The 72,089-nt window shown below is 46.2% G+C and overlaps 1 protein-coding gene across 1 annotated transcript; it reads left to right on the top strand.

The window, feature by feature from the left end:
- Positions 1-30,487: 30,487 nt before the first annotated feature.
- Bnc1 (basonuclin zinc finger protein 1) lies at positions 30,488-57,942 on the top strand. Its single transcript, XM_021648492.2, has 5 exons — positions 30,488-30,562; positions 46,116-46,215; positions 47,122-47,357; positions 49,503-51,358; positions 55,783-57,942. Exons 1-5 carry the CDS (start codon positions 30,554-30,556, stop codon positions 56,465-56,467), a joined length of 2,886 nt encoding a protein of 961 aa, XP_021504167.1. The 5' UTR covers positions 30,488-30,553; the 3' UTR covers positions 56,468-57,942.
- Positions 57,943-72,089: the final 14,147 nt, after the last annotated feature.

Here is a 72,089-nt window from a genome sequence, read left to right as displayed (position 1 = left end):
CATGCAGGAGAGGTGCTTTCTGTCTGTTTCCTTCTAGAAGCGATTGGGATTAACTAATGGGAACGCTTATTTCTATTATTTTTACAACATTCAGCTTCTTCTTTGCCATGCCTGAAACATGAACTGGGGAAGGTAAGCTATACAGTCATTTGTAATCCTTAGGCATTGTTATCATAAAACTAATCTTTACATGTTCATAGTTAGACTATTTGTAATAGCCCCAAACTGGAAAATTTCCAAATGCCCATCACTAGTGATGGATAATAAATAAATTGTGGGATTTCACACAATAGGATAAAGTAGAGTAATTACAGTGAGCAATCTACAGCTACATGAGGTGATTTCGATGAATCTCACTCACACAATGTTGGGTATTAGAAGCCAGACACAAAAGGTACAATTCCATGTTTATGAAAAGAACAAAACCAAGTAGAACTAATCTTTGCTGTTCATAGTCAAGATAGTGGCTTCCCTTGGAGGAGTAATGCCTGGATTTGGGTCTGAGGAGTTCAAAAGGCTGACTGTTTTATCTGGGCGCTGGTTACACAAATAGTTGGTCTACAAAGAGGTATTCTACCACACTTTTGGAGCAGGGACCTCTCAGAATTCTGCCACAAGCACTGCTACTAAAAAGAGATTGCTCAGGATCTTTCTTGCCTGATTCATGTCTGGAATCAGAAGGCAAGTGTTGGAATGACCATGTATGCATGTATTAATTACCTAGTGCTGTATCACAGAGTATGCCAGAAGATGATAGCTAAAACACCAGGCATTAATTGCGCAATTGCCTCTGTTGGTCAGGAACCTGGAACAGTTAAACTGAGTAATTCTAGTTCAGACTCTCTCATGAAGCTACAGCCAATATGCTGATGGGGGCTGCCATCATCTTCTGAAGGCCTCAGACCTTAGTAGGCCCCCCAGACCTTAGCACAACTGACTCCATTATGGAAGGACCATTAGGGCTGTAAAACTCAACATGTAGACAATACCACCTGCCAAAACTAAAAAAGGTAGACCTAACACATCAAAGTCTATATGGTTCTAAGAAAGTCTCAAATGCACTAACTTTGCTTTTTAACTTCTGTAGTTCCACTTCTGGCTAACTGTTCTTGTTAACTGAAGCATGTCAACCCATGGTTTTTGTGCTTAAAAGCTCACCATGAGAAAGGGCTCAGGACTAAATTGGGATCCCAAACACCCAGTGTAGTCACCAGCTGGCTAATAAAAGACTTTCTGTTGGCTTAAGCCAATGTCCACGCAGACATCTCTAGTGAATACACCCATAACAAGAGGGTCCATCTAATACACTTCCACGGTTGTAGATAAGAGGCCAGTTGGTTCTATGTGTATTCCCCCATAGGGCTGCTTGACAACATGGTAGCTGACTCCATCCAGAGAGAGGGAAAAGGAATGTACGGAAGAAATTATAGTATCTTTCGTGACTAGTCTCTGCAGTCACATGTCATCCCTGACGGCCATATTCCATTCATTAGAAACGAGTCGCTCAGTCCAGGGACAGAATCACATTCACCTCTAGATGAACATAACACATAATTTGTAGATGTATTTTCAAAACCATGGAAACCTACCCTTTTCCCCTTACCAAGGATCTTTCAAGGCCATCAAATGTGGAGCATCAGCTTGAAGAACCCTCTCATCTAAATTAAGGCCAGATGCTGTGCGTGTGTGTTCTGAGCTCAAGTGAAGCTACTTGGGTACCGTTCCTCTCGTTCGGAACACCTAAGACACATAAATGCCAACTGCGACTGCTTCCATCCACACCGGACAGGAGCAGGAACTGTGTGGAAAAGCGCTTTGGATGTTTCTATTCTGAAAGGAGGCAAGAGGTTGGTGGTCAGGGCTTTGGGTCTTGTTCCTAATGAGTTGCTAGACTCCAGCAGTTGGGAAATCAAACCGGGAAAAAGTAAGAAGCCCTTGATTAGGATTTGGTTCTATTTCTGCTCAGAAAGGATTCTCATGCCTCTCGGCTCTGCCTTCCGGTTTTGCTCTTTTGTCCATTAAGGCAGGTTGTTATCTCACTTGCTTCTCACCAATAGCATTCTGGGAGTTCAAAGACATCTTCATTTTATACATTTTATATGGCTCTGTCTCTTTGAGTCCAAATATAATCTTTAAACCAAAGTATAATGGAAGCAATGCCATGCCTCCTGAACCCAAGACAAAGGATCCTTTGCTCACTCACAGACCACAGAAGGGACCAGGCTTCTCCAAAGGAGCAATCGCCACACCTCAGAACATCCCTCTCAGCCGGAAAACATGAGGAAAGCCTTTTTTAAAAAAGTTCATTTCATGCTGAAAATAAAAAAGTTTAAAACTTACAAAATATTGAAAGGTTGGATGCTAGACCTAAGGCAGTTAGAGAAAAAGACATTGCTTAACCTCAATTTTCAACCCAGGGAGCAAACTGAGACCAACAAAAAAGGGAAGGAAGATATTCGCACCCTCCCTGTCATCACCAGGAAAACAAGCACCTTGCCCTCCCTCCACCCACATACCCAGGAGAGCCATTTCTACACCTTACAGGAAAGACCACCCTGGCAGTAAGTGGCTGACATGATGGCACATGCTCCACATCCTAAGACATGATCTACACAGGAGAGGCAGTGGACACAAAAGAACCTGCAGCAGTGCAGCCTGGGACTTGTAGTTTTATGCTTTGCAGTAGTTAAGAGCCTGAGAGAAAAAGAAAAGTATACTGAGCTCTAAAATCGGCTAACATAGAGACAATTCTGAGCAAAATAAAATATAATGGAAAGGTGCACGTGCTTTTCCTGAAGAAAGTCTACGTCTTTGAAACCAACAATAACAAGAGCCAGGAGGAGGGCCAGTGAGGTGGCCCAGGTGGCAGAGGTGCCGGCTGTGCGGCTCAGGTTGTGGTTTAAATGTGAAATGTTCCCCACAGGCTCATGTCTTCAACACTTCATCCCTAGCTGGTGCCACTGTTTAGGAAGGTTCTTGAAACCTTTAGGAGAAAGAGCTTTGTTGTAGGGAGTTTGTCACAGCGGGGTTGGGGGGGTGAACTTCAGGGTTTTAGAGCTTGCCCCCACTTCCTGTTTTCTATCTGATTCAGGACCGCTGATGCAGTGCATGGGCTGTGGTCCTGCCATCATGCCTCCCCCATCATGATGGGCTATATATCCTCAGGAACTGAAAACCAAAATAAACCCGTTTTCCCTCAATTTGCGGAAATGCCCAACTCCAAAAAGTTGTCATCTGACCTCTAACATGCATGCTGTGGCACATATAACTACACATAGACACACACACATCATATACACACAAAATAATAAAAATAATTTTGCTTTTATTTAAAAGAGTGACAGATATAGTTCAGTGGTAGAAAGTGTGGAAAGACAGAGGATACTTTTTAAATACCTCAATTGTTGAGTCTAGTATGAGAAAGAGGTGTGGGCAAAAGCTGACCAGGGCTTTTGTTTTAGTTTTGTTCTTTAGGTTGTTTGCTGTGACAGTGTTTCATGGCCTATGCTGGCCTGGAACTCACCATATAGTCCAGGCTGGCCTCAAATCCTGAATCCCCCTGCCTCGGCCTCCTTGAGTGCTGCGACTACACCCATCTAATATTTTAACAATTTATAAAGTTAGTATGTTCCATCTACATTCCAAAATACTAGGCTTAAGCTACAGTAACTTGTGAATCTAGAGCAATCGAACAGTAGCTAAGTAAGTACTCCAGTAGTTCCACAACTCTGGACCAGGGTCAGCAGTAGTTTCCGTAAGCTGCACGTGGAAGTTCCTCCCCAGGAGCAGTAGAAATTCAGAAGGTGTGGAGTGAGCCCTGAGCACGTGCATCTCAGTGGTGCTGATAGTCACGGGACTACACTTCAAGAACCTCTGACATCTATTCTCCACTAGAAAATGTATTACAGAGTTATAATGACTGGTAAGCGGACAGACAGACTGTAGCCTATCCAAGGAAACAATTAAAAGAAACAAAATATTGATACATCCAGAGAGGGGCTCCCTTACATCAGTCCGGGTCTCTCACTGAGCCGGGAGATAGACTGGTGACAGCCAAGCTCCAGCAATCCTTCTGTCTTCCACCCAGCCCCAGCCCCGGGATTAAGGCACACAGTCACATCTGGCTTTTCCCATGTGTGCTGGAAGTTTGAACTCAGGTCCTCATGTATGTGGCACGCATTCTTGTCTGGTGAGCCATCTCCCCAGCACATTAAAAAAAATTTTTTTCACGTCTTTCCTAGGTGACATTTCCAATGATCCGCAGGTCCAGGGGGACTGTCAGGTAATATGCATAACAAACTATTGATGTGAACACAGTCTTTGACTAAGGAAATAGTTAGGGATAGACACTTCCAACACTCACCTTCCATATGGTCAGCTGACAACTCTTGTACAGATTTTGCAAATTGGAAAGGAACTCTGTGCTTAAAAAAAAATAAATCTAGTAATAAAGCCAGGCAGTGGTGGTGCACACCTAGCATTTGGGAGGCAGAGGCAGGCGGAACTCTGAGTTCAAGGCGAGCCTGGTCTACAGAGTGAGTTCTAGGACATTCAGGGCTACACAGAGAAACCCTGGTTCAAAAAATAAGAATAAAAACAAACAAAACTAAACTAAACTAAAACTGAAAAAAAAAAAGAAAAGGAAAAGAGAAGAAAAGAAAAAAGAAAAGAAAAGAAAAGAAAAGAAAAGAAAAAGAAAAAGGCTGGAGAGACGGCTCAGTGGTTAAGAGCACCGGCTGCTCTTCCAGAGGACCCCAGTTCAATTCCCAGGACCCACATGACAACCCCCATAGGTCTGTGGTTCCAACTTTAAGTGCTTTGATGCCCTCACACGGACATTCATGTGGGCAGAACACCAATGCACATAAAATAAAAATAAATAACTCACTAAAACAAACAAACACAAATCCATAAATAAAGAGAAAAAGAAACTTATCTGTTTATCAAGTGAAATACTATCTAGCTACTAAAAATGATGTTGCAGATTTCTTGTCATAAGATGCTCCTGATATACTCAAGTAAAAAAAAAAATATATATATATATATATATATATACCAGTTAGAACGTCTCAGTGGGTAAGAGGGCTTGATGCACAAGCCTGATGACCTGAGCTTGGGTCTCCAGAACCCACTTACGAGTCAGAAGCAACTGTTGGCTTTTGGTATAAAGGACCTTAGCGTTACTGTTTCCCTGGGGTGGAGTCAGGATATGCAGATCAAGGCCCTAGTGGCCACCATCAGTGGCCACACACAGGCTGTGCACACTGCAGACCAGAACTTATGACAAGTCCCTAGCCAGCCCTCAACATGCAGGTTTGCCTGAATTTACAGGAAGTTAATGCATCCAGTGACAGGCAGGGTGAGGAACAGGGGAGGGGTCCACGTAGGGCACAGGAAATAAGAGGGTGCATTGTCCATGGAGGATTCCAAAACAGTGAAAGAACTACAAGTGCACATGATTTTCTTTTTTAATATCACTAACACAAACAGCCATAAATGATGGCCGTGATAAGGCCAACTCCAGCTTGGTAGGACAGCCTGCTCCTGCCAGCCATCTCAGGCCTGGGCACAGCACCACCTGCAATCCTAACAGGTCTGTGCTCTACCATTTTATTATAAGAGTATTTCAAGAGATGGGGAAAGGGATGGTCGTGAACTGCCATGACTGCCCCCTTTGTCCTCACAAAAATGTCTGAGGGGAGGACAGACCTGGGAGAGACATTGTCCCCAAACTTGGAGTCAGGCTCATGCTGGGAAAGGGAGTGTCTCTGAAGCCCAGCCCTGATGTCCCAGCTTCTGTGAGATTTTCCCAGTGCCCCAAGGCAGAGTTAGTCATTTCCTTCTTAGGCTCCCACAGCAATCTGCACACACACACCTCTTTGTCAGGGCACTGGCGGGTGAGCTTCTTGGATCACCCCACTCTCCAGAGATCTCCCCGAGGGCAGCAACTTACTTGCTCATCTTTGCTCCTGGTTCTGACATCTGAGTGGCACTGAGAACACTCAGGAAAAAAAATAAAGGGGTCGGGGGTGGGGGCTCCTTTGGACTGAAAGAGGAACCACGCAGTGTCCTCCTCTTTCCCGTGAAGCCCCCCATCTGTGATCAGCCTGTGGCCCAGGGTGAGGCATCATTTATTCATTCATTCGTCCGGTCGGTCGGTCCTTCATTCATTCCAGGTGTACATACTTGTTCATTACGCAACCTGACAGGAGGACGAGTGGTTTGTTTTTCACTGTTATTAACCTAAGTAATTCTATCAGGCAAACTGAAAAGCCGAGAAAGAAGCAGCTGTCCAACACAAAGCTATTCAGATGTGGCAGATGGGGCGTGGGCATCACCTCACCTCTGTGGTGACTGTGGAAGTGGAAGAGAAAATGAAGCCTGGGTGATGGTCACCTGGGGACAGCCTCTGATGACAACTGTGGCCCTGTGATAAGGACTTTGCTGAGGCCTGGGTGCAGTAAGGGAACTACTTACTAATAACGGGTGGGGACAGGCTGGAAGGAAAATGTGACAGGGCTCGTCCAGCCTTGTCCAGGCCCCACCCAATTTAGTCAACCAGGAACACAGTGGAGCCTGCGCTTGGGGCAGGTGGCAGGTAGGCAGGAGGAGGGCTTAGGAAAAGATTTCAGCCTGTCCTGCAGTGAGGAGCCTCTCAACCAGGAGAGCGGCCCCATGGGGACAAGGGTGATCTGAAGAAGGAAAGCCCTCTCCCAAGAACAGCTGGGGCTTTGCTTCAAGGATGCACCACTGGCCTGCTCTGCTTCCTCCCTTTAAAAAGCAGGACTTGTTCAGTAGCTTCGGTGAGTGCCGAAGTCAGCAGAAATCACAGACCTCTGCCAAGTTGAAATTCAGCCTTTGAGGGCATGGGCTACAGTGGCATAAATAAAAGCTGGTCAACAACGGCGTCCTGGGAGAGGTCGCTCGGGGAAGATGAGAATGGAATGAAGGGGAGCTCCTTGGGAAGCTGCAGCTATTAGCTTCGGCAGCAGCACTTCCTGAGCCCAGGTTCTGACCTTCCCTGGCCTCCACGGCAACATTATCACAGGCAGGAGATGCAAATCAATGGCCCATGGGCTAAAAATGCAGCTGCCAGCTGTGTTTCATTTGGCTTGAGTGGTGAATTCATTTTCTAAAAGCTGGAAATCCTTAGGCAGGACAAGTGCTTTCCAGTTTACCGCAATCCCCAGTTAGTCCCTGTTGTCTGACACCAATCATCCTCGGGTGCTGTGGAGCCACAGGGAGCTACAGTGGGTTCTGCCCTCAAACTTGACTGCTCATTGGAATCATTTGAAGATGCTTCAGAAAATGCCCGTGCTTGAGTCCAATCTCAGGGGTTCCAGTTAAATCTGTCTCAGGGTGCCTGCCAAGGAGAATTTTTTAAACACCCAGCATGATTCTACTACCCAGCAAGGTGTGAGGTACAGCACCCTCCGAGAAAGCAAAGGAGCTAAGGATGGTAGTGCCAGGAGCGTGTTCCGCCAGTCACCGCTTGTCTCCAAATTAACTCCTCTTTACCTGCTGCCGGGCCACCTGGAGAAGAGAAGGACTGCCTACCTCATCAGGACCCACGCATTCAATATTCTACGATGGACTCCAGACCAACCTCCCAGAGCCACTCCTGATAGGTTAGTAAAAACAACAACAACAACAACAACAAAACCAAAAACATTTCTGCAGAAACGAGAGGCCGTTCTGAGTATCAGCATAGCCAAACAACCTTGACTAGTGCAGGCGCTTCATTTAATTCTTCACAGACTGATAGCAACATCACAGCAGAGGGTGCTCCCTCCTTCCCTGTTTTAAAGACAGAAAAATGGTGACACTAGTCCTGTGGTCAGAAGAGCCCCAGTGACACAGGCACCCAATGAACTGATGACAGTAGGAACTAACTCACACCTGTCCTGCAGCCTGTGGAGGGCTGAATTCCAGCACAGTCCCGAGGATGGCCGGCATCTGTTCTGATTGGTTGGTGCTTTGCCACATTGGGGGGCGAATACTTAAATTCGCCAGCAATGGATGTGCATTAGGTGTCAGAAACTTTCTCAACGCACCCTTCTTACAACCAGTTTGATCAAGATGGACTTACTCTTGTCTACAGCTTAAGCCCTGAGGGAGAAAGAAATAGACCCAGAAATACTTGTGATAAGACATGATTTAGGATGGTAGAAGATGGAAAACACACACACACACACACACACACACACCCTGCCAGCACTGCCACTCCCACCACAATGTTGTGTCAGAACAGAGGTAGTTAGAGCCATAAGCCAGAAGGTGAGCAGGAGTGCTCAGGCAGAGAAGGGTGCTTAGGGATGGGCATCACTTTGTGAGTGTGATGACCACTGCACTCAGTGTTGCAGACAAAAAACACCGCAGTTTCCCTTAAAGTTTAGTTCGTCCTGCTCTCTATAAACCTAACGGTTATGAATGGTCTTTTTTTTTTTTCATACTTGGACCCTCATATCAGTTGCAGATTAGTTTGGTAGCTACAAAGACAGTGCTAACTAAGGTGGCAAGACCCTTCTCTGTCACCCAGAGCCTCTCAACTCTCAAAGACCATTCTGGAAATCTGAGCATAGCTCTTATCTATAGAAGAAAGCAATCCCTCCAACACCCACTCTCTCTCTCACACACACACACACAGCAGTCACAGGGTGCACTGGCATTGTGAACACTAGCTGGTTCCAAAGGCATTATTATTATAGGAAAATAATCACAGGAAGTGTAGAAATCACAGAAAAAGAGGACGCAGCGTGTCACTAATGCTTTGGATGTTTGTTTTAAGTTGTTTGGAGATACAGATTACCTAAGTCTTTAATACAGATGTACCAGTATCTCCAGTTCCTCTTGACCACATCCATGTGGGGGGGGTTCATGTGTGTGACCATGTGTTTATGGTGCTTGCAGGGGACAGAGGTCAATGCTGGCTGTCTCTTCAATCCCCCCCCACACCTTATTCTTTGAGATAGGGGTCTTTCTGAGAATCTAGAGCCTAGCAAGCCAGCAAACCTTAGCCGTGTCTTTAAAGCCCTGTGCTTTGTCACTTATTCTGGACATCCTTTTTAATGCTGTTGACTCTGGGAAGCATGGATTTTTAATAGTTAGTCCTGGTGAGATATCTTAAGGCTTTCTTTTGATCTAATTACGGTTACGCCTTCCAAGCTGAGCATATCGTCAGAAGTAACATTGTCCAAAATCAGCCAAAATGTCTGTGCATGAGCCTGCCCTTCTTTTTTCACGTGCTTGAGCTTTAGCCTGGGGCAGTGTTCATGACTTTGATATTCTTCAATATTTTCAAGCGGGAAGGCCTGTACAAGATTAATTACAAACCTGGGGCCTGGTGTAGCTGCCACCCTCATTATCATTAATGAACCTTGTCTTCTGTACTAAGAAGGGAAGAGGCCTCTAATTGGGCTTATTTCTTAGAGCAGATATGTAAGTGGCCCTCAGAAGTGTACTTTTTGCCAGCCTCTTACGTGAAGCGAAGCTGCTAATCTATGCGGACTGGAGGATCCACGGAGAGAAATGAGTTTGTGACAGCAGCTGGTTGGGAGGGGTTGGGGGGAGACACATTGAAAACCCACTGCCTCACCACGTCCACATGGCTCATTCATCTGTAAGGAGAACTTGGCTTTAATTATTCATGATAATAGCCCTTAATATACTAGTTTGCCGCAGAGTATTTTGTTGCCGTAATGGAGGTCTCCGTCTTTTAAAACTTATGACAATTCTCCACACTCTTAAATCTTTCCCTGAGAGGCGGGGTAAGAGTCTGACCGAGGTTTTCCTGGGAATGTCGTGTTTGCAGCACAATAATCAGGCTTTACTATCCTCAAGAGACTTTCATCCTGAGGATCTCAAAGCGCTTTATGAGCCTTCATTAGTGCCAGGGATGCCCCGGAGGCACCCGTGTTTTACCATCTTTGTTTTATAGGTGAAGAAACAAGACAGGGGCTGGTGAAGTGACTCGCCCAAGGTCACATAACAAGTCAGCGGGACATCTTTTGGAGATCACAGACAGGTTTAGAAGATGAGTGATTTTCCTCCACCTTGTAAGCTGCCATTTTGTGGCTGGGGTTGGGCGTGGAGAAGAGCTATGGCCATGCTCAACGCTTGCTGACTTTTGTATGTTCCTGAGACATTCAGTGCACATCATGGGCCCTCAGTACTTGCTGAGGGAAAGAAAGAAATGGGAGTCTCACTAGGGCTCTCGATTCAAAAACCTTGGCTATCCAAACTCTTATTCGAAGTTTCTCTTCCGCCTGGGAAAAGACCCTTATGAAGTCTGTGGGTGGTGACACAGCGGTCACTTTCATGTGTGTCTTTTTGAAGAAGAATTTAGTATTTGGGGATTTTGATCTTTAAGGTTGTATGTTAGTGTGTGTGCGTGCATGTACCTACAGAGACCAGAAGGCAATTATAGTCTGTTGAGCTGCCTGATGGAGTGTTAGGAGCTGAACTCTGGCCCTCTCTGAAGAGCAGACAGGGCTCTTAAGGGCTGGGCCAGCTCTGCAGCCCCATGTTATTATGGGAGGGAGAAAAAAAAATATTTCAGCCTCCCATATTTTTAAGGCATTTCCCCCCATATTAGCATAAGATTTCAGTAAGAAAACTTTGTTTAAGTTAGAACCTGCTGTTGTGTTGGGGAAATTCTGCCTAATGAAGTAGTGGAGTTCTCCTTATAAAATGGGCTATTCCTTCTAAACACTTCTCGCTTTCAGAAAATGGGGGGGGGGGACTTTTTTAAAGTTGTTTTTATGCCTAAGTGACATCTATGGTCTAGGACCTACTCTGAGGTGGACTTGGATGGGATATTTTCTTGTTTGTTTTGCTTTAAATGTGTGCGTTTGATCCCAGCTCGGATTTACTTTACACTGAGAACAATTTTTTTTTTAAAGTGTATGCTCTCCCAACTGTGTGGAATGCCAGGAAACGGGTTCATTTCTGGGAGGAATGAGCTTTCGGCTCTGTCCTCTGTGACAGACTCCAGAGCAGCTCTACCTTAAGGCAAGCAGGTCACCGGGCCGCCTTGGTGACCCCCCCTAACCTGTACCAGGCTGCCGGCAAGCACTCCTGTCAGCTCTGTTTACTCTGACAAGACTGATGGCATCCAGGTGGGTTCCCCGCCCCCCCCATCACCGCCTCCTCCTCCTCCCGCCCCCACGGCTCTGCAGCCCAGCACACCAAGTTTGCCAGCCGGATGGCTCTGACCAACTCCAGGCTACGGGAGCAGCTGCTCTCCTGAGTCAAGCCACCCGCTTTGCTTGTAATCAGCGCGGGATGCTCACCTCGTTCCCTTGCCACCCCCGGGAGTATCCTTGACGGGCCCTCAGAGCTTTGAACTTTAGAAGGGGAAAAAAAAAGTGCCTTTTTGCCTTTTCCAACCTCTGAATCTCTCAGGATGGAGTCGCTGGCCTGGGAAGCCATGTGCTGCTTGGCAGATAAGCCTGTTAAGCATCTCAAGGGCCTGGCCCGGAGATGCTCAAGAATGTCAGAAGTAGATAGTAGGGTTGCCGGAGGTGGATGGGGACAGTGCTGAGGGTAAAAAGCCTACTCCTCTAGTGAACATCAGCCTCTGAGTCGGCCAGCTCCCACCGGCCGGGTATAAGCTGCTGACCACGGGGAGTAATTACCTCTGGACGCCTGGTATGTGTTAAGGGCCTTTGGCCCGTTGGATGTGCCACTAAGCACTAGGGACTCAGACTCGAGCACTGTGAAGTTCTCAAGCAGTGAGTGTAAATGCAGGGAGGGGGAGGGTGAAGGGGAGGGGTGAGACAGCCAGCATGAAATGAGAAGTTACAAAAGCCAGAAAGAAAATGCTCCTGGAGGAGTGGAAGGTGGGAGCTGAAGGAACCAGCGGGACAGGCCCAGAGCCTGAGGAGGAGAGGGTTCTCGAAAGGAGTCATCCCATAAGCAAAGGCGCCGAGGCAGGCACTAATAAGCAAGGTTTGAGGAACAGGGACAGAGGGATAGAACCGGAGGGAGAGTTCACAAGGGGAGTAACGGAAGAGCAGCTCTGGAGAGCCTGGGTGGGGCTAGGTGAAAAGGGCTCTAGAAGGATTAGCCAGGAAGGTGGGAGGTGACATGCTCCAGGTGGTGTTGGGGAAAAAAAATCAACCTGGCATCCGTGTGCAGACGGAAAGAGACGGAAACTGTTTGACTGTAGTAACCCACACAGGATCTGATAAGGGCTGGGCAACAGCCCCGTGAGTTAGTCACGGCGCCCGCCCCTCACTGTCTGGAGCTGCTTCAGGCCTAACAGCTTCAGGTTCATCCATCCACCCCTCCCTTACTTAGGTCTTGCCTTCGAGACCTGTCCTCAGGGGAGATGGTCCTGACTGAGCCTGAATCAAGTGGAGTTCTCCCATCCCACTGGCTTTGTCATATTATGCTATTGCATTGTCCCAAATTTTTTTTTTTTGCTCTGATAAAATGTTTTACGTGTTTAAAACCTTGACCACTGTTAAGCGTCCAGTTGAGTGCTTTGTCAGTTCAGTCACACTGCTGTGTACCCCTCCCCAGGAAACCATCTAGATCCATTAAACAACTCCCCCGTCACCCTCTGTGCGCTCCCTTATGACGTCAGCTACTTGTAGGGACTCAGAGTATTTGTCTTTTTCTAAGTAGCTTTTTTGCCCTATTATAGCATCCTCAGGGTTGATACGTGTTTAACACATGACAAGATTTTCTTCCTTTTAAAGGCTCCCTAATACTCCATTGTATGCATCTGCTGTATAGATCTGTCCTGTGGTTAATAATCAAAATCTTCTTTTTCCTTTTGCATGCTGGGTGTGGGTTGAATGCGGACACTGTACATATTAGTAAGTGTTCTGCCACTGGGAAATAGGCCTCATCCTCTGTGTTTGCTTTTATTTTGAGACAAGGTCACACTGAAGTGACCAGCTTGGGCTTGTCACTTGTCATTCTGCAGCCCTAGGAGGTCCTGAGCTTGGACTCCGCCTGCCTAAGTTTTCAAGTACATGCCTGTGCTACTAGGCCTGGCTGGTACTAACAGACGTTTTAAAAAGAAAAGAACTCTGATAGAAAGTGTAGGCTACAACTGCGTGAGAGAGCAGAGTATGTTATATATGTACAAATGTATACATATATGTATGCCTCCTTCCCCACCGTTACTAAGATGCAGTTGCAACTCCTCTTCTTACCAAATATATGTGTGTATATATAATATATACCATACATATATATATATATTTTTTTTTTCAACACAGGGTTTCTCTGTGTAGTCCTGGCTATCCTGGAACTCACTCTGTAGACCAGGATGGCCTCAAACTCATGGAAATCATCTGCCTCTGCCACCCAAGTGCTGGGATTAGAGGTGTGTGCCACTACTGCTGCCACCTAGCCCCTTGTAAGGTTCTTAAATAGGGACAAGGTGGTAGGGGAAGGTCAGGGGAAGGAAGTGGGGAAGACCAATAAAGGAATACACCCAATGTCACCCCTGACCTCTACATACTGATATACAATTGCATGTACATGCACACACACAGTCAATCCAAAAGAAAATTTAGGGATCTCAAGCCCATCTCTGTGCTCCATGTACTTTGAGCATTGTGGTAGGCATTGCTTAATTAATCTATACCTGACTCCTCTCCGCTCAACACACCGAAATAGGAAATGGAAGAGAATTGTAAAAGTACCATTCCTTCTGATAGTTTCCAGGGTATCTGCCATTCTCTTATGTGATCTGTCTCAGAATACACACAGGCTGATTGGGCAAAACTAATCAATCGTCTTGACCACAAGATACTAGAGCTAGGTGGATGGGCAGAAGGATAAGAGTGTTTAGGCCAAGCCTGCAGAGATGATACTCCAACCAAGCATGGGGAGGACCTAGACCCCTGTTCAGAGGAAGCCCATAGCCTTCTCAGGCCTCCAAATGGGTTTCCTAGTAATGGGAACAGGGGCTGTCTCTGACATAAACTCAGTGGCTGGCTCTTTGATCACCTCCCAGGCCACAGAGGAAGATGATACAGCCAGTCCTGATAGGCTAGGGTCAGATAGAAGGGGAGGAGGTCCTCCCCTATCAGGGGACTAGGGGAAGGGCATAGGAGGAAAAGAGAGAGGATGGGTAGGACTGGGAGGAGATGACAGAGGGGGCTACAGCTGGGAAACAAAGTGAAGACATTGTAATAAATAAAAATAAAATTAAAAAAGGGTGTTTAGGCTAGTCCTGGCCACACAGAACACTGTCTCAAACAAAAACAACAGAATGCCACACTCTGCTCCTCTGCTTCCTGGTCCACTGAAGCATACTGAGCTCCTACTGTGAGCCAGGAACATTTCTTTCTCAATGCCCTTCAGATCCAAGCTCCGAATACGAAGCCCGGGACAGGAGTCCTCTCCCTAGAGCAGCCCAGAGAGGTCTCGGACATTTCTCTGACAATGTTTTACCTTGTAGCTGCAGGTAGTTAGGAACAGAGGACACACGCCTTCACGTTGGATATACACTTCACAGGCACACAGAGCTTGGTGTGAAAGACACCAGGGAGATGCCACTACATCTTAGCGATGGCGGGGAAAGAGAGAAAAGCATCGAAGTGACCATCTCCTCATGTTGTCTCCCCGGTCATCAAGGACACCGGTGGCCCCGTTACATTCTGGCAATTACAGGGAAGAAATTCTGCCACCTCATCAGAATAAAAGTATTCACTAATAACACACTTGATTGGTCCCAGGCTCCAGTACTGTACTTGGCCAGGTGCAAACCCTTATACAATGTATCTGCCTGGCCAGGTGTGGTGCCACTCACCTGTAATCCCAGAGGCAGGCGGATCTCTGTGAGTTCAAGGCCAGCCTGGTCTTGAAAGCAAGTCTAGGACAGCCAAGGCTACACAGAGAAACCTTGTTTCAAAAAACAAACAAACAAACAAATAAACAAACAAAATGTCTCTACCCGAGAGACTTAACCAAATCTGTATGAACAGATTTAATAGTGATAATCTACCGGAAATTATTTAACATTGTGGTCATATCCCTGTACATATATCTGAAGTCAGACTGATAACCCATTTAAGCTTAGAAGGAGTAGATGAGAGAACAGTGTATAAAATGATTATGCAAATTTTGCATATAGCTAATAAAACAAGACTTTGAAATTAAAGAATACAGTCTAATGTGTATTAGAAATGAATTTTTTATTTTTATTGGGAATAAAAATACCTTATTGAAATGTAGATACCAAAGACAGAAAACTGATACAAAAATCTCTAGACCAGATTATAATTTGGAAGCAGGACTTAGAGTTAACAGAGTTAAGTTCATACCAAGGGTCCCTCCCTGAACATGGCAGGGATGGATACATGTGAAACAGAACACCCTTTATGTGTGCTCCCGTGCAGAAACAGTAAGCACCATGTTCTTAAGCACGGCATCCTAGCGGAAATGGGGACGGTGGCTGTTACCATTACTGAGCAGCATGGAGCCAAACACCGGGAATGACTAGGCTTTTCTCAGGTCCTGCATGCAAGGTGGTACTTCCTCCACCTGCCTACGGAAGTTAAAAAACAAACAAGCAAGCAAAACAAAACAGGTCCAGGTGTCTGTGGGGCTTTTTTGTTTGTTTTTCTTTTCTTCATTAGTGGGTAGGAGAATCCTGCTGGTGATCTTAGGTCTGGTCTCTGTCTTCTAAATCATCATCGGTAGACTAATTTATTCCAGATAAAATGACGATATAATTGTCTAAAAATGTTGTTAAAATGGCTATTTTAGGGTCTTCAAAGCAATAAGAGAACAGAAGGCTGTCAAATTAAAAATAGGCAAAAATGAAATCATAAAGAGATAAAAGAAAATTATAATAAGAAAATATTTATAATAATATTTAGAAATGAAAAATTCATTCCTTGAGGGAAAAAAAACTCACTATATTGGATGCAAAATGGAAAGTAGGAAACTAGAAAAAAATTACCAAGAATTTATCTACAACCAAATATGATTTTTAAAAAAGATTTTTAAAAAAACAGTAAGAGAGAGAGAAACGGAGCAATTCAGAAAGTCAAACTCTAACACACAGGTTCCTGAATTAGTCTAAGAGAGAAAAGATAAAGACAATCAGGGTGAACAAAGAACAAAAAATGCAAAATGAGAATTTCCCCTTACAGTGAAAAGATGTATCCAAATGTTGAACAAGAAAACAGAAAAGAAATCATTCCCAGATACAATCTTAGAAACTTCAGAAAATTAATACAGAAAAAAATAAAGCCACACAGACAGAGACAGGACAGATTATGGACCAGAGAAGAGTGGTGAGACCTTCTAAGCACTAGGAGCCAGGGAACGTCTCACAGATATGATCAACTCACTTGGGGGTGGGGTGGAGACGGGGGATGGGGGCAAGAGTGGGGAATGACACAGTTCAAAGGCTTCACACAGGCAAGCTTCATTTGTCCTGAGAATAAGAGCAACAACAGCTTTTCACATTTATGATATCTAAGAGTATTTGCAACTCCCAGATCCTCACTGTAGAGACTACCAAAGGACTTACTTCAGCCAAAAGAAAAATGAACCTGGGAGGATGGAACGGGATGTGGAGGAAGGCAGGAAGCCCCGGTAAGGGGAGGGCATCCATAGATTAAAGACTGGATGTAAATTTGGACCAGAATTTACCCGAGGAAATGCCCAGGCATGTGCCCAAACAAAGAAATAATTCACCGGCATTAATAAAAATGCACTAGTCTCCTATGGGTGCTCTTTGCCCAGCCACTCAGCACAGGAGGGATGAGTGACCTGCATGTATTGATTGATTTATAGTCCAGTATTATTCCAAGTAAGACTCAGATTAGCTAACCTGCAGCTATTCCTAGTCTACCCTTCATTTTCAGATCCAGGAACTACCTAAGGGAGCTGCTAGCAGCTTTTGATTGACCCTTTGGCACTGGTCCCAGGGAGAGCTCTTCATGTTCAAATGAATCATGGGATGTGTAGGTTTTTTTTTTCCCAATCCCTCAGGTCTTCTAGAGAAACACAATAAAAACTTTTAGTAAAAAAGCCAAACTCAGAAGACGGAAGGAGGTGGGGAGAGACAGTTGCAGTACTAAAGATTACGTAAGATTTCCCCAAAGAAAAACCTTCCTCTCAAAGTTAAGTTAATGTGAAGACAGACCTGTTTTGTATTTGCAAATGATAAGAGAACTCATTGCATCCATCAGTAAAAAAATTCAGCATAAAAGGGGACTATGACAAAATTATGTCCTCCACTAAAAAGCATATGAAAGTTATAAAAGTCTATCATCCATACAAATGATAGTGTCAAGAATGACATGCCAAATTAAAATAAGTCACTAAAATAGCTGAAAAGAAACAAAAGAAGACAGAAGATAGGAAAAAAGCAAATTAGCCAGACAGGTAGCCTGTCAATAAAATACCCTCGTGAAAAGAGAAACAGCTGGCTAAGACTGGATTACCCAAGTTCCTAATATCTCAGACCGACCTTATCCAACATATGAATACTTTTAAAAGCTGGTAATACAAATCAATACTGTATTCTTAAACCCCAAGGGTAGGGTGGGGGGATAATGAGATGAGAATAGATTGAGGGACAGAAAGACTGCCAACTGAGTTAAAAATCAGGATAACAAAGCCAGCTTGGTGGCGCACGCCTACAATGCCAGCCCTCGGGGAAGCAAGTATGAAAATCGCAAGTTTGAGGCCAACCTGAGCTTCATAAGAAAACTCTGCCTTTAAAAGATAAGCAGGCATGCTTCCCGCGCATCTTCTGAAACCCTGAAGGTTGAAAGAAAGAGAAGCAGCCTCAGACCACCAAAGAAAGAATGGAGGTGACCCGGAATTCTGCTAGCCATGAGCTGTTGCTAAAGACAGTATTGTGAGGTCTCCAGAGACTGAAACGTTCCCACGTTCAGTGTTGCTTTTGCAGGTCAAGTGAATAATTACGGTCAGAATCAACTTATAATTGAAAAAGAGATAGTGATTACCATAGAAATTAAATGAGCTACATTATGTTTTAAAGTGAAAGGCAAGGCGTGTTTCTATGTCTGAATGATAAACCTACAACATACTGGTATGAAAGGGAAATGTAGTTTTGAAAGAACAAAGAGGAAGTCTTCTGCTGAGCTATGCAGCTTCCAAGATGGTTAGTCCTGGGACCCCTTCCTCCTGATATTTAGGCTTTCCCCAGCCGGATGGGCTGTGTCTTTACTCTCTTCTAACAAATAAAATAGAAGAAAGGTGATGGGATGTCACTTCTGAGATTAGGTTACAAGATGATTATGGTCTTGCCGTACGTTTCTAACTTTGTCCCTCTCATTTGCCATAAGCACTGTCCTGTTGGAGCTTCTCTGTGGAGAGACCTGTGAGACAGAACCTGCTGCCTCTCCCAACATCCAAGCGGGACCCGACGCCAACAGTCACATGACTGAGCTTAGTTAGAAGCAAGTCTTCACATGGCTGAACCTTAAAAGGACTGTAGCTACGAACTACACTTCATTGCCAAGTTAGCTGTGATCCCTACAGCACAGCCAAGCCACATCCTGAAGCACAGAAAATAATTTTTAAATAGACTTTTCATAATTTTATAAACGTTTGTTTCTATAAGAAACCCTGCAAACTAAAAACATCACACACCCAAGTTAACTAGACCAACTAATGCATTCAGTTAGAGCACTGATTTGGAATGGAAGCTGTATCATTTTACATTTGGAATTTACAAAAACAAACAAACAAACAATCACTGTTTGCTATTTTAAACCACTCAAATTTCAGATAGCCAGTGGCAATGCAATACATAACTAATATACCTGTCACTTGATTATATTGTATGAACATCTTGTTATGAAAGTGAATCAAAAGACATCAATTTTGATTATAGAACAAGGAAATAAATGCATGTTATTGCTTTGCTTAACAATAAATATGGTGACAGGCTTTCAAATAGCTGAGAGTAAGGAGAGCACACTTCAGATCTCAGTAGGAAGACAGAAAGGAGTTTGAGAGCATAAAGTTCCTGGGGTTCAAGTGAGTGCCGGAGCTAAACCAGGACCTGCTTTAGAGAACAGCTACTCCCAAATTCATTTCACAAGAGAGAGAATCCAGTGATAGTTACTTATTTGGTGAGTGTTTGCTGGGATCACAGTGATACCAAAAAGAAGTCGTTTTATTCATAGTTATTAAGCTGCAGCAAAGTAAGTAGAGCATCTTCATACCATCACTTTAACACAGTTACTATATACTTCATAAACACAAACACAAATTCATCTTACCTAGGACCCCAGCAAGCTCAAAGAAGTAATGATTATGTTGTGGTACAATCTGGTCATAGTGTAATAAAATGAGGAGTCATAAGGTTTAAAAGAAAGGGTTATCAATACGCTGGACATTCTTTTATGGCATTTGGTTCAGAAAAATATTAATAGCAAAATAAGACAAAATTTAAAAAACATGGCGACATCACATAAGCAAACGCAGGTGCTGTGGCTAATGACAGTCTTAGAGCAGAGCGTGTGACGTGTTTCTTAGAGAATTAACTCTGTTCAATCTAAGCTTTTCTGGGTAGCACACAACAGAAATTCTAAGGGGGAAAGAACTGGGTTCTAAAAAGATGAAGAATATTGTCTCACTTAAAGAACAAATAAACTGTCCTCCCTCCTCAGCTGCCAAAGCGCTAGGATTGCAGGCACAAGCTCCATGTCCAGCTGTAGTTACAGACACCTGCCCTGTGCCCATGCCCTGTGCCCAGCTGTAGTTGCAGCTCTAATTTAAAGAAAAAGCAAAACTAGACTGGAGAAGAATTATGCAATAACAGCTATATTTTCAAGTATATAACCCTACATAATTATGTTCTTAAGTTTTAAAATAGCAATTAGACGAATATTCATACCAAAAATTTGAGGAAAGTTTTTTTTTTAATTACTTAAAAACTATCCCCCGCCAACAGAAATACAGATAGGTATGATCAGATCTTAGAGGAACTAGTCATTTCCATGTTAGAAAAGTCTTTCTGTAACACTGAGGGAAGGGAACTACCAGCTGATGTGTGTGTGTGTGTGTGTGTGTGTCTATCTATGGTGAATGTGTGTATGTGTGTATCTAAGGAGAATGTGTGCATGCACGTGTGTGTGTGTGTGTGCAGGTGTGCTCCTTACCCAAAGGCCAGAGGTTGATACTGTGCTAGAGTTGGACACCTTACTTTTGACACGTGTCTCTCACTGAACCTGGAGCTGGCCATTGTGATGAGACTGGCCAGAAAACCCCCAGATCTGCCTTCTTCTGACGGCCACCACCCACTAGGGCTGAGATTACAGATGTGTACCACCACATCTGGTTTTTATATATGTTCTGGGAATTTGAAGTTGGGTTTTCATGCTTACTCAGCAAACACTTCACCCCCTGAGCCATTTCCCCAGCCCCACCCCAATTTATTTTATAAATTAAATATGTCAGTGGACCCTAAACTTCTTTGATTCACATACATGCAATTATAGGCCAATTTCCCTTTAAAAACATAGACATGAAAAATCTCAGCTACGGTAGAACTCCGCAGAACCTTCAGAGGAGAGTCTATAATCCAGCCATCCGACACGCTCTTGTTAAACATCTCTGACCAGGTGCAGCTGGGCTTAAATTCCAAGTAAAGCTGCTCCTTGCGCTCAGAAAGCTTGGAACTGAATAGGGAAGAACGTATTTAGAACAATTAAAATCTATTACACACAAATAAAATCTATGGTCAGAGCACAGCCATGAAATGGGATGCCCAGCCCGGCACAGGAAAGGAAATGGGGCTCTCTGTCAGCAGAGACATCTAAAGGTGAGTTTGCTGAGAAGGAAGGGCGTGGAAGCAATGTGCTGCAGGTGAGGGACTTCGGGCAGAGAGGAGGAGGCTGAGGCACGAGAGACAGGAAATGGTCTGGTGCTCGCAGAAAACCCCTGCACACTCATTGGCCTGCAGGTTTAGACGTATGCCTGTTTTTCATATTGTCTAAACTAACATCTAGCACCTGGATTTAGGGATCAGCAGCAGCATATGGTTATGGTTGAAATATACATCGAGAGATCATCCAGGCAGAGTGTGAAGTGTGAAAAATAAAAAATAAAAGCAGCTGGCAACCCTGAGCATATGAGAAGGGCAGGCAGAGGAAGAGGAGGCCATTAAGAAACAGAAAATATGTGGTGAGAGAACCCAGAGCTGGAGGAGTTCTAAAACTGGGAAAAGAGTGGTTCACGACAGGAGCACAAGAAGAGAGGGCCAGTTCTGAAGAACACCTCTCAGATCAGAAATGGAGGGATTTGCACATCACACGCAGACTCCTTCAAAAAGCTTAGACAAGAAGACAAAGAGCAGAGAGGGTCAATGCTAAAGGAGCTGGGGGGTTGTTTGTTTACTTGCTTGTTCTTAGGGTGGTTTTCCTTACCTGCTACAAGTTGGTCTGAAGCTTACAGCTTAAAAGAACAATTTATTATTTCTCAGTATCATAATATTTGAGCCGTTCTTCAGCTATCTCTGCTTTGGCCCCTCTTAGGTGTACTTTTAGCTAGCAAGTCATCCAGTTGGCCTGCCTGGGACCCGGGCTTCTTCATACGCTTTCACAGCTTCTGTCCCAACCAGGCCTCCATGTTCTAGGGCCAACTTCATGTAGTTGTTTTCACCACAAGGACAGCATGAGCTCCCTTATAATGTGACGGCTGGACTCCAAATAGGAATCATCCAAGGGGCAAGCATTTACCAAGACTCTACTTGTATCACACCTGCTAACAATCTTTTAACCACGGCGAAAGCTAAGTCTGTGGTCAAGTCTACAGTCCCTAGAGGAGGGTACTACTCAAGGGTGTGGATACTGGGAGAGAGGAGGGAGAGGTGCTTGTCAAGACAACAGTTCAATACAAAGGTGGGGTGCTCCCTCTTGAAATGAAACTTCAAACTGTTACATGCTGAGCTCAAAAGAAACTAATTGGAAGGGAAATGGTGGGGTACAACAGAGAGAGGCTATTAACAGATGGAGGCTGGGATGGAAGAAGAAGAAAAGGAAAGTTCCTCTGGGGTTCAAAACACACTAAAAGGTGAACAAGGATTGGGAAAGACAAAGATAGATAGATAGATAGATAGATAGATAGATAGATAGATAGATAGATAGATAATGGAAGTAAAAAAAAATTGTGGTGATAAGTCATTGGGAATTAATGAAGACTAAGTGGGTGGGTAGTTCTAAGTCAGTTTCATGTTGGTGTGATATGAGAGTGCCCAGGAAGGGGCAGAGTTGCTGCTCATGAACACAGGAACTAGGTCTGCTGTGAGCCTATACAGTGTATGCAGATGACACTGATTATTTGTGGAATAAAAAAAAAAAAAAAAGACTTCCATCTATCTCCTTCCTAGACTCCCATCTATCTCTGCATCCTTCAGATGAGTCTACTGAGGCTCCAAAAGGTTAAATGTGTTACGGAAAGTCACAAGACTGGTGTCCTGTGAGCCAGAGCTTCCTACCTTCTTACACGGCCACGCCCAGTGGGATCTCCCTCCCAGTGTTCCCAGCGGCATCTCAGCATTTTATTACACCACAACTATATTAAGTGGCTTTTGTCATTCTTGGGATGACGGGATGAAATGCCCTAAAGTTGAATAAAGGGAGTGGTTAGAATCTTCCTGGAGGCCTAGAAGGATTTACTCACTACATGTCTTTTCTATATACGTGCAAAGAAGTGAGTCCTGTAACCATATCCTAGCCACATTGCCAGTGTTTCATTGTTCTCACCCTCCTTGCCTGGTAGGTACTGTGTGATCAATTCTTTAAGATTCAGAAGATCAGGAAGACACATTAATACACACACACACACACACAAAACCTGTCTGCCCATAGTAAATGTGGACTTTTTCACAAGCTCTAGGATTAAAGAAATTAATTAACTTTCCACTACATAAGTCTAAGGCTGTTAAGGTTTTACCGACTAATATCCTTAAAGGGAAAATGAAAACATCTTCCCCAAAAGCTCTTGTCAGCTATGGAATTCAACTTTAGAAGGAGGGTGGTGACATGTTCCTCTTTCCCACTGGACCCAAATTTCAAAGCTTCAAATGTGTGGTAAATCTAACCAAAGATAAAGATTTGCAGGTGTTTTCCCCATAAAAGCAAGAAGGGCAGATGTATCTGAAACGTGCTTCTAACCAAACGGAACATCTGCAGTCCATTAGTAATGTCCTGATGAGAGAAAGTGAGAGGAGAGGTTCAGCCAGAAAGCCTGCTCTGGAGAAGGGCCAGCCTGATGTGTCCCCGACCTTTCCATCAGGCTCCGAGGACAATGAGGCTCTGAAGAAGGAACCTCCACGGGATTTACATCCATGTCAAATCACCCAGGTCCTCTGCTTTTCCTGGCTTTTAACAAGGTATCTTCAAAACACTCGTGTCTTCTCCTTACTCAAGTCCACTGACATGTAGACCCTCAGTGTTTTAACCGGTTGGCAGTTCCCTCAGAGAGATCAACGGCTTGCTTGAAGGGTGTGCGTTTTCCTCTCCCAATACTCATGGAGAGCAGTCCTGTCCTGACTCCCAGGGAACAAAGCAAAACTGTCACCACAGGCATTACCTGCAGGTTACTCACTGGCTATTATGTGCCCTGTCTCGAACTCCCAAGGAAACCACTAACTTTTATGGAAGGTATTTGCAGCAAAGGGCTGTTGCAAAATCGCCGCAGCTGTGAAAATGACCCCGACGCGTGTGATTCCGGCAACCTGGCTTTGTTCATGCCCAGGATTTATGGCTAATCTTCGGCTTCCACTGACTGGCCCTGGATGAAGCATAACAGAGAATTGGGGTGCTCCATAAATGATTCAGTGAGCATGCCAGATCTGTTTCCTGTATCGTGTCTCTCGCTTGCCTACCAGCCTTTTGATAAACCATTAGTGCTGTGGCATTTTGTTAATTACTAAACTCCCGGTGACAGACTGAACTGGCCTGTTAAAACTTGTGTTGTAATTTGAGGATTAAAAGCCACACCTCTGGGAAATGGAGGTATCAGAACTGATTTGGTGTTGGAGACCAAGTGTTAGAAGCCACGGTTCGACAAGGTGGATTCTCCGAGCACAGTTAGCAATTGCATTTTTAGAAGTCTTTCATTGTGCCATTGATTAAGAATGAAATGTTAAGAGACTACAAATCAAGAATGCGTGTTTAAGTCTCTTCACTCTTACATAGGTAAAGCTCACATTCTGGAGTACCTGTTGTGTACATAAAAGCATTGTTCTGTGCTACAGATGCAGTTAAAATGAGAAGACCCACCACATTCTGCAAGTCCAGTGAAGAAAAGCCTTTTCTAAAAGTTTTGCTCCATGCATTTCTCAGAAATATTTTTTCCTTCAGCTGAAGGAAAAGAACGTGATTACAGATAGAATGAAAGTGCACCTGGGGAGCCTCACCTGGCTTCGGGTTTATGGACCGTGGGTCTGTGGCGAAGAATCCTGATCTCCTAATGCCAATGTTCTTTAAAAGTGCAAATACTGAGCAAAGGTGGATCCTGGGATTGTGGTGTCTTGTTTTTCCTTCTGCCCAGAACAACCTTGCAGCAAAGGCAGTGCCAGCGTCTGCGTTTTGGTCGAACAGCTTTCTATTGAAAACAGGAAAGAAACCATCTCCAACGAAATAAGAGTTAACATTTCAGATTTCTTTAGAGGCCACGGGCACCAGGAATGCTTTAATCAGAGTTTCACCTGATTTTCCTCCCATTCTCTTGATTCTAGTCTTCATCTGTCAGCCGAATTACCAGACTGATCTTCATTCTCCCCAAGGTGAATGACAGCAGCAACGAGAGTCGTGGAGTTCTTTCTTCACACCTATGGGAAAGGAGAGTTTGGCTTCCTAAAGTCAAATCCACCAAAGTCCTGGCCTGTAAAATGATCGGGTCACCCTAGAGCCCACTCCTGTTGAGAGAAAAACCCAATGGTGCTGAAGGGTTGACATACAGATTACTGAGCCGATCAACTGTAGGACTGATGGACAGTTGAGAAGACATTGCTCCTACATAGCCTGGCAGGAATAAAGTGGACAGTGGGGAGGCTATCATGGCAAGATGCTGTGATCCTTTTCAAGCGTGGGTTCTAGATCGATAACTGACTTTTATTTACTAGTAGAGATCACCTCTAGCATAAAGCATCTATTTGAGCTAAGTTTGCCAAGTTAGGCATAGAAAGGTGGTTTCACTTCTTTAGAAAAAAGTAACATATGACTTAGTGATTTTGGCTGTGGGTTTGTTTAAGATAGTCTCACTATTATAACCCAGTCTGGACCTGGACAGTAATTCACTGTATAGCCCAGGTAACCCAACTTACCCTTCTGCCTCAGCCTCCTGAATGCTGGGAATGTAGGCATTTGCCCCCAGGCCTGGTCTTGGAGTTTCTTTGATTTTTTTTTTTCATAATTCTCTCTCCTCTTAATATACAGTGATACCCAAAGAAACATTTTTACACTTTGAATAACTGAGGATGTCTTAAAAAATCCTCTTGTTCATCTTCCCTAACTCCATCACCCAATTTCCAAAAGCAACATGACTTTATTTGGAATTCTCACTTAAGGTAGCTTAACTGTTTTCTCCTTCATCTTGGATAATAGATGGGTGATTTTTCAGAATATGTCATGTTCTAGGGTGTCTTAAATAATACACCTTAAAAGTTTCCTGCTTGTCTGTTCACCAGCCTGCCCCCTCCCTAAATATATCGAAGCAGTACTGGTCTTGTCCTCGTAAAACTCACCCCAGATTCATCAATTCATCTGCATTCAATCCGAGAGATTTCCAGCAATTGAATCTTTCTTCTACATGTAAGGTAGAAATGGAGTTCCTTGAGCTCAGAGATGTAATTTGTAGCTCCAAAAAAAGTGGCCAGAGAGGTGGTTTCTTCCCAGTGCCTTTTAGAGGGGAGAAGATGAGGGTTTGGAAGGCAGGCCACAGCTGTCTTGTAGCTGTAATAACTGGGGGGGAGGGGGGAACAGAGGGACTGGAGAGATGGCTGTGTGAGTGACGTCTTGTCACACAGGTGTGAGGCCCTGAGTTTGGATCCCCAGTACTAACCGAGATGTGTGTGGCAGCACCTAGGAGAGTGGCTGAGGAGATGCTCTGAGTCAACCCTCTGTTCTCCACACGTGTGCACACACAGAGGCCACAGACACAAGGGACCAACCGATGGAGAACCCAACTCCAACTCCACACACCTCACACATTTCCAACTATGATCAGCACATCTGCGATCTCCATGCCCCGCCCGCAAGTGTTACACTTGAAAGACTCCTAAGCCTCCCCCTTGTCCACGTTAGGGACGTTTCTTTCCCTGCTTACAGAAAAGGCAGCTGGTGTGCCCGTGCCACGTGCCTGCTCAAGCACTCGGAGTCAGTTAGGCCTGTGTCTGTTTTCTCTTTGGAATTTACCACTCTCTTTATCCTGCTTCGCTGAGAGCCCCCTCCCTCCGCAGTCACATCTGTGTGGGGGACCAGCAGTGCACTTCAGAGCTTTCAGCCCTAGGCCTGCGTGAGAGGTGGAGAGGTAGAAATGGTTCTCTGCTCCACACCGGCGTCACCTTTAGAACGGCCTCATCTTTCTCCACAGCAAACAGCTCTAGAGCCGGAGGTGGGGGGAGAGGGTTGCAACACCTGCGTGGAGCTTGTGGCGGGCCAGCCTGCCCCGCAGCCGGCAGCCACGTGGGGGGAGGGGGAACCCAGTTGGCCCGAGTGCTGCTTAGTCAGGCTCTAACACCGAGCTGAGCTTTCAGATGTGCCCAGACCTGCCGCCACCAGGTGTCTGTGTCTGGGCCTGGAGGTGACTCTTGCCTTCTGGTGTTTCCCGACACTGTCCTCAGAGGAATGTGGAGGACTCAGGAGAGGCCACCACCAAGGGGCTGCAGCTCTCTGCCCACGCTCTGGGGAAAAGCCTCTGCCTGCCCTACCCTTTTGGCCCTTGTTCTGTCCTCTTGCCAACAGCCCGAGGGCTGGCTCCTCCTCCTCCAGGCCAGAGATGGGCTCAGGTGAGAGGTGGCTGCCTCCTTACTTGCTTCCCCTGCTTTCCCCGTCCTTAATGCTCAATCCTCCTAACTGGTCAGAAAGGGATTTTTAAACACAATGATCCAAGTGATTAAAAATGTTCTTTAATTCTTTCAAGTTCGTTTTTTCACCCCGCTCCGTACCCCAGGAGAAAGGGCTTCTAAAAATTACTTTCCCAAGAAGCTTTTCTGTACTTTAACAGAATTTGTGAACGCTGGAAATGGTCTTCCAGAGGCTAAATGTTAGAAACGTTTCCCGGCTCTTTTGCAAACTGAATCTAGCACAGTAAGGTTGACTCTAACCTCAGCATTGTTTTTGAGACGTTTAGGACTCAAGAGGCTATCGTTCCTGAGCAGAAACGATAGCAGCTCTGCAATGCTTACTGCCCGTATGTTATGTGCTGCGAACCCCGACCTCAGGAAGACATCAGCACGCACGCAGCAGAGGACATGAGCGACTGGCATACAGGCCAGATTCAGCTTGCAAACATTTTGTTTGACTCATACTGTATTTATCAAAAAACTGAATTAGGTTGCCAGCTTTTAAATGTCAGAATGTTTCCAGCTTTTCTTGAAAACTCGGAAAATCTGGCACAGCTAAGCCCACATTCCCAGCTGATGACAAGCAGAGTAACAACTGCCCGCTTCAGAGAGCATCGGCCCTCTGTCCCTACAGCTCTTACCTTTCTCATTTCCCCAAGACCTGTCCCTCTTAGAACTGGGAATCACAGCACACCCACTCAGAGACAGGACTCACTCAGACAAGAGAGACGCAGGCCCCTTGTCCCCAAAGAGATGACTCTTGTTTTCTTAGGATCTCAAAGATTTGCTTTGTGTCTTCCCAATTTTTTCCCCTTTTAATAAAAAGGGGTTAAAAAAATCCTGGCAAAGTTGGGGGAGCATTGCTTTTTTACTTGCTAAGAGGAGAAAGTAGACATCAAGAGAAAATAGCCAGGCTGGATTTCAAAAGGAAAAGCTGAGGGCTAGGAGGGCAGGGTGGAGTGTCAGGGATGCCCCCGTTTGCCAGATGAGGATGGCTGAGGCCAAGAGAAGGGGAGAGCCAGGGTAGATCAGCTCCTGATGGAAGAACGAACAGGAGCGTGGCCTGTACTGTCTTTACCCAGCCGGCAGCACATTCCTCCCGTTAGCCACAGCTGTTTTCCTTGTCTCAGTTTCCGAGTGCTTGTTTGCAAGAGAAGCCAGCCCAACCCCTCGGTGGGGTGTGAAGACCAGCTTCAGAAGTCACAGGGCACTGTAAGGTATACGATTCTAGAAGAATCCATGGGAGACTAGTTGGCACTTATCATCTATTAATTCCCTGATAAATTTTGGGAGAGCCAGCCTGTTCTCATTTGTTCGAGCTAATCCCAAAGACTCCTTGTGTTTGTAAGTGCGAGTGGGGTTAACATGTTGAGCCCAATATCTGTCACTGATGGTTAAGTTTTACTAAAGCAAATTCCCTGCGTTTGCAGCGAACACAAACATTCAACCAAAAAAAATAAATTAAAATATTTAAATGGGCCATTTCCTGGGACTTTAAGACACTTCGATGCATTTATTACAAGTAGATATAGCCATTCTAAAATTCTACCAGAATTAGTTAATTAATTTAGTTAATTAAAAAAAATCATCTCTACATGTAGTAAAAAGAAAGAAGAGAAAAACAATTATTTTCTTTAGCTTGCCAACCTGAATTTAGATGTGGTTTCAGATCTGCTTTTATAGATAAGGAAGGGACACCAAATTGGCTGGCTTCCTCCACCAGTTTCCAATTGCTAAGAACAAGCCCAGGTCACCCTAACTTCAGGACCGGGATCCTGTCTGCTCCAGCAACTCACTGCACAGAATCTGCTAAGCTGTGCAATGGCCGAGAAGTTCGGACAATGAAACATAACTAGGCTTCAAACTGCAGTAAGCGAAAGGGAGGCAGAAACACGAGCTTAGGGAGGAGGAAGAGAAGGATGCAGAAATACGTGGAGTGGAGGCCTGGTGGGTGAGGGAAGGCTTCTGAGCCGGGCTGCGTTTCTCTGTGAAGAAAGCAAGAAAAGAAAGGACCAGAAGAAAGGTCTAAAATGTTTGTGGTGGACTGCAGTGATGTGGTGAGGAGCAGAGAAATGCGAGGCAACCAACCAGTTTAGCTTGGGCATTAATAAAAACAAGGCTTCGAGACGAAGCTAGACGTGTGGCCGTATGAATCTGCCCCCACAGGTCAGTGTTCGTCACATGAGGCCAGGCAGCTTCATGCCTGCAAGGAAGGAACAGCCACCAGATCCCCTTGAAGCACAGGTACCAACACATTTTTTCATCGTGTGCCCTGCTCTCTCCTCTCCCCCCTCTAAAGTCTGTTGTCAGCATGTGCCTTCCGGAGCAACAGGCACCCTCCCTTCTGTCTGTTTGCAACCCATTCATTGTCCCTTTTCAAGGACGCCCACCAGCAGCGAAGCAGGTGCAACAAATTGGGAGAAGAGGAAACAGGACCTGCCACTCCAAGTTTAGGCCCCAAAGAGTTCTAAAACGGACAGACCCCCGAAAAAACATCAAACAGGCCTCAAGTTCTGGGTCTGCCCTGCCCGAGAGCTATAGGAAAGCCTGGCTCTGTTTCACACCAGCTGTGGAGCATCTCTGCCTGCTCTTGGGGCTGAAGGATTCTTTGTCCTCAGGCCCCGGAAAGCGGGTTCTCCTGGCGGGGGACCCTCCCCATCTGCTCACAGGGATGAAGCTCTTGTTTGGTTTATCCACTACACTTCATTTCGTCCTCTCCTTAGAATCCAATTAAGAGGCGAAAGTCTAATCCCACTTTCCAACCGAGGCTCAAAGAGCCGAGTCACCTGTCCCGGGGGGGGGGGGGGGGAAGCGGTAACACCGGGACTTTAACAGGGCGCACGCAAGGGACCGGGGTGTTTGAGTTCCCAATCAAGCCTCCACGACCCGACCCAAGTCCCCACATCTGTGGAGAGAAAGTTCCCGGTGGGGCGGGGGCGGTGCAGCCCTCTGCCTCGGCCGCCCTGGGATCCGAGGCGCCTCCGGGGGAGGCGAGGGAGGCAGCCCCAGCCCCAGAGAGCAGAGCCAGGGAACTTCAGAGAGCGTTTGGCCCTCGCCGGGGAGGGAGGCAGACACCGACACGTCTGACTCCTTCTCAACAAGTGCCTTCAAGCCCGGCGGGGGCAGACACCTCCGCGCCCGCGGCCGGCCGGCGAGGTCTTCCTCCGTGCGCCGGGGTGCCCGGGGCCTGGCCGGCTTGAGCGCGGCCTTGGGCGGGCGGAGCGGCGCCCAGCGAGTCCCCCGGCGGCGGCGGCGGCGGCGGCCCGGAGAGCAGGGGGCGCGGGGCGGGGGCGGGGCGAGCGGAGGGGCGGGCCCCCCCCGGGGCCGCGGGGGCGACGCGAGGGCGCACGAGGGGCGCAGGGGGCCGGCGCGGCCGGCGGGCGCCGCGGGGAGCCGCCCACTCGTGCGCAGGAGGGAGCCCGGACGGCCGGAGCGTGGATGCGGCGGTCGCCGAGCCGGGGCGGACGCGGAGCGGCCCGGGCGGGGGACGCGCGCCGGGGAGACGGGCCCCGCAGCGGCCGCAGGATGGCTGAGGTAAGCCAGCCCGCGGTGGGGGGTGGGGGGGCCCGAGGAGGGCCACCTGCTCGCCGGGCCGGGCCGGGCGCGTCCCCTCCGCCTGCGCCCGAGTCACGGCGAGGTGGACCTGCGAGCGGCACCCCGTCTCCTCTTAACCCCGGGGACCCCTGTTCGGCCGCTGTGGCCGCGCGGACGTCGGTCGGTGGTTCTCTCAAGCCGCGACCTTTGCTCGTTCCGGGAGGAGGGTCGCGGAGACGCCCCGAGGGGCGTTTGGAGGGAGCGCCGGTGCCCTGGGGGACAAATAGTGATTTAAAAAAAAAAGTGGGGGGGACAGAGACCAGAGCGCCGCAGATGGTCAGCTTAGACGTGCCTAGAAGGGGACGCTTGCAGAGAAAGCCGCACTGAAGGCTCGAGGTGATTTGCCGGCGTTCCGGCTGGCTTGTCGCGCGTGGGACGGTGAGGGGTTCGTGTCCCCCTGAGGCGCAGGGACTTGGAGGAGCACATCGGGATGCTGATGGGGAAGCCGGAGCCGAGGTCCGGTCTCTTTGGGGATGGTCTACCTACGGGTGACGGGAAGGGACCCTGGCAATGCGGTGATGAGGTGCTTAGTGGCTGGGGAGTGGGGTGGGGGGACAGCCAGGCGCAGCGACGGTCCCCCTGGCAGCGGGGTTCCAGCCGAGCGTGCCCCAGCTCGGCTTTTCAGGGTGCCCGCTGTCCTCCGGCGCTTCTTCCCCGGGGACCCCCTTAACCCTACCGGCCTCCTGACTTCGGATAAGCTCCTGGGGATTTGTCAGCCAGATATGACAAGATTGGAGAGGCGAGTGAGAGAGATCTGATATCAATCAGTGCATAGCTCGGAGCCAAACTTTCTCAAATGCGGTGTAGAAACATGTTCTTCTCGTTTAAGGCATCTCTTTGTGGCTGCGGGGCTGCCACCGGCCCGAGTTTGACAGTTAAATGGAATGCCAACCAGCAGCCTTAATTGAGCGAAGTGGTGTGTTGCAGGGGAAAGATCAGACACTCCGGGGTTCCGTAATGTCCCCTAGTTTTATGGCTTAGGCTCACCGCAGACCTCTGAAGATGAGGGCCAGACGCCTGGTCGCGGCCAGGCCTCTGTTAACACTTAAGGGGCTTGGAAGAGGCCCCACTGGTGTCCTGGGAATCCCTGTCAGAGGGTGTGTGTGTGTGTGTGTGTGTGTGTGTGTGTGTGTGTAGAAGTGTTACTGCATGGAAACACAGAACAGATGTATCAACACTTAGAGTAGATTCTTCTTATTAAAGCAACAAGATTTCGTTGTGACAGTGTAAGGAAACTGAAAAACAGCATTTTCCCCCCCTTTTTCGGGGTTCTTTCCTTCCTTGCTTTCACTATGCTTATTAAATTTGATGGGATTTCATCAGCTCTAGCAGAGGTTGAGTTTTACAAATTGGTGTTTGTACATTAAAACTTTTGTTGAGTCCTGAAACATACAACTTTCTCATTTTCCCCTTCCGGAATTGGTTGGTGCATATTATTACGCCTTTATTGAAATTGTATCCGTAAAAGTGAAATTTTGCCCATTACTTCAACCGTTACAATTTGTGCTGGATTTTATTTTTGTTTTAAAATATATACAGACAGCTGCCCCTCTTCCTGTGAGGAATTTTAGCAACTGTTAGCATACTTTCAGACAGTTAAAAAAATATGATGAGCCATTATTTCATTTATTACCTAATGAGTTCACAAACTTTAGTTTTGGTACCTGCTGTGTTCTGTTGTAGTTGAATGCCCACACAGTGAGATGGAGCCTCCGCTCAGCGTTTGGGCTGCTCAGAGTCCGAGGACTCAGACTGGGTTCAGACAGCTGCATGATTTAATTTGCACTATCACCTCCATCCATTCAGACTGGTCAGATTTCATGGAGCTCTGTCCGTCAGAGAGAAAGTGGTTACTAGTTCAAATCGTCTGCCCACGAGTGTCTCCTAGGACTTGTCCCAGTGATTTGTGCGCCTAGGTTGTAAGAAATCTTAACCCACCGAAAGCCATTGCCGTAGGAATATAAGATTTATACAGAGGATGGTTTGGTTTGTATGACCTTTTTTCTTGAAGAAGTTAGGCCTATATCCCAGGCCCTTGCCCACATTTTAGACCTCAGTTCATCAGCTTAGAAAGAGGACCTGGTCCTGTGGTGAGAAAGCTGCCTAGGTTTCCCCATAGAGCAAAGAATTGTCTCTTAAGCGCACACTTGTCATTTCTGAATGCCAGGAAGTAACCGAATGAGGGAACATTTTAAAAATTTGGTTTGTTAGTAAAATTAAACTGCAGTACGAGGGGCCAGAAATGTCTTTGAGCTTCTGTATATGGCTTTGGAAGTTATTTTGACGGTGGCCATTAAAAGGAGTTGCCCTGAAGGCTTGCAAGGTAAATTACTTGCAGGAGGAGTGTGCTTCACCCGGGGGTGAATTTTCTCCACTACAGATGTCATTTAGAGTGCAGTAGTTACTTTTGTTGGAAACAGTCTGGTTAGAAAGAAACTAGATATATGGTAACTTCCCAGATTCTCAGAACTAAGACCCCTCTGCTTCTGCTGTCTTAATACCAAGGATTAGGAAGTCAGAACTGGCTTTGCACCTTCCCTTAGCGTGAGTATTTTACTACAGCTCTTTCATTTGTTTGTTTAGCATTGGTAACTTTTTTTGAGAGACAGCTTTTTTAAAAACAGAAAACTTTGGGAGTCCTCCTCCCCTTTTAGTTGGTTTGTAGCAGAAAACCTTTTCGCTTATCTCATCAACCTTTGAAGTCCTTTCTCCCTCCTTCTGGAGTTTCCAGGATTGCAGTGTAGCACACCCGGACCCCTACACAGGCACGAATGCTTACCCTAGCCAAAGACGGTGAGTCCAAGCAGAAAGCAGCCCTGATTCTCCAGAGTCCAGTCTGGGGAGTCCTCAGACATCGTTACTGATGAAAAAATAGCCGTCTTGGTCCCTGTCCACACATGGACCGTTTGTTATAAATCAAACTAAGCAATCATAAGAGGACACTAGCTTAGCAGGAGTCACCACATCTCCCCACTAATGTAAAGGGAGAGAGACGTTAGGAAGATAAAATGTGAAGGCAGGGTTCAAACAGACCTGTGTAGACAGACATGACTGCCTCAGGTGATCTCTGTTTAGGCTTTAAGTTTTCTCCCCATGCATTGTGTTGATTCCATTGTCCCTTCCTGAAGACCGTGGGACCCTTTCCTAGTCTGAAACATCTCTTTCCCAGCTTCTAGAAACATTGTCATCATTTCTAGCCCTCTGACTATTTCTGGAATTATTATGACGGTCAAGTTTTCATACCTCCAACTGTAACATTTTATGATACACTGTGCTGGATCTCAAGGTGGGGATTAGAATGACATAAGTAACTGATACCGAGCTTATCTTGTCAAAAAGTCACTTTCTAGTTCTCTTTGAATCCCTCTCTAACAGTTTTATTTGGACATGTTTACACTTGGCTTTTACATCATCATTAGTCACAAATTTGCATAAAGTACTTAACTAAATTTTTAAAGTGTTTTTTTGTTTGTTTGTTTGTTTTATTTCCCATTTTCCAAGGCTGACTCTGTTACATATCACTGATGTCTTTTTAGCTTTTGTTATCAAAGGCTTGTGAAGATTGCTTCTGAGTTCTTCTCCATGTAGGTTATAAGGAAAAAAATATGCCCATGTCATTTATATTTCTAAGTATTTTAAAGCATTTTTTAAAAAGGAAATAATTCAAATAATTCAGTGTGATTGCTAAGATGTTTTTATATTTTCTACTATTTTTCACATTTTCAGATTTCAAAACTAATATCAAGAAAAAAGGGTGCAGATGTTAAATTGTTTTGGCGTAGGATTTAGGCTTTGATTTATAAACATCAAAAGAACAAGTATTTTTCCCATTATCCTCTTTGAACTAAACACCAAGAGAACATTACAGAGGTGTCCTGTGTACTTTTTGCTCACAGGTAGACTTTTCCCAATCTCTGTCCCCTGAAGGGGCTCCAGCTCCCTGACCCCTCCCTGCAGGCGGACCTCCATGCCCTCATTGCCTGGGCTTCTCTCTTCATCCTTAACTTGCAGTGAGATGAGACATTCTGTCAGTCCTTCTTCCGTGTCATTTTCACGTTGCAGATACTAAGTCCTGAGGCTCCCCAGAGCCCCTCTTTCAATCATGATCTTCAGTCCTGAGTTTGGCAAACAGTGTCTCCCATTGTTCAGAACCCTAAGAAGACCCCACAGAGAGACCCTGACTGCCCGTTAGGTCATCCCGCTCCTCAACCCCACCCATATTGCTTTTCAAGATTGGCTTTCACTAGCCAAACAGAAACCTATGTTTTGTGCCCAGGCTCCTTGCTTGTGCACAGAGAACATGTCTGCTTTCTCCTGGAGCAAGAACCCCCCTGGCCTCTCTGCACAGTGTTAATTCTCCACCTGTCAACTTACGCAGATTGAAATTTTTGAGGGATTCGGACTGTTGACATAGTTTAATTTTTCACTTTTTATTTTAGAAAAATTTAAATAGAATTATAATAGTGTCATGAAATTTGGTGGTATGTGTTTGGGACTTCAAAAGTTAATTGTCTTCATCTGCATTTCCTGTTCCCTACCACTTGAAACCTCAGGTTACCTTAAAGGAAATCCTAGCTGTCATACAGTTTCATTAGAAATGTTTTAATATATTGCTTTAAAATATAAAAGTGCCCCCTTTCTGAAACAAAACCAATATACCTTAAAATAATTTGGGGGTGTGGCTCAATGGTAGAGCACATGCTTAGTATGTGTTGGGCCTTAGGTTCAAGCCTCAACACCAAAAAATAATAATAGTTAATTATCATAGCTCCTTAATGTCATTAAATTTCTAGGCTGTTCAAATTTCCTAGACTGTCTTATAAACTTTATATTACCATTTGTTTGTTCAAATTATTATACTAACCTATACGCTGTCTGACGCTTTTAATTTCCAGGTTTATAGACCTTTTTCTTTTTTTTTTTTTTTTAGCCTTGCCGTTATCTGTTGAAAATGCCAAGTCAGCCATCTTTAGACTGCCAGTCTGCGTTCTGGCCATTTAAATATACTTCTGTCTCCTGCATATTCAAACTCCGCATTGGTGAAGAATCTTGATCAGCCACAGGTTTAGATGTTTTGACAAGAGTACCAAATGTGCAGTGGAATATATTTTCTATTCAGGGCCTAATGAGGATGATTGTTGTATTTTTTTTTTTTTTAATTAAGAACTGGGAATTAGTTCTTCATTGATTTGACTCAATTCTAGGATAATCTGTCTCATCAGTTGCTTGGTTTCCCAGAAACCCAAGTTGCATAGGAAAGAGCACATATTTCATTCTTTCTCTTGTTTACTGTTTTCTTTTTTTAATGTTGGTTTCCCAGTATTCTATAAAGGCTGTCATTGAGCTTCGAATTTGTTCTGAGTACATTTTAAAACCTTGGGTTTTCACATGTGAGTGATGCAACTTTTGAACAACCATTTTAATTAGTTTATGTGCGTTGGTGTTTTGCCTGCGTGTGTGTCTGTGTGAGGGTGTCGGATCCCCTAGAACTGGAGGTAGAAACAGCTGTGAGCTGCCACGTGGGTGCTGGGAATTGAACCTGAGCCCTCTGGAAGAGCAGCCACCTCTCTTGACCACGTAGCCAGCCCTTCAGTCCTATCACTGCCAGTCTTGACTGCCCTACTGATGTGACTTTTCGCAGAGAAGCCATGTGCCCCTGCCTGTGGGAGACCATGGGAGTCACTCATGTGCATGTCAGGAGGTTTTCTGTGCTTCCAGTTACTCTGCTGAAGCTTTGTGAGGCAATGGCGCCATGTGCTGGTGTGCTGAGCATCTGTTCCGTGCTTGTCCAGTGGGCCTCTGCTCAACGCTGACAGCCGAGTAAGCCGCCTCACACAAGCTAACCTCAGTGGCTCCCTTCCCTCTCCTCCCAGGCATCCCAACTGTCCATCTGACAGATGACAGCAATATTTTCAGAATCCTAGTTGCACCTTCGTGGGGTTTTGTATATGAGAAAATTGGTAGAGAACATAAAAAAAAAAAAAAGAAAGAAAGAAGCCTGAGAAAGTGAGGGGGGAAAACAGGAATCAAAGCCCGAATCCGGTTCTGATGAGAAAAATAAGAGGTATGGATCCAGAGTGCCTGGGTGGCTCCAGAGAGACAACAGCTCCCAGTTTTGAATGGTTTGGTTTTCAGAACAAGGAGAGCCAGCTCTGCAGCCCCAGAGGGAGGAGAATGAGAATTTCACTGCAGGTGGAGAGAAATGAAGCCTCTCTCACACAGCCGAGGGCATCCTAGCAGCTTTAAAATAGGTTTTGATCGGCAGTTTTTGATGTACAGTGAAAATTTCCAGGACTCGAACAAACTAATAGCAGTTATCTATATTCGCTGTTTAAAAATACAAGCTGGAAAAGCCTGAAGCCTTTCTGTCCTAAAGCCTAGTGAATTGTAGGTGAGTTGTGGTTTGGCAGCCTGGGGTCCTTTGATTTCAAGTTGAGAACTTAATGATTTTTACTACTGGAGAGCTGGCAGAGCCTTACGATTCCGCCATTAAGATAGGGCCACAGACTCCAAGCTTAGTCTCAGCTGTCTCTCCTCCTGAGCCATTTTCTAGGTAGTTTGGTTTTGTTTTTCTGGCCCTTTATCAATAGCCAGTGGGAAGACCAGTGTGTAATGTGAAAACTAGGAAGTACATTTGGCTGCTAGTAACAAACACCAAGAAAATAGTTACCATTCTTTATTCTGAGCCATCCTTGTGGTGTGCCCAATGGTCACAGAATGCCCTCTGGACTTTTGTTCCCAGATGGAGGAAGGACAAAGGATTCAAAGTTCAGCTGGTTACCCACATGTGAGGGGCTTCCTGTAACGCTCTGTCCAGGGGCTTCTGTGTCCCCCGTGAGCCGGTGCCCAGTTGTGTGCCCATCACTGAGAACAAGGAAATTAAAATCGCCCTTTTCCTTATTTCAAGTACTAGCACTTGAATCCAAGGCCCACACATTGAGCAAGCACTCTACTACCGAGCACCAGTCCTCTGTTTAGTTTTCAGCTTGAAAAAGGAGCTTCACTGAGTTGTCCAGGCTGGCCTCAGATTCACTGGCAAGCCTTGAACCTGGCACCCTCCTGCCTCAGTCTCGTGTGTAACTGGGATTCACAGGCCCAGCAGATCAGACAAAAGGAAACCATGGCCAGCAAGATGGCCCAGTGTGGGAAGGTGCTTGCCTTCAAGCCTGATGGCCTGACCTGAGTGTTCAGCCCACATAGTGGAGGGAGAGAGTGAACCCAACGCAGATTGTTCTCTGACCTGCGCGTGGACGCTAGATGGACACCTGTGGTCATCGCACGAGGTCAAATTTCCATCGATTGTCTCGGCCGTTCCCTCCTGCTCTCAGGTAGCACAGTGGGGAACTTATCAGACATGAGACTCGCCGACAGTGGACAGGTGTTGGAACTGAAATGATGAGCTTGGGAAAACTTTGAGGAGCGCTTTTATGTTTTCTCAGCTCTTGGTAGTTCTGTCTGTGGCGAGGCGAGGCAAGCCACCGGAGACAGAGGACCGGATGACCTAGGAGGGCATGGTGTCAAGAATGGTCAGACTAGAGCCTAACTGGCCTCTCTAGCTCTCATGTGCATAGCCGCCACCGATACGGTGACCTGACCTGAGCATGGCAGGAGTGCCTGGCAGTCTAGTCAGCAGTCAAAGCTGCCAGCATAGGAGCGGAAGACTGGCCCAGAACTATGACATAGGGTGGGGAACATTCTAGATTTTACTATACTCAGTGAGGGTGCTCAGGGAGGCGAGGGGAAGGACGGTCAGCTATGAAGCCAGAATTCCCTTTACGGCAGCAGGAGGCTCACTTTTAGAACAAAATGCAAACTCCTGTCCTGCCCCACAAGACCCTATACAGAATGGTCTCTGACTTATTTTCTACCCATGACTTCACTCTGTTTAGCTCCATGGGCCCTCCTTCCCCGCCCCCTTCCCCCCTGAACTCCCCAGGCCCTCTTATGTCTTACGGCCTTTGCACGAGCTGAGCTTTCTCTCTCCACCCTTTCCATGCCCCTGGACCTTGGCTAGTATGTCCTCTGAGTGGCCCTGCACAAAGAGGACTTCTCTTACCGGGACTTTTCATGCCAGCAGGTAAATGGTTAGCACAGAGCTCTGCTCAGCTCCTTCCCAGCACTCGCCTCATTCTGATGCGGGCCTCCGCAGTCTTGTCTGCACTGTGGCCTCAATGGCCTAGAATGGTATCTCACCCACACTCAAGAAATCCTAACTGAATGAAGTTTCTTTACCATGTGAAACTTGAACCTCTTGCTCTTGTGCGCAGTGTGATAACGACCAGCCACAAAAACTGCTGAGTATCACAGCTACTGCAGTAAGCATCAAATGCTGATATTCTAAGACAGGATATTACCTGAATATTCAGATTTTAGAGCACCTGGAGAGCCTGTAAGTCCTTCAGCTTCTTAGTATATAAAATATGGATGGTAGCACCGACCTCCTCTACTGGTTGTGAGAAGGAAATACATTTAACACATAGGTGCTGTTTGGCGCAATGTCTCACACAAAATAAATGCTTAATAAAGCCAACTAGCTGTGTGACCTTGAGTAAGCGATGACTCTTCCATAAATTTAAGTGTTCTAAAATAATTCTCTCCTCACAGCATGATATTAAGTAAGGATTAAATGAAATTACCTATTAAACAGGATCCTAGCCTGTCATGGCTGATCCCACTACTGAACTCAGCACTGTCCCAGAGAACTTTCTGTAACGACGAAACATTTTGTATCATCATTGTCAGTTGTTATAGCTACTAGCCACAGGAAGATTCCTGAGCACTAAAGTATGATTGGAACTGAACTCAAACACTAGTCTGTTTAATTAGAGTTCAGTAGCCATGTGCAGCTAGAGTAAGAGACAGTTACACACCTAGATGAAGTGTAATGCTTGCCTCTGTCAGATCACATGTGACCCTCCTAAGGGTCACCGTGACAAACGTGGGGACCCCAAGGTTCTCGTACTTACCCTCTTTGAAACTATGAAGAAACAGATGATAGGAAAATGTGTACATATTGGAGAGATGACAGTAGCTTTGGGTTGTTTCTGTTATCGGGGTCAATTTGGATCCCATTCCAGGCCTCTACGGTCCAGTGCCGGACATTGGCATCTGCCCCTCTGTATGCCTGGGACTGGTACTCAGCCCCTCTAGCAAAAGGCCTGTGAAAGCATCTCCTCAAGCAAGCTAAAGGCAGTGCCTGGGAGATTAAACAGATCCACCAAGCTGCCTAAGATCCAGGCCATTCATCCCTCCTCCCCAAACCAGCAGACGAGTGAATGTGTGACATACTCGCCATGAATGAATGAACAAATGATGGTTATAAGACAGCAAGCCAGAATTTTGAACGCTGACTTGTTAGCTCATCAAAGTGCCTAATAACAACTCTGGAAATCATCCAATTAAGCAGAGAGCCTAAGAAGTGATAATCATGTCTTGTTGAGTTCGGATTGCTGGAAACATCTGCTTTGCTTCTGGAGAATGGAGCGAGTATTAGGGACCCAAAGGAAAACATGTCAGTTTCAAGTTTCCCATTTTGATTTACATGAGGACTTTCGTCTTGTAATTAGAAAATTTTGAATTGATTCTGTTTGAGGAGGTTTAATTTATCTTTGGCTAAGGATGCTGTAATTTGACATTGCAGAATCCTGAGATGTGTGGGGAAATGCAGTGGTCTTTACATTCAAAGTTTTCTTCAGTATTCTAATTAGGTTCTTCTAGTTCATAAATAATTCCCCTAACATTTCTTTCCATAGACGCTGAACAGGATTTACTAAGCCTTCTTCAAGTAGCTTCATGTGCAGCCACATGTTCCTCATGAATCAGGGCTTGTTCGTGGAATTGTGGAGGCCATGGTGTTCGGAAATGTCTAGAGGAGTTTAACTGACATGTGGTGGGGCAGAGACTAATACACGGGACAGCTACAGAGATCTGTGCACCTGAAATGTCAGCTGTCCAAGGTTGGGAAATACAAGTGGGGGAAGTGGGATATGGAGAACATAAGCTTCAGTCTTAGTCTGTGCAGTTTCCTCAGACTGTTTCATGTGCTTTTCCTTTTCCTAAAGTCACGCGGGATTTCCAGGGACTTTGCATGAGGCTCAGTCTTTTGAGCAGCCTGTAGGGATGGGAGCAAGTGTGTACTCACAGACATCTTTTCTTCTTAAAACTAGTTTAGTTTTCAAAACAAATGAAATGCTAAGTTTACTTTTAGATTTCCATCACCATTTTTTTTTTTTTTTTTGAGACAGGTTATCCCTATGCTGCCTTGGCTAATCTAAACTGACTAATGTACACCAGCCTGGCCTTGAACTCATAGAGTCCTGTCTGCCTCTGCCTACTGAATTCTGGGATTAAGGGCATGTGTCACCATGCCTAGCCATACCTTTTTCTAAAAGAGTAAAATGTCATCCTAACAAACATGGGTAAAATAAATGTTCTTCCTTTAAAAATATTTTTCTTGGGGCTGGAGAGTTGGCTTGGTGTGTAAGACTACTCGTTTTTGCCAAGGCCTCAGGTTCAATTCCCAGCACCCACATGAAGACTCCCCACCTCCTTAGGTACCACACTTGCATGTGGAGCATAGATATATATGCAGGCAAAGCACTTAAACACACAAAATAAGATAAATCTGAAAAAATTTTGAAATATATTTTTCTTTTTAAACTTAATTTTATTTATATATTTATTTATTACAATTGATTCACTTTGTATCCCTGCTGCAGCCCCCTCCCTTGTCTCACTCACCCTCCCTTTCACTTCTCCCCCTATGCGCTTTCCCTAGTGCCCTGATAGGGGAAGGCCTCCTCCACTTCTATCTGACCCTAGCTTATTGGGTTTCATCAAGACTGGTTGCATCATCTTCCTCTGCATCATCTTGCCTTCCTGGCAAGGCTGCACCCTGCAGGGGGAGGTGATCAAAGAGCCAGCCACTGAGTTCACGTCAGAGACGGCCCCTGTACCCCCCACTAGGGAACCTACTTGGAAACTGAGCAGCCAGTGGGCTTCTTGGCTTCCCCTAGGTCTTCTCCATGCATAGTCCTTAGTTGGAGTATTGGTCTCTGCAGGCTCCCCTGGGCTCTGTTGCTCTCCTTGTGAAGCTCCTGTCCTCTCCATGTCTTTCTATCTCCCCCTTCTTTCTTAAGATTCCCTGCCCTCTGCCCAAAGTCTGGCTATGAGTCTCAGTATCTTCTTTTTTACCCTGGTGGGTAGAGTCTTTCAGAGGTCCTCTATGGAAGGCTCCTGTCCTGTTCCATGTCTTCTACTTCCCTGATGACTAAGGGTGTTGAGCATTTCTTTAAGTGTTTTTCTGCCTTTCAGTGGAATACTACTCGGCTATTAAAAACAAGGAAATCATGAAATTTGCAGGCAAATGGGTAGAACTAGAAAAGATCATCCCGAGTGAGGTAACCCAGAAGCAGAAAGATACAAATGATATGTACTCATTTATAAGTGGATATTAGCCATATAATCTAGGATAAACAATACTAAAATCTAAAGCCCTAAAGAAGCCAAACAACAAGGAGGACCCTAGGGAAGATGCTTAATCCTCATTCAGAAGGGCAAACAGAAAAACATTTTGAGGCAGTATTTATTAAATCTAGATTGTGAACTGCTTCAGCTTTATATAACTTAGCGTTCTGTTAGCATGTAGTAATAAACGAATGATTAATTTGTTTGTAAGCTGCTGTTCTTTGTGTTTCAGCCAAGTGTGAGATGCTGGACAACATGGTAAATGTGTCCCAAACCAAACCTAGTTAATGGTGCATTTGCAAACCCTTGGTTTGATGGTGTGCAATGTAAATTAAGTCATTGTTTACTTTTATTCCTAAATTTTCACTTAAGGCAACTAATCATGAGTAAGGTATAGCTGTATAGCTGTGTATGTCCATTCATCTAATGTATTTGTATGTGCACATACAAGAAGAAACTCTTAAAAGGTAAAATAATTCACATCATTAGAATGTTTTATTAAGTGGGATGGAGCTATAACCACATCAGGTTCTTTGTATTAGATCAGTGGTTCACAACTTGTGGGTCGCCATCTTTTTGGGATTTGACTGACTCTTTCACAAGGTTGACATATCAGATATCCTGTATGTCAGATATTTACATTATGATCATAACAATAGCAAAACATAGTTATGAAGTAGCAATGAAAATAATTTTATGGTTGGGGGTCACCACAACATGAGGAACTGTATTAAAGGGTTGCAGCATGAGGAAGAGTGAGAACCAATGCATTAGAGTCTATAACTTTGCCAAGAATAAAAAGAAAAGAAAAACATAAAAACCCATAAAATTCTCTTTATCATGCTTCCCATTTGGAGCTAGCCTCTGGAACAGATTGGTGGCGCCATCTTTGGCATACCTCTGCGATGAGCAGCGGTTCCTTCACCTGAGAACCCCTGTTTGCAGCTCTGCTCAGGCCCATCCCTATTAAAGATACAGGAGGCAGCCAAGTCCTGGGACATTTCATCTGTTGTGTAAGCAGGGCCACCAATTTTTAAATAGCATTTTGTTGTGCTGAGCTTCATTCACATATCATAAAATCCTTATATAAAATACACAGCTTGCTGGCTTTTAGTATATCTGTGCATGGAGCTGTATGGCCATCATTGCCATCTAATTTTAGGATACTTTATCACTTTAAAACCTGCTCAAAATCTGAAACTTTTGTGTTCCAAAAGATACCATTAAGAAAGAGGAAAGAGGGAGGGAGGGAGGGAGGGAGGGAGGGAGGGAGGGAAGAGAGAGAGAGAGAGAGGAAGGAAGGAAGGAAGGAAGGAAGGAAGGAAGGAAGGAAGGAAGGGAAGGGAGAAAATGCTTGAAATAATGTATCTGGTAACAGTGTCTGGAAAATAAAAGAACTCATAAAGCATAATGCCAAAAAAATCTTATTTAAAAAATATTCAAATGATCTAACAGATATGTCTCCAGAGAATATACACAAATGGAAAAGATGCTAAGCCATCAGTTATCAAGGAAACGTGAATCAGACCACAGTGCAATACCACTTATCCACAAGGAACACAAGGATGGCTATTAAAAAGAAAAAAAAAGTCCAAGTGAGGCAAGATGGCCCTGTAATCCCAGCATTCAGCAGATGAAGGCAGGCGGGTCAGGAATTCAAGGTCATCCTTGGCTAAATAGTGAACTTGAGACCAGTCTGGGCTGCATAAGACACTGTCTTGAAACAGTAACAAAGTAAAACAATAGCAGGTGTTGACAAATCCCTCATATGTTGTTACTGTGGGAAAGCAGAACAACCCATCTGCTTCCCAAACAACTTGGCTGTACCTCCACACGTTAAACAGTCACTACAGGCGTATCTTGATGAGACTGTGCTCAATTCTATAAAAAAAAAAAATAGTACAATTTTTTTTGTTTCTTTATGCATATAAAAGTTAAGTTTATCCTATAATCTGTTAAATGTGAAATGCCAATTATGTTTTTAAAGTGTGAATACCTTAATTGAAACATAGTCTATTGCTTAAAAAAAAAATACAGATAACTGAGCTATTGGGGAAATGCTGCTAATAGACAACACAGGATTGTCACAGGTTGTTAGTTTGTAAAAACTGAAATATTTACAAGTGTAATAAATGAGCCTACAACAAAGCAAGGTGTTCCTTTATGTAACCCAAAGAATACTCTGCCACTTCCTGTTCATAGTCTCTTCTCTTCCCTGCTCCACTCCTCCTAGTCAGTAATCTCTTCTCTGTATGGATTAGCCTCCTCCTGACAGTTCATAGAAACAGAACCATAAGGCTGTGTGACTTCTGTGCCTGGCTTCTTCACCCACGTGTAGCATCCATCCATCCTCCGTGCCTTTGTGAGAACACAAACATCCCTGTATGGGTAGACCTCATCTTGCCTGTTCGTTTGTTGGCAGATACTGGATTGTTTCCACTGTCACTGTTTGGGTAATGCTGTAAAGACATGTAGCTGATTTGGGGATGGACATATGTTTTTCGTTCTCTTGGCTGTATACCTAGGAGTAGAATTTCTGGGTCGTACCTTTAAAAAGGCTGCCAGACTGTTCCAAAGTAGCTGTACATTTTGCAGCACCACAAACAGCTGTTTATTTTTTTTTGAGGGAGTTGTTTGTTTGTTTGTTTGTTTGTTTTGTTTTTGAAGGGAGACTGGTTGCACACTCCTTGAAGTGAATTTCCCAAATCCTTGGCCATATTCTCCCTTCCTTGCCCTCCATGCTACATCTCACAGTCCCTTACCGGTACACTGGATCGGGTCAAGCCCCAAATTCAGAGGCTTTATTGTCCCTTCTATGAACACACATTCCTCCCAGTTTCAGAGCTTTCTCAAACCATACAAATTTCACTCAGAAGCATACTCTATTGCTTAAAACATATATAAACAAATACAACTGACTGTCTGAGTTGGACCCTCACTGGCTCCTTTAAAGAGTTCTGTTTGTTAGTTGGTTTGTTATAATAACAGATTTCATCCGTCAGGCCTCCATCTTTTGAAAACCTCTGACAAGATGGGTTGGTAGAGTGCCTGCCGTGCAAGCAGGAGAACCTGAGTTCAGAGCCGCAGCGCCCATGTGAAAGCCCCGCACACATCTGTAACGGCAGGAATGGGGCAGGGCGGGGTGGAAATGGAGACAGAAGGGTCTCCAGCCCTCACTGCCCATCCAGTCTATATGGCTTGCTGGGAGACCCTGACTCGAATAACGGTGGAGGTTAACAGAGAAAGACCCTCTGAGGGTGACCAGAGGTGTCACCCTCTGGTCTGCACGTGTGTGCGCACACAAATGTACAGCACGACACCACTTGTGCACATGGACACACACAACCCTATGTGTCTACTCAGTCTTAGCACCAGGACTCTGTTGGACACGTGCGTCTCTGTTTTCTGTTTCCACTGTGCTTTTGTGCATTGCATACACCACACACGTACATGCATACACACATATAGGACACGGTCCATGCATACACACATATAGGACACGGTCCATAGTACACAGCCGAGGCAAACGGGGTTTGCCCAACCTGTATCCACCTCTAACCCTCATGTAGTAGAATCAGCCATTTTGTGTTCCCAAATCTATTTAACATTTTCAGCCTTACCATGTCTTAAGGGTCTGAGGGTGGCAGAGTCCATACACGGATCACTCTTCAGATACTTTTTACTTGTTCCAAACTAGTCTTCATACGTCTTTCAGAGTTGCTGCTCTGGTCAGCTTAGAAACGTGGTACCAACTTTGTGTCTTCCTTCATAGCAGCCAGGTTTCAGACCCTAATCTTTCCTCAGAAATCCTTTCAGGTTCTGCTTGCTATCATATGCAGAATATCTGTGTTGAAGTTTGTGGTCTCCCAAGTGTTGGGCTCCCCGCACTTCCTATGGTAAAATACGCGCCTTTGGCCTGACACGGGGCACCCATCGTTGAGTGAATGCTTACAAAGGAGGGAAACGATCTCGTTTAATAAATATGACGAGTTCTGTGCATAGCTCTTAACGTTGTTCTCTCCTGCAGGCCATCGGCTGTACTCTGAACTGCAGTTGCCAAAGTTTCAAGCCTGGGAAGATAAACCACCGGCAGTGCGAGCAGTGCAGGCACGGATGGGTGGCTCACGGTAACTAGTTCTCCCCTCTCGCCCTCCTCGATAACTCATGTTTAGAGAGGGACCGATTCCGTTGCAGAGTGACAGCTGAGTCCTGAGCTAAATAGCAAAGTCTCTAGTGTGTTCCGGGCAACAGGCTACCAAGTTCTCTCTTCGCGTTTTAACTTACACAGTAGCTTGTTAACTCCGCTCTAAATATGTCAGAGCTGATACTTCAAGTGCTATTATATGACAGCAGCAGACCGTTCCGTGGTCATAATTAGCCCCTAATATTTGTTGGCTGAAATGTGTCCTGGTAGCAGTGTGCCCCTTATTTGTGATTTAGCTGAAATTTGTAAGTGGGCACCCTGCTCTTGCATTCTCCAAATCCGACAGCCGTGAGCCACTTGTAACTACCGAATGCCGGAAACGTGGCGAGTGGCATCGCTTTCTTTAACTTTGATTTCATGTAAGTAGCCCCCAGTGACTGGTAGCGCTCATGTTGAGCGGGCTGGATCTACGTGGCTTAATTCCTAAAGCCCCATCCCAGGCAGCAGTTAGGCCCTGACTCCGGATCATTGGAGTCCCCAGGCCCATCTTCACCTCTAGACTCGGATTCTTAACTGTCCACTCTTGATTCTGTTCTTGCTGCTTTTGTGTCCCCCTTTTCTTTGCCCCTTCTCTGGTTTGTGGAGGTTTTTCATTTCAGGCATATCACAAGAGAGAGAGAAAAACTTTAAGTCTATCGTTTTTATTTAAAAGTTTCCACGAAGAACATGGAGCTCTGTGGCTGTTAGGGATATGAGACCTTTATGAATTCTTGTGCCCCTCCCCCGTCCCCGTTGAAACAGATAACTAAGAGTAGCTCCTGGCTGACTTGCTTTGCAGTGTTTCTCCTAAAATTAGGACTTTCTCAAATGTCTCACACTTGATTTTCAGCCCTCAGTAAGCTGAGGATCCCCCCTGTGTATCCAACAAGCCAAGTGGAAATTGTCCAGTCCAGTGTGGTGTTCGATATCAGCAGCCTCATGCTCTACGGGACCCAGGCCATTCCCGTTCGCCTGAAAATCCTGCTGGACCGGCTCTTCAGTGTGCTGAAGCAGGACGAGGTCCTACAGATCCTCCACGCCTTGGACTGGACCCTTCAGGATTACATCCGTGGCTATGTGCTACAGGTACAGTAAGCCCGGCCCCGTCCTTCTCCCAGAGTGCCCCGTGACTGATGGGGACCCGGAGTTCACAGTCACTGTGGCCATCCTTCCCTTCGAACTTCTTCCTAATGACTTACGCCCCCGGGAGAAGTCCTGTGCTTTCCCACAGTCTGTGAAAGGTCAGGCTGTGGGGGCACGACACGAGCTCTTGGGTGTATTTCACTAAGCTGATGTCCACAGAGAAGCACTTGCTTCAGTTTGGATGCTGCCTCCTTCACACGTATCATGCCCAAAGTACCCACTGACCCGAGATGCTTTGTGTGTCAGACAGGACTCCGCAGCAAGCAGCACTCAAGTCTGTGCTCTGCTTTTCTGGAAAGCTCGCTGCTAAGTTTCTCTCCTCAGCAACACGTGTGCCATTGTTGTGTTTATGTGCTAACCCACTCTCTCTGTCTCCATCCCTTTTCCTGTCCCTCCTGCTGCTGATTGTTCTTCCTCCACTTTCCCCTCTTCTTGCCACCAACACTGAAATTCTCTTTCAGCTTCCTCACACAGTTCTTCAGTGTTCCAGTCTTCTACCTTGTCTTTCTTTTTTTTTTTTTAAGCAATTTAACTTCTTTTCCTCCATCATGTCGTGGGTATAAAGCCTCATGTTTCATAGTCGGAGACCATTAAAGTGTTTTCTGAGAAAATAACATGTTTCCTGAAATGACAGAGCACTGTTTCTTGCCACTGTGCTAGAAATATCAGCAAACTTTGGTTAAAGGTTTGGTTTTTATTTTTTCAGGAAAATGGGAGATATATGTATTTTCAAGTTGAATATTAAATTCAGTTTTAGGTAGACTGTATCATTAAAAACAAATACTGGCAATACCCCTTTATTAATGGACAATTCTTCTAGGACTTTGATGGTGGAGTAGACATATTATCCTTGTTTTCTTTCTTTTCTCTTCTTTCTTTTTCTTTTTTTTGTTTTGTTTTGTTTTGTTTTGTTTAAGATAGGTCTCTCTATGTAGCCCTAGCTGACCTAAAATTCTCTGTAAAGTTCAGGCTAGCCTTGAGCTCACAGAGATCCACCTGCCTCTGCCTTCTGAGAACTGGGATTAAAGGTGTGTGCCACCATATCCATTTAACCTTGCTTTCTGATTGAAAATCCAGAAGGTTCTGAGTGCCTTATGCTCTCTCTGGAAGTTACTCTACCAGTAGAGAGCAGAAACAGAAATAAGCACATTTCTTTCCAATTCTAACGCCTATAATCTTTCCCTGGAATTCTATATGCACACCTCTGGTTCAGGGCTCTCAGCTGACTAGAAATGGCCATACATAGAGTAGTATTATGGTCTTGTATTATGACATAGATCAATATTTAATGATCCTAATAATCTTGCTTTCTAGTGTTAGGATTAAAAATATGGAATCAATTACCTTGAACCTCTGGTGCATGAAATATTTATGATGTTACATTCCTCCTCATTGTCAAAACTCTCACATGCACTGTGAAAAATCTCAGTAGGCCATCAAATACATGTTCTGTGATAAAATATTTATTGTAGTTTTGGGAAAAGGTAGGCCTTGCTCGAGTTTGAAAGATCTCCGGCACTCCAGTGTAATTACAGCTCTGCTTTATGAACATGGGCAGCAGATCAATATGTGCTCATTTGGGTTTTGATGGTAGGTGTTTAGGAGATGATTAAGTTTGCAGGAAATGAATGCTTGAGCTACATCCAGACTTCACTGCCCCATTTGTACTCATTACACGAAGACACTACTGTCATTCAAATGATACAGATTTTTCTTTTAATAAGAAAAATCATTGTGCCTCACATATGACAAAAAATCATATATGACGACCAACTGGTTTGAAATAAGGTAGAAAATAATTATCACATTTCCCTGACTTGGGTTTGACTAAGACACCTTCATTTTGCTCTTCTAGACTAGTGGTAGGGCCACTGCTTACTTTTGTGTAGGTTACGGTATGCACAGAGTTCCTGGCCTAGGATGGGCAGGGCTTAAACTCTGCCAGCCCTGTGTTGGGCCACATTTTTCTGAGACCCACGAAAGCGCCCCATTGCAGTCTGGTGGAGGTTTGGTGAAATGGTACCTCCCTGGGGGACAGGAAAAGCAGCAATGAACTGGACGTTCTCTTACATTCTGGTTTGTGTTTAGGATGCCTCAGGGAAGGTGTTGGATCACTGGAGCATCATGACCAGTGAGGAGGAAGTGGCTACCTTGCAGCAGTTCCTTCGTTTTGGAGAGACCAAGTCCATAGTTGAGCTCATGGCAATCCAAGAGAAAGAAGAGCAGTCCATCATCATCCCACCCTCCACGGCAAACGTGGACATCAGGGCCTTCATCGAGAGCTGCAGCCATCGGAGTGCTAACCTCCCCACTCCAGTGGACAAAGGAAACCCCAGCAACATGCACCCCTTTGAGAACCTTATAAGCAACATGACTTTCATGTTGCCTTTCCAGTTCTTCAACCCTCTGCCTCCTGCTCTGATAGGGTCACTGCCTGAGCAATATATGCTAGAGCAGGGTCAGGACCAGAGCCAGGACCCCAAACAGGAGCTCCACGGGCCCTTCTCCGACAGTAGCTTCTTAACTTCCACACCATTTCAGGTTGAAAAAGAACAGTGTCTGAACTGTCCAGAGGCTGTCACCCAAAAGGAAGACGGTGCGCACTTAAGTGACTCCAGCTCCTACAGCATCGCCACCAAGCTGGAAAGGACACAGCTGTCCCCTGAGGCCAAAGGGAAGCCTGAGAGGACCAGCCTCGGAGCGAAGAAGGGCCGGGTGTTCTGCACCGCGTGCGAGAAGACGTTCTACGACAAGGGTACCCTCAAGATCCACTACAACGCCGTCCACCTGAAGATCAAGCACAAGTGCACCATCGAAGGCTGCAACATGGTGTTCAGCTCCCTGAGGAGCCGGAACCGGCACAGCGCCAACCCCAACCCTCGCCTGCACATGCCGATGAACAGAAACAACCGGGACAAAGACCTCAGGAACAGCCTGAACCTGCCAAGCTCGGGGACCTATAAGCGCCCGGGCTTCACGGTGGTGTCTCCGGACTGTGGGCCCCTCCCAGCCTATGCCGGCTCTGTGGAGGACTCCAAAGGCCAACCAGCTTTTTCCAGCATTGGGCAAAACGGTGTCCTTTTCCCTAACCTAAAGACTATCCAGCCAGTCCTTCCTTTCTACCGCAGTCCAGCTACTCCCGCTGAGCTGGCAAACACACCTGGCATGCTGCCTTCTCTCCCTCTGTTGTCCTCTTCAATCCCAGAACAGTTGGCTTCCACGGAAATGCCATTTGATGCTCTTCCCAAGAAGAAATCCCGGAAGTCCAGTATGCCTATCAAAATAGAGAAAGAAGCTGTGGAGATAGCTGATGAGAAGAGACACAGACTCAGCTCAGATGATGACACTCCCCTGCAGGTAGTCAGTGAAGATGAGCCGGAGGACAACAGCCCTCAGTCAGACATGGTACCCGAGGAGCAGCATACCAAGCTAAGCCCAGAGAAGCCTCCCCCACAGGGGGAAAGACCGTGCCATCTTGAATCTGTGATTGAGTCTCACAGAGCTGTCAGCAGAACCCTTGAGCAGACTACACACACAGAGAGGGAGGCTGAGCAGAAGTTAGCATTGACCTCAGCGATGCCAAGAGAGGTGGAGGATGGTGGCCATGAGCGCCACTGCACACCTGGTCTGGGGCCCCAAATCCCTTTTCCTGACTACATGGAATGGCAGCAGCGCCTACTGGCTGGGGGCCTCTTCAGTGCTTTGTCCAATAGGGGGATGGCTTTTCCTTTCCTGGAAGAGTCTAAGGAATTAGAACAGCTGGGGGAGCATGCTCTAGTGAGACAGAAGGAAGAGAACCACTTCCAGTGTGACATCTGCAAGAAGACCTTTAAAAACGCCTGCAGCGTGAAGACACACCATAAGAACGCACACGCCAAAGACACACACACGTGCACGGTGGAGGGGTGTGGTGCCGCCTTCCCATCCCGGAGAAGCAGAGACAGGTACGGGGTCTCTCCTAGGGCAGCAGTTCTTAAGCCTTAGCAGGCATTGAGATCTCCTGAAAGGTCAGGAAAATAGGCCTCAGGGCCCTAAGCCTAGAACTCGCTGTTGTAGGTCAAGGGGTAAAACTTGAGGGTTTGTATTCCTAGCAGGATCTCAGTTGATGTAGTGGTTATTCTGGGGAAATTCTTGAATTTTCACTTCCAAAAAGAATCTGAAAGCATTTAGCCACAGAACATGCCCTGGAAAGACATGATGCTTTTGTGGTAGATTTCCACTATTACCCTCTTGAAGGTTTTATGTAGGTTTGGTATTATTAAATTACCAATGAATCTATTACTATTAATTTATTAATAGATGCTCTGATATATCTCAGCACATGTATCATTATACCTTTCTAAAGCCTAAGAGATTCCAGATTGACAAACACACATGGCCCATTTGTGTGTGTGGTCGGCTGGTTCTCACGTTGGCAGCCTGTATCACGGATAACTGGAGAGGATGGAGGGACGGCTTTTTAAAGTGTCACATATTTCCTCAAAACCAGCCTGGTTTTCCTCTCCTAAAATGAAGAATCTATCCCATGAAACCTTTTCTCTGGTTTCCGGTCACCCAGGAACGCTTGCAGAAAGAAGAACCGCTTGATTAGAGACGTCTTAGAATGTTAACCTATCAAAGAATAAAGGTGATCGGCAGCTCGTTTCAGGGGCTGCGGCGATACATGTTTTGAAGGATGCTGAGTTTTCATAAAACCTACAGACTAAGAGTACACGTGCACAGGGCTTATCCCATGCAGCACAGCGCTGTGCTCTTCTCTGTGCACTTGGGCCACTAACGACGATTGAGGTCATCCTCCTCCCAGCCTCTGGGAGGAGAAGCAAGCCCAGCAAAGGTGATCTGAGAGGTTTCACGAAAGGGTCAGCTGTCTGATGAAGTGCAGTGTGATAAATGGCTCGGAGGACGTGAGAACTACATTTGTGCAAACAAGCTTGGCTGAAGCAGGTTAGCACCACCACTAACTTAGTCCAAATTGTAACGCCTCATTTGTTAAGAGGGCGAAAATGTAAAGACTCCCACACACATTCCTGGCCACGGCGCGTAAGAACACTCTCATTGTCTTAGTAAAGAGAAGAAAGCACAGGGGATATTAGTTAAAATTCCTGCTTCTGTTGCTAGGATGTTTCAACCAAACCACTAGGGTACCCTAATTAGTGAACCAGTCCTTCTCCTTTGTCCTCCAAGAAGAGGAAGGTTTGCTTATGAATACGCTGTTGTTGTGAGGCAGAGGGAGTCCTATCAGCTCGATTATCTTCGCTGTCTATGGGACGGTTGTAGTCATAGCACACACTAGGCCGACAGCTCTTTCAGAGGACGCTTTCTTTTCACCCAGTCAACATTTTCTTGTGTTCTGACCTGTGTGTACATAGAGGTCTCGACTTTAACAGCATCCCATCTTCTAATATAAATGTTTCAACACTGCTTATTCCAATAGTCAAGACCCCTGAACATTTATCTAAAAACCTATAGTTTTAAAAACACCATTTTCAGTAGGGCCTTATGGGCAAGCCCGGGCCCACCGTTTCAACGAAGTCAAAAGTTGAGAACTACATTACACTGTTGTTAAGGCAACAAACGTCCCCTCTTTGAGCCACAGCTCTTTCCCGCAGCAGTTCCTAGGGTCTGAGAGAGAGGTGGTGGTGGTGGTGGGGGGCTCCTGAAATGCTGGTTTGATCAGTAACTCTCCTGTGTTAGGTGCCGGGGAACGTAGTCCTTGCTCACAAAAGTCTTCAGTCTAGTGGAAAGAGACGGACGGTGCAAGGTAGCTGCAGGTGACTTTGTGGATTGCTGCAGTGAAATGTAGGCCGCACTGACGCATATTGGAACCCTGGATATGAGGGTGCTTAGCCAGACTCCTCAGCATGTTAGCCAAGCCCCGCCCCCCATGAAGGGGTATGTCCACGCCAGCAAGTATTAAATGTTGCAGTTTCGTAACGTTCCTTACATAACTCAGCTAAGGCCCTTGCAGTGCTTTTCTCTGTTTAGGTTGTAGCAATCCTTGTTTACTGAATTAGGCAGTAAGGCTGGAAAAATACGTCTCTCTAAAACAAGAATTCACATCACATTTTAATAGGAAAAGGCTTTCATTTTTCTGAAACACATAATAGTGAGATAAATGGCTTTATTTTGTATTTTTATAGATCTCTAATATCTGGTGTAGTAAAAAAAAAAAACAGCTGGATTCTCACATCTGCTTCTGCATTCAGTCTGGTGTACTATTGTAGAAAACTCCCCTGAATTTATAATTAGTTATGAACTCTTGCCTTAGGGTACTTACAAGGCTGTTGGGGGCTAGGCTTGTTCAGAACATGCATTGAGAGCCACTGATCTCAACTAAATAGACGTGAGAGGGAGGAGCCAGGTGGGAGCTGGAAGTTGATGGGACCACGAGGCAGGGATGCAGATTTGCAAAGTCCTTGGAGAAGGAAGCCTGGCAGGTCAGACAGTCTTGGTATCCTTGGTATTCCTGGCCATAGGGGGTGACCCCTGAGGCCTGAGAAGGAGGGGAGAGTTAGCTTCACCGAATGCCCATGGGCTCAGCACGAGACCCAGAGACTTTCATTGTAGTAAAACTTCATGTCCCAGGTTCCAGTAAATGTCTGACTTTTTTTTTTTAACGCTTGGATGTAGCGGAATTAATATGTCCATCTGCTGTCTGGTTTTCCACCGACATGTACCAGCCCTTCAGTGCGGAACATTAACTTAATCACAGGGCAGAGCCGAGGCTGAGAAGAGCTGCTTGCAAAGTGGGTGATCTCGAAGTGTAATTCTCATTATGTTCACAAAAAAAAAAAAAAAATTGTATAAAGGGGTAAAAAAAAAGCTGCATACTTGTTATGAAATAAGGCTGATTCTCCCTCATACACATTCCTTGAGAGATTTAGAAGGGAAAATTTAATTCTTTATTGAGAGAAACAGTTATCTAGAGAACAGTTTATTTTCTGACTCTGGCATAATTCTGGTATTTTGGGGGGAGACATTTTTCTTACTGAGATCATTTCCTGTCACCTGTAAGATTGTACCCTTTGGTGTAAGGGACGTTTTTTCTTGTCAGAAGTGATCAGGGGATCCCTAAGCAGGGGCAGCATCGGCTTTCCAGGTTCCATCCGTGGCAGCTTGGGGGTAAACAGCATGGGTCATAATGGATGCTCATCGTCTGCCTGGGAGGAGAAAATCATCGGGTGCAAGATTGGCAGTGTGCTCATACTGCTGCATTTGCAAAACTCCTGTCTGGTTCTTCACGAGACTGCAGAGGCAACCTGCCCTAGATAGACACAAAGACACACTCCACGCCACACACACACACACACACACACACACACACACCATATACATACACTCCATACACACACCACACCATACACACTATAAACATGCATACACACCACACGCACACCACGCCACACACGCACACATATACTCCATATACACCACACACACCATATCATACACACGCCAGACACAGACACACACCACACACTACAAACATGCATACACACCACACACACCATACCATACACACGCCAGACACAGACACACACCACACACACACCACACATACACACACACACACCACACACACACACACTCCATACACACCATACCATACAGACACACGCCAGACACAGACACACACCACACACACACACACACACACACACACACACACACACACCATTCCCCGCTGGTTAGGTTGCCGACTGTACCTACAGGACTTCTGGCGTGAAACATGTCCACCTGGTCTAGGCCAGGACCATCCAACAGAAAGATGATGTGAAGCTACATTAGGAATCTCTCATGTTTTAGTAACCACATCAAAGGAGCGAAAGGAATCGGGGAATGTAAGTTTTAGTAGCATGTTTAATTCAGTAGACCCCAGATGCCACCCCTTCTGTCCATGGCAGTGGCAGGGTGTTGGGTAGTCAGTGGCCGTGTTAGCTGGGGTGGTTTGCAGATGGAAATCTTTCCTCAGCTCACTGAAATAAAGCATTCTGCTTAGTTCCTTATCATTTGTGACTGATGCTCTTCTTGGGCACCACGTGAGCCTAGTGTCCCTCTTAAATTGGCCTAATTGAAGTAGTCTCAACATCTTCTATAGTTGAGATAAAGAGAGTTCTGTGTTAATCTGGTAGTGAAAATTAAAGTTTCCAGAGTGTTGGCTTTCCTGGGGAATGCTGGCTTCCGGCAGGTAGCCACACAGCCGTCTCGTACCTGCTGACCACGTAGCACGGCTCACAGGATGCCAAGCCCGGCCGGTACTCCTAGCACACCACAGGCTTTTCCTAGTGTCTGCTGAGCCTTTCTACTCAGAATAATGGCTCTAAACAAGCAGAGCAGCTTACCTCTTGTCATCTGTTCACTCTTGTAGACACAGCGCAAACCTCAGCCTCCACCAGAAAGTACTGAGTGAAGAAGCATTGGAGAGTGGTGAGGACCACTTCCGTGCAGCTTACCTTCTGCAGGATGTGGCCAAGGAGGCCTATCCGGATGTGGCTTTCACACCACAAGCGTCGCAGACATCTGTCATCTTCAAGGGAACGAGTGGCATGGGCAGCCTGGTTTACCCAATATCTCAAGTTCACAGTGCCAGCCTGGAGAGCTACAACTCCGGTCCCCCTAGCGAGGGCACCATCCTGGATTTGAGCACTACCTCAAGTATGAAGTCAGAGAGCAGCAGTCACTCCTCCTGGGACTCTGATGGGGTGAGCGAGGAGGGTGCTGCCCTTCTGGAGGACAGTGATGGGAACCTTGAAGGACAGAGCCTTGTCTCTGGGGAAGACGAGTACCCCATCTGTGTCCTGATGGAGAAGGCTGACCAGAGCCTTGCTGGTCTGCCCTCTGGCTTGCCCATAACCTGTCATCTCTGCCAAAAGACATACAGTAACAAAGGGACCTTCAGGGCCCATTACAAGACCGTGCACCTCCGCCAGCTCCACAAGTGCAAAGTGCCGGGCTGCAACACCATGTTCTCCTCTGTCCGCAGCAGGAACAGGCACAGCCAGAACCCCAACCTTCACAAGAGCCTGGCCTCGTCTCCCAGCCACCTCCAGTAGGGACGAGCCGAAGGACCCTGACAGATGTTTGCCGTATTTCAGGAATAAAACAATCCAAAGAGTAAGGTGGTCGGACTGCTTAGTACCGTTTCCCAAAAGCCAGGCAAGGGGTGTGGCCGTGCGGTCCCTCAGCAAGGCAAGCACAAGGCCAGCCTGCGTGTCACTGACATGGGGTAGCCCCCCCATTAGTCTTCTTCTCAGCCCCAAGGTTTTCCGCTGACACAAGGAAAACACAGAAAGGCAGTGTCCCCCGGATTTGTTTACATGTTTCCTAGGAGACCTGGGGAAGCAGGGGTGAGGGACGAGGTCCCATGAGGCCTGCGGGATTAAGGGGATCAGGGAAGACTGCTCCTGGAATACAGCACAGCCCCCATGGGCATGACACAGGTCCCGAAGGTGGCGGTCACAGGACCCCATCCCCCCCCCTTTTTTTTTTTTTTGGATGAACCCAAAAACCCAGACTTGAGTTTAGGGAAATGACGTTCAGAGACCATCCCTCCATGGTACTTGATAACTGCTCCCTCACAGTCTCCTGTGTCATTCCGGGGAGTTCTCCAAGGAAGCTGGTTGGCCCCTAATGTGTTCCTGGTCAATCCTTCTTGATCTGTAACATGCATTTAAGAAGCGGGAGGGAAAACATTTCATGCACTTAAGAGTGGCGGTCTTCAGTTTAATTTAAAGTTATTTTGATAATATTTAACTTGTGTTTATATTATGGTGATTATTTGGTACGAGTGCAGGCATGTCCACATCACCCCGAATCTCTGTTCAGAATTGGAACAAGTGGCAGCTTACGCTTCAGAACCTCAGCCTGGGTTCAGGTGTCAGCGGCAGGGTCTGCTGACCCCTGTGGAGCGAGGGTAAGCACGATCCCGCCCCGCTGCTCAGCAAGCCTGGCTCCGAGAGCTGCTGTGTGTCTTGGGTATCACTGGGTCCCTCAGTCTTCACCCATCGGCAGGCAAATGGATAAGGTTAGGATGAACTTGCTGATTTATTTGGCAGAAAGCAAAGTAGGAGCCTTACTGCCACGCTCTGTGTTTTAATATTTAACTTATTCCGAGGTCTATCCCACACTGTTGTACATTTGCCACGCTAGCAAGGATGAGTAGTCAGCCCTGTAAAATGAGACCGGCTCTTGGAAATTCAGCATTTGCAATAGTCTACAGGGCTGTGCAGCTTTAAAAGAAGTGGATTTTGTATTCAGAGTTCAGGTTAACTGTTTGGCTCATGTTGACTTAATTTAAAAAAATCCTTAAAGGAGATTGATGGTTATAAGAGATATTATTTCCCTGGCTTAAAGATAGAAAAAGCCAATGTGTTAGCAATTATTTCAACTTCAAAAAAAAAAAATACTTAAAAGTTGTCTCTGCTTAAGGAGAGATGTATCTTTCAAGCTTTTTTGTTCCCGAGATGTTTAACATTCTAGTTTCCCCAAAATGGAAAAATTTGTATGCAGATGTTTTCTATGATTTAATAAAAATATATGGCATATCTTTTGTTTAAAAGGCAGATATTTATAACTGGTTTTTTTTATGTGTCTGACTTTTCACGAGTGGATTTTCCCGTCTGTATGAACACAGACACTGTGAACTCAAGAGAACTGAAAGTCCACAGGTGACGAGACCTTGCTGCAGAGTAGACGGCAATAAAGAGGCCACAGAGATGCAGTGATTAATTCGTTACAACGATGAGCTGAGTGTTGATCTTAAAAAAATACATACTGGGACGTTTCATAAGTCCAGTGCTGTCCAAGCACGGTAAGCCTTAGTCAATACTTAACCACAGTGTAATGCAACTTAATTTCTTCATGTTTTGAGAACTACACATTCCCATTTTACAGACCGCTGAGTTTGCTGGCGAATGCTAACTTTTGAAAAGCAGTGCCTGATAGCCCATAGATAAAATGAGCTTGAACGCACCCGTCCATCCAGCCTCCCTTCTCTATTTGATACCTTTCATAATTTACTGAGTAAAGGACACCGTTAGAGGGAACTTGATCTGCTAGCATTTATACTAGTCCCACCCTGCTCCTAAGCCATTTCCTCTTCCTGGATGTCTAGAGGAACATCCTAAATGCCCTTTTGTTTCCAGGCTTCCGTTCTATAGCAGCTGAGTGCAATGATCTTGACCAGTGGTAAATCGGATCATGTAGTGCCCAAGCTCAAACCCCCTCCAGCGGCTTTCCCTGACGGCTAATAGAAAACCCGAAAGCATCCCCAGGCTCACAGAGACCTGCAGAATCCTTTACCTCCATCCTCTTGCCGCAACCCTGCCCTCTTGGCACACACCGCCTCCTTTCCCCCCTTTCTCCTGGAACAGCTCTTCCAGAGCTTCCTTCACAAATCGCATTCCCAATAACTAGACAGGAGCCCATCTGTCTGCCCTTGTCACTGTGTCCGTATTCACATCTGTCTGTATGGCCACATCTGCCTCGGCCTGCAGAAGATCAGCTGTGTCTGGTGTGCCATCAGTGACTGCCGGTCTCTATGAGAGGTTGGTCGGGGTCTTCCTCTACCCATTTTCCTCTCAACTTGGTCCCATCTCAGTCTTCCTATGTTCTGTTCAAAGTAAGCTCAAACCTGTACTTTCCTCTAGACTCCAGAGACCTATTCCTTCTGTCCTTCATGCTGCCACCCCTTCAGGGACAGCAACCCATTGCATCTCTTCTGTCCCGTTCAGTGTCAGATTCATTCTTTCCACCACTTCTCTTCCTTTTTAAAGACAAGTTCATTCCACGTAGTTCAGGCTGCCTTGAACTGCAGAACTCCTGCGTCAGCCTCCCAAATGCTGGGATTGCCCATGTGCACCCTCATGCCCAACTCGCTTCAGTTTGTTCCAATTGTATCATTTAGAAAGCTCTTTCGTCTCAACAGGAAAGCAAGCCGTGCCTTCGGACTCGGATCCTTTCCTGGGGTATTCCTCCTGCAGCCAAAGCCTTTGGGTTACTGCATTTCCCCTCATTAGCCACGGTTCTCCCTCCACCCTGTTAGAGACCCAACTCACACCAAGGTTCCCAGTGACTTCTGATGGCCATACTCGAAGGACACCTTTGGTTCTGACTTGAACTTCTGTCTCCTTTTTCCTGGTTGTTAAATCTCCACAACTGACTCCTGTGCATAGGTAGTGCCTTCCACGTCTCCCCCTCAGTCTCCCTTAGAGATGCCCTCTAAGGGCAGCAGATGAATGTCTACTGGATGGCACAGAATAACCAGTCTCCGGCCTCTCCAGCTTAGTTTATCCTAAGCTCCATGGAGCGGCACCTCGGTTTCTCCCCTACTCAGCCATTACCCCTGGAATACTTCCTCCAAATGGGAGAAGAGGCCTCTTTACCAGGGGAGTGGGACAGCCTGGGAGGAACACCGAGTACAAAGATGTGCCTCCCCAAGTCTCCCTGTCCAAGGGCAAGCCTTGGCTACAGGTGACCGATGAAGGAAATACGTCTCTGGGTCACAGTTTCCTCAGCAATACCAAGAGCATAAAAAATGGTCTCTACATCAGGGGTCAGGATAAGACTTCAGTGACAGTGGGTATATAGCACTTAGCACAGGGCCAGGTGCCTCAGTGTTCAACAAATGTGGCTTGTGATGCCAGACACTAGCACTTTCCTGCCTCACTCCCAGTAGTCAGCGGTCTCCAAATCCTGACACAGCTACCTTCCCTACACACTCAAATCCCCTCTTCATCATACCCATGATGAATTTTTGTTTATCAAGACCAGCAATTCTCAACCCATGGGATCGAATGAGCCTTTCACAATGGTCACCTAAGACCATCTGAAAACACAACTTACAATTCAAAAAAGTGGCAAAATTACGGTTATGAAGTATCAACAAAAATGTTACGTTTGGGGGCTGGAGAGATGGCTCACAGGTTAAGAGCACTGCCTGTTCTTCCAGAGGTCCTGAGTTTGATTCCCAGCAACCACATGATGGTTCACAACCACCTATAATGAGATCTGGTGCCCTCTTCTGGTGTGCAGCTGTAATGCAGACGGAGCATTGTACACATAATAAATAAGTCTTTCTTTAAAAAAAATGTTATGTTTGGGGGTGTCACTGAAACATGAGGAACTGTATTAGCAGATGACAACATTAGGAAGGTTGCGAACCCTGATCCAGACAATGTTTTCCTCCTTTCTTCCTCCTTTCTCCCTAACACTATTTTAGCAAACTGCTACAGTTTGCTCTCAAATCCAGCCTTGACGTCACAGCTGCACGGAGTTCCCACAATTGCATGCATTTGACTCTCCACCTTTAGCTGCATCCCACCGCCCTCAGGTAGAACTCAACGAGGCCAAGCCTGTCATTTCTGACTGCAGCCATGCTCAGCCAGCTGACCTCCACGTTGTCCCTGTCTCTGTGGTCTGGCCTTGCAGAAGTGTCTTCCCAGCTCTGGCCCACTAATCCATGGTTTTCCTCCGAGATCCAACTCCACAATCAGCACTCGTAGGAAGCCTCTTTTGACTCCTACTGTTTCCCACTTCAGGGTTGAGGAGCCAATTTTCTACACCTGGAGCATCACATTCTCAGGATTGGCTCATGGGTTTTCCTTACTCTGTGCCCACCACTTGGGTGGCAGTCCTTTTGCCAGTGTTCACTAACCCTAATTGTGCTTTTCAGGTTGGTGTCCATCAACAGAGACTGAAAACCCAGGAACTGCCAAATACATAATACTAAGTATATTAGGCATGGTCCCTGCCCTTGTGAAATTTGGAGTCCATCAAGAAAGGCATATTCTGAGGGCAGGGAGTGGGAGGAGTGGAGGGAGGAGGAACTGCAGTCAGGATGAACTGCATGAGAAGAAGAAAAGAAAAGATCAATATTAAGCCCAAAATTAAAACAAAATAATAGCTGAATTATTGGAAGACAATTCTCTTTTGTATTTTATTTGCCATAATCCCCTTCGTAGATACCTATTTGCAGATAACTGAGGGCTAGAGTCATGACACCCCCATGGCTTTTCTTCTTTAAAACTAGGTTGAATTCATTCTGCTGCGGTGATTTGGATGAGACTGGCTTTCGTAGGCTCATGTGTTTCAATACGTGGTCCCCAACGGGTGGAATGATGGGGAAGGATTAGGAGGCGTGGCCTTGTTGGAGGTGTGTCACTGAGGCCGGGCTTTGAGATCGCAAAAGACTTGCAACATTTCACATTAGCTCTGTCTGTTTCCTACTTACAGATCAAGATGTGAGCTCTTGCCCGTCCCTGTGGCCATACCTTTACACCACCATCTTGGACTCTCGCCCTCTGAAAACATAAACCAAATTAAATGCTTTCTTTCGTATTACCTTGGTCACAGTATTTTGTCACAGCCATAAGAAAGTAACTGAGACGCTGCTCTTGCAGTGGACCTGAGTTTCATTCCCAGCATCTATGTCCGGCATCTGACAGGTTTGTGTAATTCTAATGCTGGTGGATCTGATGCCCTCTTCTGGCTTCCAAGAGCGTATGCACATGCACATATCCGAACACAGAAACACACACATACACATATTTTTAAGACTAGGTACACAAACGGCTACATATATCCATGTAACTGAAGTGTCAATTGCCTCTAGTGCCCTGAACCTTCAGCCTCCCGAGGCCATCCCTCCACTTACAATCAGATTAAACAATTGAGCCTCCACCATACACTTGAAGAAACTTTGTCTCCATTAGCCTCTGAACGTCAAGAAAAGCACAAACCTCATTCTGAAGACAAAACTTTCAAACCAATAAAATTTCAGCTTCCAGGTGAAAACTTTCATCTTTTGCTCTTAATCACAAGATTTGATCATATACACTTCAGTCAGACTCCAAAAGCATCTCCCTCCCTCTCCTGGTCAGGTGTTCAAAACCGCGAGAGCATGTCTACGCCATGTTGTCTGTGTCAGCATTTCCCCCTGAATAAGCTGATGGAGTCATCTGCCTTGTCCCCAGTTTCTGAAAACCTTTATTAGGAAAGCTCACAGAACACTGAGGTGGGCTTTGTTTGTTCATTGTGTGTGTTTTCCCCTTGAGATAAAATCTGCGTAAAATATACCGTTTTGAAGTGTTTGCTTCAGTGGCATTCATAATGTTGTACCCCTCTGTCTAGTTCCAAAACATTTCATCGTCCTCAAATAAAACTGTGTGTCCACTAAACACTCACTCTTCGGAAATTCCCAGCTCACACCAGGCCCTAGCAACCACTAATCTGCTTTCTGTTTCTGTGGATTCATTCCTTCATTCTTGATACCTCATAGCAATGGATTCAGACCATTTGTGACCTCTTGAAACTTGCCTCCTTTAAGGTTCATCCGTGTCATAACGTGTCATTTCCTCGTGTCACTAGACATTATCCCACTGTGGGCGTGGAACCCATCTGTTTTAATGTGTGGGTCCGCTCGCTGGCTGATGGGCATCGCCTTGTCCCACTCTCTGGCTGTTATGACTGTGAACACCTGCGCACAAGTTTTTGTGTAGATTGGCGTGTTTCAGTTCTCTTGGGTAGATAACTAGGATCAGCATTGCCGGCCATGTGGTAACTGTATGTTTGAGAAGCTGCCGGGCTGTTGGAAGCTCCCTGATTCTTAAATGTGGCTGCACATCGGAATCACTTGTGCAGCTTTTCGGGCGTTCTGATGTAGCCTGCCTGTTCATTCTGTGGCTCGGGTACAGAGCTCTGAAACTCTCCAGCTGGTGTTCCCCATCCCGGCTCAACAACTTCTGTTGTAGGCCTGAGGGACTTCAAAATGATGTCATTAATCAATAACCCTTGAACTTACCCCCTATGAAGCCAGGGTTTTCAACCCTGTTTGATCATATTTTTTTTAATTTAAAAATTAATTTAAAAAAAAATCAAACAAGCCAGGTGTGGTGCTGGTAATCCCAGCTCTCAGGGAAGCAGAGGCAGGTGGATCTCTGTGAGTTCCAGGCCAGCCTGGTCTACAAAGCAAGTCCAGAACAGCCAAGGTTACACAGAGAAACCCTGTCTCGAAAAACAAAACAAAACAACAACAACAAAAAACAACCAACAACAACACCCCCCCTATCAAACATATCCATAGGCCCTTTGGAGCTGTCCTCCGTATTGGGGCTGAGGGGACCCTGGGAATCTAGTGTCTACCAGCACTTCGGCTGTGTTTCACAGGCAAATTTGAAGTAATATCTGGGGTTGTTCCCAAAGAATCAGCCTGGACAGAACTGACAGCATTGCGTAAAACTTGTAAAAAACGTAAATTCTAATTGGGCTAACTCAAACCCTCCGTCTTAATAATTCTGCAATGACAAAAATGGAACTAGCTTAGAAGAACATCGTTAAACTACCAGCTTCAGGCAGTATATGCCCTAGACGGGTCTCCCGGGCTTGGGTGTGCTGAGGGACATCTGAAACAAGGCATCAAGGGCCTTGTCCCCAGCTTCTGACGGGGTCTGAGGTCCTTCTGCGTGTGTGATGGATCCTCGGGTGATGCTGATAATGCTAAGTCTTGGGACCACACCTTAAGAACCACTATTCCCAGGTCTAAATCACGTTTTCCCAAACTCAGCACTGTTGCTGTGTCAGACCAGGCCTTTCTGTCTGGCGGGGGCCAGTCCTGTGCAGCAGTGTCCAGCGGCTTCCCTGACCTCGGCCTATTAGATGCCAGCCAATTCCCTATGACATTATATCTACAAAAGTGCCTCCACACGTGGTCCAGCACCCCCTGAAGGGGGTGGTGACCGAGAAGCTTGAGGTTGAGTGCTAACGGTCACCTTTTGACCTAGTGACGGGGTTATCATCTCTAAATCTGTTGGGTCGCGTTCATAGCCATCCTGGGCTGTGTGGAGGGGCGGCAGGCTAGGCAGGCCTGAAATGGAGGGACAGTGTGGTGGCTGTCTGGCTTATACAGCCTCTCTCTACCTGTCCTCACACCACACAGATCATGAGACAGCTATAGAGGAACACAAAGCCCAAAGGGAACAACCCTCTGGACACAGCTCTCTTCCTGCCCGGTGCCTGGCAATGATGGTGAGAGCCGGAGGTAAGTGTGTCGCTGAGTTTCTCCAAACACCGCTGTATCCTCCTGCATGGGATCCTTGATCCCTGTCACCTTCTACCCCTCACCTACAACTTCTGAGAGCTAGTCACTTAAGCCAGTTTTTATCTTTTAAAAGTAGCTGCAGGGAAACCTCAGAGGAAGAATTCCTCCTGCTCATCTGATACTTTTACGCTATAAATGTGTCACTGATCGATGAGTTCTGTTTTGATACTGTATTGGTCATACTCCTTACACACGGTGCTACGTGTCATAAAGAAAAGTATATATTATATATTTTGACTGTATTCGTGCACCTTCCCCTTCCTTCCTTCTCATGTGGGCCTTTCCTTCACCCGTTCTCACTTCCATGTATATTCTCACTTCTATATATATATTTTTTATATGTCACCTTTTGTGTTGATATATGTGAAGTGTGTGTGTATATGTGTGTGTGTTTATGTATCTACATAAAATCTAGAATTATCAAGTGAGAGAAAATATGCAAAATCTGCCTTTCTTAGTCTAAGCGATGAGTTTTCTCTAATCATAATTGTACTTTACAGACGGACAGGAATACTGAGGTCAAGAAAAAAAAACGGTTAGAAACACTGACTTTCCGATGGACGCCTTTAACAGTTCAGATTATTAGGGAGGAGTGCCCTCTGCTGGAAATTGTCGGTTATTGCAACAGACCCTGTGCATGACTCCGCAGTCCCCCATTTGTGCAATGTGCTTGGAAAGTTCCCTGCTGCTGCCGTTCTTGCCCTCCAGTTCTGAGGGCAGCCGAGGAGAGGAAATGTTTCCTGCATGCTCCTATTCCATCTCCCAGGAGTTAAGCGCCTTTGATGGAGCTCTAATCCAGGGCTGCAGTCACCGCCGCCTTTGGCTTTTGTTGCTTTGCTGGAACAGAAGCACCATCTTAGCGTCATCCGAAACCTACCCGGCTTCCTGCCCTAGCCCCTGCCATCATCCTCCGCCTCGGCACACCTCACTGTGAGGCCTTAAACGTCAACTCTGGGGTCCTCGTCTCCTTATCCGTCACAGGGTATTCCTAGGTTGCATACTGAGGTGTAGAGAGTAGCTGCCGTGCAGGAGCTCACTCTATTAGAAAAGAGTTCATTCAGTTTCCATGTAATTGGAGTTTTACTGGGGACTTGGGATTTTTTTTCCGGGGGGGGGGGGTAGTTGAGGTTCTTTTGTTGGGGTTTTGGTTTTCAGTTTCGGTTACTGTTGTTGAGGCAGGTTTTTTTGCAGCTCAGATTGTCCTTCAACTCTTGATCCTCTTGCTTCACCTCCAGGTGCTGGACTTAGAGGAATGTGGCATTGTGCTCCAGGCCACAAAGTATGAATCCACCAGGGTTCACCCTGGGGAATCAATGGATTTATTTGGACTTACCCACAGAGCACGTGTAAGGAGTGTGGAAAGTCTTCCTGAAGCATTGGTGCTGGCAGCTCCTAGTCCCACAGAGAGAGAACCCTTTCCTTCCCCAGCCTACAGTCTCTGGCACCTCCCAAGACCTGAAGTCTCCGAGGGCAGTTAGGGCAAATCTGTATACAAATGGCCAGGAAGAAAGGGTGGGATCTCCAGGGAGGTGCCAGTGAGCCTCCCTCTCTGTCCTGTCACAACCATCAGGCTAGATCCTCAGGGCCTGTTGCAAACAGGCACAATTGATTTGGTGAAAATGGCAGCCGCTTTGCTCAAAGGACCACATTCTACAACACATAATTGCACGGAGGACGGTCTGTTGTACACTGATTGAATGCAGGCGCGCACCATGCAGTAACCTAATCCAGCACTGTCCCTCCTCGGACACCAATTATTCTTGTGCCGGTGACCTTTGAACGTCTAGTTGTTTTGTATTGCTTCGCAGGTGATTCCTCCACTGCCTGACCTCCGACCTTCCCATCTCCCCTCCTGCCTTGTGTCACTCATAGATGCTTCTCAACTGATGACGAAGGCAGCCGGCTCCTTCTGTAAACCTAACCTGCTGAGCAGCACAGGGGGCCGGTCCCACCTTCATGCTCAGAACACCTGCGTTAGCCTAGCGGCTCGTAATCATCCGAGACGCCTGTCTCAGCGTCCCGGGAACAGGTTTGCACCATCACAAAATCCCAGGTCATTTACTATTTTGTGGATTGATACAAAAAAAAAAAAAAAAAAAAAAAAAAGGAAATGGTTTTCTCTCTGAAGCCACTGAGATGATATCCAAAGTCCTTTCTCTGGTCCCTGCCTTTACAGTTCCCTCTTTGCTGCCTTTTAAGCTGCACAGCAGAGAACAGCGAGGGCAAGGGTGACCTGGTTTTTCCAATGAGCCACGTCCAGTCCAGTTGTTCAGGGTACATGATGACACTGGCTCCTTCCAAAATCCATTTCCTGCCAAGTGCAGTGACCCGTCACAGACCCCAGGGTTGCTCTGCATCTTCTGTGAAGAAGCTGTGTTTCCGCTATGACTCTCTTCAGACAGAAAAGGGATCTTGGAACTACAGCCACCATTGTTACTACCATCTCATTGACGGCTGTTGGAGCTACCACCGGGGCATTAGCCATGAGTCATACTGGGCAGACTGCTCAGACCCTGAATAATCATTTAGCCAATGTAGCTCATGCCTTAGTTGTACATAAAGGAATTAATGCTCAACTAAAAGGAAGCTTGATGGTGTTCAATCAGAGGATTGACCTCTTGCAGGAGCAAATTGATACCCTATGGCAAATCGCTCAACCTGGCTGTCAATGAAAGTATGCTGGACTTTGAGTCACTAGCATACAACATGAGAATTTTTCCTGTGCTGCAAATCTGTCTAAACAATTGTCGAGCTATATTTTAGGTAATTGGACTGGAGAATTCGATACTACGATGGAGCAGCTGAGAGTGGCCATTGTCACAGTAAATTCTACCGGAGTGGACGCAGGACTAGCCACAGGATTATCAACATGGATTGCTGCAGCCATGAATCATCTGAAGGAATGGGCGGGCATGGGAGTGTTAGCAGGCCTTCTGGTGTTGGTCTCCTTGGTTTGCCTGTGGTATATATGCAAGATTAGAGTCTCACAACAGTGTGATGCAGCCATGATCATTCAGGCCTTTACAGCCATTGAAGCAGGACATTCTCCCCAAGCATGGTTGGATACCATAAAAAGCTAAAATGATACGCTCAGGATGCGAGGCTAAGCACTGCACTCAGGGTCAGCCGCTTTGGACCCAGAGAAGAGCATGTCTGATTGCATGCGGGTTGATGCCCCAGGTCCCGCCTCTGAGAAAAAGGTATCGGACGGGTCTGATGCTCTTTGGGTGGATGACACCTAAATGAACATCTGTACAAAGTCCCAATTTATTTCTAATATCAGAGATCAGACCTCTACTCTTGCCTGATGCGTCTAAAACAAAAAGGGGGAACTGTAGAGAGCTGCGGAATGCTATGCCTTAAAGATGGAGCTGGTTTCCGCCTTCCACCTTCCCGATGGTGAGTGCTCTCTGTCACGAACAACTCCACATTTGGCTAAGGCCGAGGATCTGGCTTGCTTCCATGTATGTGGACCTATCTGCATTGCCCCCATGGCACGCCTGGGTTGGCTACCCAGAGGCTATTTAAGCTGTGGGCTGGCTTTCCCCGGGGTCCGAGGATTGTTCAATGTTCCTGAATAAACTGCATTGAAAAAAAAAAAAAAAAAAAGAAAATATAATGAAGAAATATATCAATTTAATAAGATATTGACCCTTGTAATTCCATTCTGTAATTAAAAAGTCTCTTTGCCAAAAAAAAAAAAAGAACTACATATTTGGTTTTTTTGTAAGTTTATATAGCTAGAATAGAAAATTATAATGAATGTATGAAGACAGAGCACAAACACAAAACATGTGAGTCCACAGAATGCTCGCTTATGTTATAAATAATAAACAACATGCAGAAAAAAAAAAAAAAGAAGCTGTGTTTCGTTCGTCCGAGGGCAACCTCATTGGAGCTGGCCAGGAAGACTTGTGTCTACACCCTGTTTGGGGGAGGGCGGCACAACCCTTTTAAAACATTCCTAAGGTCTCACAGGTCAACTTTGGACTCCCTAGGAATAGAGAGGAGGCTCATTAGATAGTCACATCACCCAGGATCAGGGCGATGATTCACAAGCATGAAAACTGGAGTTCAAATCCCAGCACCCATGCAAATGCTTCGTCAGCGAGAGGGAACACCTGTAATGCTAGTGCTAGAGAGCTGGAGACAGGAGGCTCCTTGGGGCAAGCTGGATAGACTAGCAAATAAATAAAGGGAGGGGGAGGGGCGCACCCAGCACACAAACCCGAGTCAGCTTCTGAGTTCCCACAAGGTGGCAGGAGATGACTGCTGTGTGTGGACCGAGAGCATGAACACACACACACACACACACACACACACACACACACTCTTGTGCCCTCTGTTGGATGCTACTGAATGGTAGAGAACTTTCCCAGCATACACAATGTGCTGAGCTCAGTTCCCAGCACCCGAACTGTAGCCACTGTGAAGCTGCTTTACACTCGGAAACAGAACGTGTGCTCTTCATCTGTGGATTTGCATGCCGCCTGTAAATACGGCTGTTGCTCCGTCTTCCACTGGAGACATTACCTAGTTTCTTCCTAATGCTAAAAACTGAGACTTGAAGTCTGCTGGGTTCGTAAAATGGATGGGATTTTAAATTCTCACTAAGTCTAATGGAATTCTTTGAATCAAAAGTTGCTGCTGGGGGAAAATCCCCTTTTCGTATACTGGAGAGGTCCCAGGCTCAGCGCTTAGGAATGAACTGTGCTAATACTGTTTTCCTGATTAATTATAAACTATCAAATAATTCCTTGGGGTTTTGGAAAGCACCAAGCAATTTGCAGGGCGCTTCACAGGAACTCCTCCAGGCAAGTATCTCAAGAAACAGCAGAGCCAGGGCTATGAGCCCAGTCAAAAGCCCATGGCTGGGAAGGTCATAGGCCCTAGCTGGGAACTCATTATCGTTGTTTAGCTAAATTGACCTGGTAAAAATCCACAGTCTAAATATCCATGTTTATGCTCCTAGACAGACACTACTCCCATTCTTCATCAGAGACGCTTGTCTGCAGAGCTCACAGCTGCTCAGGATGCTTAGAATAGATGATGGTGGAGTGCTCCATCCTAGGCAGGACATTTATACGACTCCCTGGAATGTTCAGGGAGCACTGCAGAAGAGGAAGCAGCGAGAGCTTAAGCGACAGAAAACAGGGAGAATTGCTGAAAGTGCTAGTTTCAGGGCATGACACGGCCAAGGCAACCAGGACCTCAGAGCAGCGGTGGGTGCTTGCACGGGGTCAGCATGAGACCATGAGACCAGGGTGCTAGCCCTCCATGACAAACTACCGGCAACTGATGGATTCTGGGGGAGCGGTAGTCACTGCCTTAGTTAGCTGTGTACCAAACAGCGGCCTATTCAGCTCCAAAGGGTAGGTTCAAACCCACGGCCAAGAGAAGGTGCTGGTTAAAAACCAAGGCGCCATAAAACAAAAGGGCCGGAATGTGAGGAGACCTGTGGGAGGGGCACAGGGAGTAGAATGACAGGGGTGAAGAGAGAGTAAGTAAAGGTGGCGACAAAGAGTAGGCAGAATGCCCCCCAAGTACACACATGAACCTATCAAAGAACAGACTTAATTGTGTAAAGTGACTTTCTCTGGTCAAGATTATTTCCCACCTGTGTCCGCCAGTGGAGCCTCCATGCAGTTTGTTTTGACTGATGAGTGAGTTTGGGCACAGCGCACACTCTATCAGAGTTGGGAGACTCCACTGCCCACCAGTGTTGTGGGAACTTTTCCTGGGGAAATGTGAACAAACATCCACACACCCAGAACAGGACACGGATTATAGACCAAAGTGATGATTCCACCCAAGTCAACTTGGACAAACCAGCGAGGTTATTGGGCTTCCTTACCCAAACAGCCATATCGCTAAAAAGTTTTACCCAGCATGGAGAATAACTTCCCCATGGCTGCAGAAATGGTGTTTCCCCACCCCCTTCAGCAATCTGCCACATTCTGGCTCCCCTGAAGCCACACGCAGACGCCGTAGAACTACATATAGCTGCTGAGGGACACAGGAGGCCGGGATGCTAGGTCAGGGTTCAATGTCCCTCCCCCTCCTTCTAAGCAGGGGCAGGCCGAACAGGCCAAACTCGGGGGCCACTTGTGAGTGGTCACAGCTGCTCTGACGGTCACGCTGACTCCTGCTATCCTAGGAGGAGAGTATCCTACAGTGGGTCTTGCGTAAATGGAGACATCGTAGCTCTTCAGGCAGGGGCAGAGTGGGAAGAACTGGGGATGGGTGGGCCTATATGTCTACTCCTCAGCAGGAGTGTGGGCCCGAACCAAGTACTCGCTTGATGGAAGCTTCCTTGGGCGTAGTTGACAATGGCTATTACATGAATGGTTATGGGGCGTTATCTGTCACCAGGATTGGTTATTTCAATAACAGCATGGCACCTGACGCTCTTGCCTTCTGGTTACCCACTGGTGGTGGATCCGGGTGCTTCACACTGAGGGGTATGGCTGACAACATCCCCTCGTGTCAGTAGTGCCTGATGAGCCAAGGCTTGGAGGCACCCACTGTAGGGAGCCACGTCGATTCGTAGACAATAAACAATTATGTTATTCCTCTCTGCTGCTACCACGAGGCACCTCAGGCTTCCCTGGCCTTGAAAAGAAAGTATTAGCCAGGACATTTTCTCCTCATTTCTTTCCTGGTAGCATCCTTCCAGAGATGGATAGTGAACAGGCTGAAGCTGGCTCCAGGCAAGATTCCTCTCAGCTGAGGAGCTCTCAGAAGAAACTCAGAGCAGGTGCCACCAGCACTCGGAGCAATGCTACAGCATCTCGGTGGATGTACTAGTCAGGGTTCTCTAGAGGAACAGAACTGACGGAATGGATCTGTAGATAGAAAGAGCAGGCATTTCTCAGAATGGCTTACAGGCTGCGGTCCAGCTAGTCCAACAATGGCTGTCTGCCAACAGAAGGTCCAAGAATCCAGTAGTTGTTCGGCCCACGAGGCTGGATGTCTCAGTTGGTCTTCAGTACAATGCTGGAATCCAGTAGGCTCTAATGCCAGCGAATGCCAGGACTTCCCGGTGAGAGTGAGAAGCATGTCCTTGAGATAGGCTCCCAGCAGAAGGTGTGGCCCTGAGTAAAAGTGGATCTTCCCACCTCACGTGATTTAGTCAAGAGAAAAATCCCTCACTGGTATACACAGCCACTGGCACTTTAGCTAATCTCGGATGTAGTCAAGTTGACAACAACAAGAGCCATTACCCTGGACATGGTCCCGGCACTCCACTGTGGGTTGGGAGCAGTAGAAACAATAATTCCTTCTCCATCTTTTAAGTGATATAAGCACCTATATTTGACATTGGGACAACTGCCAATGCCACCATCCTGGTCCTGGCACCCACTGTCCCCAGATTCAGCCACTGGCTCCTCCTCACCTCACTCTTTGGTTCCTGTAGATGCCAGCCTTAATTTTTTCCGTGTTGCTCTGCCTCCCTCCCTACAGTGGCACTCTGGAAGTCTGTGTCAGCACCAAGCCACAAGCCAGGCCTGTTTCCTGAGGCCTCCACCTGTAAAGCCAATGCAGTAGAGTGTCTGCAGTCACCAGGATGTGCAGGGGCC

Source organism: Meriones unguiculatus, chromosome 14 (genome assembly GCF_030254825.1).
Source record: "Meriones unguiculatus strain TT.TT164.6M chromosome 14, Bangor_MerUng_6.1, whole genome shotgun sequence".
In the NCBI taxonomy this organism is placed as follows: Eukaryota; Metazoa; Chordata; class Mammalia; order Rodentia; family Muridae; genus Meriones; species Meriones unguiculatus.
Note: the sequence above shows the minus strand (reverse complement) of the source record. Positions and strands in the feature narration are given on the sequence as shown.

Bases quoted from the DNA above. Each gene is read 5' to 3' on its own strand.
- Bnc1 (XM_021648492.2), top strand. The intron at 46,216-47,121 runs GTAACTAGTTCT...CTTGATTTTCAG, and splicing joins GCACGGATGGGTGGCTCACG to CCCTCAGTAAGCTGAGGATC. The intron at 51,359-55,782 runs GTACGGGGTCTC...TCACTCTTGTAG, and splicing joins TCCCGGAGAAGCAGAGACAG to ACACAGCGCAAACCTCAGCC.